The 72,089-nt window shown below is 39.7% G+C and overlaps 2 protein-coding genes and 4 long non-coding RNA genes across 11 annotated transcripts; 3 read left to right on the top strand and 3 right to left on the bottom strand.

Moving 5' to 3' along the window:
- The first annotated feature begins 16,980 nt into the window (after positions 1–16,980).
- LOC145572016 (uncharacterized) lies at positions 16,981–18,372 on the top strand. Its single transcript, XM_081631037.1, has 2 exons — positions 16,981–17,073; positions 17,335–18,372. The coding sequence occupies exons 1-2, from the start codon at positions 16,981–16,983 to the stop codon at positions 18,370–18,372; spliced, it is 1,131 nt and encodes a 376-aa protein (XP_081487163.1).
- A 13,290-nt stretch (positions 18,373–31,662) lies between these two features.
- LOC145585504 (uncharacterized) lies at positions 31,663–32,442 on the bottom strand. 2 transcript variants are annotated; one of them, XR_014100675.1, is made up of 2 exons: positions 32,239–32,442; positions 31,663–31,943 (listed from the first exon to the last, which is right to left on the bottom strand). It is a non-coding gene; the product is annotated as an uncharacterized LOC145585504 (long non-coding RNA). The 2 variants fall into 2 exon arrangements; XR_014100676.1 differs by having other exon boundaries at positions 31,663–32,053; positions 32,239–32,300.
- Positions 32,443–32,590: 148 nt separating this feature from the next.
- Positions 32,591–35,196, bottom strand: LOC145585487 (uncharacterized). 4 transcript variants are annotated; one of them, XR_014100673.1, is made up of 5 exons: positions 34,972–35,196; positions 34,398–34,544; positions 33,881–34,031; positions 33,551–33,752; positions 32,591–32,637 (listed from the first exon to the last, which is right to left on the bottom strand). It is a non-coding gene; the product is annotated as an uncharacterized LOC145585487 (long non-coding RNA). The 4 variants fall into 4 exon arrangements; XR_014100671.1 differs by lacking the exon at positions 34,972–35,196 and adding an exon at positions 34,714–34,843; XR_014100672.1 differs by lacking the exon at positions 34,972–35,196 and adding an exon at positions 34,725–34,779.
- A 24,169-nt stretch (positions 35,197–59,365) lies between these two features.
- Positions 59,366–61,199, top strand: LOC145571997 (uncharacterized). The gene is made up of 5 exons (XM_081631020.1): positions 59,366–59,713; positions 59,902–60,219; positions 60,335–60,438; positions 60,558–60,814; positions 60,976–61,199. Exons 1-5 carry the CDS (start codon positions 59,366–59,368, stop codon positions 61,197–61,199), a joined length of 1,251 nt encoding a protein of 416 aa, XP_081487146.1.
- A 2,778-nt stretch (positions 61,200–63,977) lies between these two features.
- Positions 63,978–68,946, bottom strand: LOC145598397 (uncharacterized). 2 transcript variants are annotated; one of them, XR_014103548.1, is made up of 4 exons: positions 68,467–68,946; positions 66,382–66,574; positions 66,030–66,240; positions 63,978–64,662 (listed from the first exon to the last, which is right to left on the bottom strand). It is a non-coding gene; the product is annotated as an uncharacterized LOC145598397 (long non-coding RNA). The 2 variants fall into 2 exon arrangements; XR_014103547.1 differs by having other exon boundaries at positions 63,978–64,655.
- On the top strand, positions 68,615–69,901 carry LOC145598407 (uncharacterized). The gene is made up of 2 exons (XR_014103549.1): positions 68,615–68,730; positions 68,928–69,901. It is a non-coding gene; the product is annotated as an uncharacterized LOC145598407 (long non-coding RNA).
- The last annotated feature ends 2,188 nt before the right edge of the window (positions 69,902–72,089 follow it).

The following is a 72,089-nucleotide window of genomic DNA, read 5'->3' as shown; positions in this document are numbered from 1 at the left end:
TGAGCACGGGGTGCAGTTCCTCATCCTCCACCTGTCCACCGGCAGGAGCAAATCGTTCCCCCCCCCCCCCCCTTAGCGGGGGAGGTGAGACATCTTCCTCTTCCTCCTTTCCTCCTTTTGATATGAATGCCCTCCGTAGTACCCTCGAGGATATCCGCCGGGATAACCAAGCTTCCATTGAGCAATGGGGGTACTACTGGATGATGAATTATGATAACCTTATACAAGCGGGCATCCAAGCGCCCTATGTTAACTACCCCTACCACCCTCCTCAACAAGGTCCGGTTCCACATTGGGACACCTATGACCCCAACAACCCTACCCCCAATGTCTACCCCTATTGAGAAGGTCCCATCGACCCTTCTCAACGCATTGGCACCCCACCTTATAATCCTTATCGCCCGGGTGGGTGTGATCCGACTTATGATCCGGCTCGCACATCCACCCCAAACCCTTTTGATGGTGGTTGGGGTGACCAGGGGTGGCCCTATGAGAATTTTAACCAATCCTTCCACCCATTTATTGACACTCTCGAGTTCGATTTTGAGAACCCCCCTCGACCTAGAGGGTAAGGACAAAGGACCCCATGATGAGGGTTCCCTTTCTCCTCCCCGGAACTTCTAACTTTTAACTTTTGCTCGGGATGTGAAAAAGAGTAGTGTGGGGGAGGATGTTCATTTTGGGTTGGTTAAAGTGTACATAGGAGGGTAGTGTGGCAGGGTAGTGGCTTGTACATGAGGAGGACTATTGAGGATTGCGGCCTTGTTGTAGTTGATGATGTTGTGATGTGAAAAGATGAAAGAAATGAAAAGGGATGAAGTAATGTTGTAAGGTTTGTATTGAAGGTTGTAATTTGAGGTTATGTTCAATTCTTAGGTTGTTCTTGAGAGATGGCCACTCTTTTGCTTCACTTAAGATTTGCCACCAAAATTTTTAAATTGATTTCCAACCTTAACCCCTAGCCATGACATTACAACCCTATTTAAGACCCTTGGACTTGGAGGACCGCGGTCAAAGACCGGTGGAGGGAGATAGACTTCAACCCTATGGAGAGAGTATGCATAGTTAAGATATCGGGATGACCTTATGATTCCACATAAAAATTTTCTTTTTTCGGTCCCCTCGAGGGATCATGAGGAGCTAGCTAGGGGATGACTTAAAACTAGTGGAGAGAACGTGGACCGTCTTGGTTGAGGCTAGGGTGGAGAGTGAAGTCATTAGTTCTCTATGCTTAGCTTAGGTTTGTCTTTTTCAACCCCGAGCATCTTATAACGTGTTTTCCCTCATTGAATTGAGAAAGGTTAGTATTCTTTGGTGCATGTCTTTTCGTTCGAGTTCAAATGGAGCATTTTCTACATAAGTGCTTAATTTGTTTTCCTTAACCCTTGTCATGCTATGTTTGTTGTGACTTTCTCTTTGTTTTGGCATTCCTTGCTCGAGGACTAGCAAGAGGCAAGTGTTAGGAAATTTAATGAGTGGCATTTATGCCACGATTAAGGTTCATTTTCATGGTCATTTTCCCACATTTGCGGCTTGTTTGCATCCTTTTCTTTGCACATAGTTGCCTTTCCCTTTATGCATCTTCTTTCCTAGATTTTGCCCCTTTTTCCTACTCTTTACTTTGATTTCCATGCTTATGATTTGTAGGAGCCATCGGGGTTTTCAAGAGGAGGAAGCTAAGCTCAAGGAAAGCTGAAGGAAGAAAGATTCATAAGAGGTTCGGCCGAACCTCCTGAAGGTGTGGCTGAACCAGGGTGTCGCCGAACCAGCTTAGTGGTCCGGCCGAATGTCGAGGCAGAGTCAAGAAGAAATTTGGCAATTTTGGAGGAGTGGTCGAACTTCAGAAGTTCGACTAGACCAGGATCAGGGAGGTTCGACCGAACCTACCCATGGTTCGGGCGAACCTACCCTGTAGTCCGGCCGAACCTACCAAGTGTTCGGTCGGACCATCCTCTATTTCAGCTTGCTCTGTATGGACTATATAAGTCCCATCTTAGAACGTTTTGATGTAATTAGATTATCTTAGTTTTAATTTTCTGCACTTTTAGCTTCATCTAGAGAGAGAAACACTATTAGTCTTCATTTGGTAGTGAGAGAAAGTGTGGATTTCTTCATTGATGAACTTGGATTTTGAAGAAGCTTGTTTAATCTTTTATAGATTTTCAACTTCAATTAATGAGCAATCTCTTACCTTTTCTCTTTACTTTTTCATTTAAATTTTCTTGTTTACTTTGATTTTCCTTCTTTGCTTATTAATCATGTTGACGCTTATTGATATGATGATTGATATTGTTCTCAACATGAATTGTGAGTAGTCTCTTAGCCAAGGGTGTGGGGTTGGTGTAGTTGTTAATTGTTCATGCTTATAATATTGAGATTAAGTTAATTGTGATTAAAATCTTTGCATGCTTGATATTCTTTGATCTTCTTACAAGTGCACATTGTTAGTTGATTAAAGGTGAATCTTTGCTAACAAGAAACGGAAGTTGACTTAGTTAGGATTCATTACTATCGATTGTTCTTTGATTGCACCCCCCAATATATGGTTCTAGTGTGGAAATATAGAGGCTATGTTAGGAGAAACCGATTAACCCCGGAAGCCAGTTAGATTGAACCTTATATCGATATTCATGCATGTTTAGTTCACTATTGATTTGCTTTTATGTTATTGCATGATCAAGCGGCATCTACACCTACCCATCTCCCTTAGTGTTTAGTTGTATTGATTTTAACTCGTTTTATCTTTAGTTTAATCTCTTAGTCATTCCTATCCTTTGTCCCGAGATAACTTAAAGTCTAGTGATGAATGCAGTGTTTATGTGCTTCTCCCTGTGGTTCGACACCTCTTCTTACCATATACTTGTATTAGGATAAGTCGAGTGTTAAAAATTGTATTTTATTTAGGTGTAGTTGTCTAACGACGCAATTATTCCTCTTTCAGGACCCAACAAATCGGCTGCCTCAGCCGCTCCCTAAGAAAGATCAGACATCTGTGCTACGACACGGTCAATGAAGCGTAGACCACAGATCATGCTAAAGTCTAGAGGGGTCACTGTCATCTCCCCCCAAGCAAAGTGAAAAGTGTTGGTAGTATCCCAAAAATACTCCAACAACGCACTAACGACTTTCGCACCGCAACCCCGCGGACTGCGAAACCCTACGATCGCCGAATAAAAGTCTACTAGACCTGCTGATTCCCATAAGGCGTTCGTAGCAGGATCCCTCGTGATAATCTGATGAAGTCGGGGAATCAAATATCCGGCTCCTGAACTGTGATGGCGAAGTGTCCCGTCGACTATGCCGGCATGTGGACGATGAGAAACGTGGTTCTCACGACAGAAAACCAACTGGTCTAGTGTCTACGGAGGTGGATCCCACCTACCTCTACCCGTAGAGGGTCGAGGCTCAAACTCTAATACGTCATAATCCATACCCTCGGGAATCGTGGGAGTGTCCTCCCGTAAAGCCTGACGTCGGCCATGAGTGGAAAGATCGCGGTCCCGTCGTCTAGGCATGCTGTTATAAAAATAAAAATCTAAATGCTTAGCTTCATTTCCTACGATATTTGGTTATTTATATCGAGTTGTATTTTAATAAAAACCTAAATACTTGGCATCATTTCCTAAGTTATTTAGTTATTTATTTCAAGATGCATTATTAGCAAAACAATGGAATTATTTATAGTATTTAGTTTCTCCATGACGAACTAATACTATGTTCTCCTAATTGCATCATACTATGTTCTCCATGACAATGTAGTACATACACAACACAAAACATGTTTCAAAATTTCACGAAAACAATAGATCGACGCATCATGGAATATTTTACAAGATCTACAACCAATATGTCATCATTTCAAGTGCAGAAGAACAACATGAACAACAAAGAACACCATTTCCCACAAGTAGTACCAGAAATGGTGATTTGCTCAATTCTTTACCAAATTATGCAATTTTTGTCTCAAATCGCTCACAAACACACATACATACATATAAAAGTAAATTCATAGCAAGAATTTCAACATAAACCTCAAAATAAAAAAAATCCCCAAATTGATTTTTAAAGGTTTTTTCATGAAATTACTCATTTGAATCAAATTCGAGACAAAATCAAAGGAAACTTACATAGATCCTTGTGGAGAACCAAAAATGAAGAAAGTAGCAAAAATTTAGAGCAAAATGGATGAAAATTTGAGCTCCAAAACTCGAAAAACCGTGAAGACAGCAGAGCAGGCCGCCGCGACACGGTCAGCACAAGCCGCGACACGGTAATCAGAACCCGTGTCACGGTGATCGGATTCCGTGTCATGGTGATTCTAGGAGTTGACGGAGCACCGATCAGCAGAAACGAACTCTGAACAGCAGCAGCTTCAACGAGCAGTAGCGAAAAAATAATAAAAAAAAAGAAACAAAAACCCAGCAACGCCGCCGTGTCACGGTGACAGGGTTCGTGACACAGTGTAAATGGTCGTGCGCCGTTGCCGCCCCGCCATGGCACGAGAATCAGAGCAGCTTAAAATGAAAAAATGGAGAGGAGAAGTGAGAGTAGGAGAAGAACAAGAAATGGTGATTGAAAAAACGGGAGCAACGTCTAATATTTAAAGCAAAAAAAATTGACCGTTACATGACCCTGTTACCGTTCCACGTTTCCCGTTACTCAGTAACGGAGTTCAGGCGCGTGGTACGGTGTGAAGCACGAGGCGCATGGGATTTTTTGGCCAAAAGAAATCCCGCGACACGGGAATTCCTCCCGTCTGACGGTAATAGAACACTGTGTCGAGGGATTAATCCACGTGGCACGGATTTCAGGTTATTGTCCTGCACACTTTTCGAAGCTGGCAGCGAATATTTCTTGCATTTTGACCAAAACTGCACGATTTTCCGCGCAAATTGGACAGTTAATTTTTAAGTATAATTACGCGGAAAATTCTAACTAACGTTTAAAGGTTATCAAAATTACTATTTTGCCCCTAGGAAGCGTCAAAGTCAATTTCGTCGATGTTTTGAATACCTAATATGGTCAGATAGTCGACTTGAAGGTGTGAATCATTTGCGGCCCACGTTTGGGGATAATCGAACCATCATACTCTTGCAAATTTCAGCGATTACAGTAGTTATCGGCTTTCCTCAAGCATGGAAAGCGTTATCGGTGGATTTTTCTTCAAGTATAGAAAACCGCCAAGTCGGCTTTCCTCAAGCATGGAAAGCGTTATCGACGGATTTTTCTTCAAGTATAGAAAACCGCCATGTTGGCTTTCCTCAAGCATGGAAAGCATTATCGGTGGATTTCTTCAAGTATAGAATGACACCAAATTCATACGTCGACTTTCCTCAGGCATGGAAAGTATCATCCGGTAGGTTTCTTCAGGCTTAGAAAGCTACCAAATTCCTCAGTCGGCTTTCCTTAGGCATGGAAAGCGTTTCAACGAACGTCATCTGGTGGATTCCTTCAAGCATAGAAAGCTGCCAAACTCGTTTGTCACCGATACACTTGCGCCAGATACGTATTCTATCTTTTTACTCTTTTATCTGTGGAATTAACATTTTTCTGCAAGTATCGGCGTGTACAAAGTGATTTAGTATCGCAGAACGTCTTAAATCACTCTCCGTCCCTATCGGCTACTTTGACTATCGTTTTCGAAACTAATGTTTCTACAAACTCAGTCAAAGTGGGGGCTTCTATAGACACCTAAAAATGTCTCCCTAAAACCAAACCCGATGATGAACAACCGTTCACCGCCACTATTGGTCGGGTTCAGTATTTAATCCCGAGAGTGCTTAAAAATCGTATTTAATTAAATTTAATTTTTGAATAGTCCATGGATCAGTCTTTATGTTTGGTTAAAGCATAGTTTTAATTTCAGCCCAAACTTATTTTATTATTTAATTTTAGCCCAAACCTTTTTTATTTTATTGTTTTATTATTTATTTTTGGCCTAAAATTTTTATTTTTATTTATTTATTTTCTTATTTTGGCCCAAATAATAATAAATCAGAAAATAGCCCGAAATTATTAATCGACACTTAAAATGCTGAACGAAATTAGGGTTAAAAATGAATTTAGACTGAAAAATGGACTGAAAACTCCCGCGTCACGGCAATAGTCCACCGTGTCACGGGAAATTGTCCCGTCTGACGGTGGAGTTCCTCGTGACACGGGACACCTACTGTGACACGAGGGGTTTTCGTGTCCTTTCCGCGTAAACCCTTAACGCGTTTTCTCCCCCGTTCAGCTTATATTTCCCGCGTCACACAAAGGTACACCGTGACACAGGAATGTTTCCCGTCTGATGGTGGGATTTCCCGTGTCACGGTACACTTTGCGGTGTCGCGGTATACATTTTTAGGGTTTTAATCATTTTAGGGTTCCGTGTGTTCCCTCAGCACATTTTTCTATAAATACCCCCTCATTTCTGATGTACGGGGCATCAGTTAATTCTCTATTTTTTTCTCTTCTATGCTCTAGCCTAAACACTAGCCTACCCTTATTCTTTAAAAATTCCTTCTTCAAGCACTCCCAGGAGTCCATACTTTACTCGTTGTTTTGTCCTTAAGCCAAGGCGTGAAAGGTAGAATTGTTTGAGGGTTTGGCCCCAAATAAACTCTACTTTATTTAATTTAATTTAATTTATTGTTTTATTATTATTTCCTTGAAGTTACTAACTTGTTTATTATTTTGTAGTTGCAAGCAAACAGAATCAAAGTAAGAATTATGTTCCTTTTATTTCTATTATTTTTCTAACGATTTTATATCGTTGGAATTATTGTTAAATTGCTTCCAATATTAATATTTATTCTTCTATTATATTTATGATCACCAGATTGCATGTTTAAAGGGAATATGTAATTGAAAATAACGCCTAATAAGATAATTTGGACAACCGGTTTATGTTCCTTTTAATCTTGTTGTTTAATCAAGTGATCACAATATTTTAGATTAATTTGTTGCATTAATATTAAACCAATTTAGCATTATAATAGTTTGGAGCAAATTGAATCTCTGTTTGTATGCCTTTGAAATCGCAGAAATCACTTTTCACTATAAGAATCGAGTAGAGGCCAATACGGGCGAATGTGACTCCATGACTCACTTCGTACCATTATCCTCGATCCTCCTTTCGTGGTTCCGAACCATATGGAGTTAGTATCTCATGGATTATGAATGGGGTGTAACCTTCAAGGGTCAATCGTTGTTGCCTATTGTTGTCCCTTTATTCGTGGTTGCCTTTTATGATCCGTGAACGGTTTACAAGTTCCTTAAGAACTTGTTAGCGGCTCCCTACTTTCCTTGTCCCTAATCGTGTCCTTTATCGTATATGTCAATTCCCACTTCCTATGAGTGCCAAGCATATTCAAACATGCTTAACGTAGGTGCACTTCAAACGACACCTACAATACTATATATTAAAAGAGAAGGTATAGGGTGCGGCAAGTCGCACCACAAATTCAAGCGGCATGTATATATGATATGTATATTTTTGGTGGAGGATAATGATGAGTGTCATTAATGGCACCCATTTGATGAGTTTTAGGTTGTTTTTTCCTTCTTTTCATGACTTTTTTCACTAATAAATGCTTAGTTTTAAGCTTTTTCTCTTTAATTTCCTTTTTCTTTCTTATTTTGTGTTTTAATGATTTTTCTAGTGTTTTCTCCTTTATTTGTCCTCTTTTTGAGGTTGTAGGTATTGTACAAGGTTCAAGTCTTGATATTGGTGACCTTTAAGCTGGAAGATGTTTTTGGAGCAAGCGTATAGCATTGAAAAAGCTCAAGAAGTAAGAAAGTGGTATGCTCCAAGTTTTAGCTCTTGCGCTCTCATGAGACCTTAATGTTGAACCCACCATTAGGTCCATTTGAATGTGTCATTCTTAGTGAATATTATGAGGGGAAAACCACTAACATCATGCATGCACTGAAGAAGTATCACCTTGCATAGGCGCACAATCGAGGTCCATTACGTACCTAATTTCTTACGAACACGATCGGGGAGGAGAGGGCGTGAAGGCCACCTTGCACTGGCGTGTAGTCTGCCTGCGCGGATGTGCAACCTTGCTTTTGGGTTCATTTCGAGGTCTTTTCCTGCCTCTTATAAATACTTTAAGACTTAATTTTTGGAGGAAGTTTTTAGACAATATTTTCCTCATAATTTTAGATTAGTTGAGAGTTTCTCTCTCTAGTTTTAAGATTAATTTTAGGAGTAGATTTTTAGAGAAAAAGTGAGAAATTTCATTGGTGATTTAAGAGATTGAAGATTCTAGGTGACAATTGTATAAAAGATCTCCATAATCAATCAATGAGCATTTCTTACTCTATCTCATTTAATTGCTTTGTTTAAATTCATGTTTGTTTGATTTGGTTTTGATGATTGATCTTAATTAGGGTAGTTGTTCTTTATATTTTGTTTATTCTTGATTTCATTACTTGATTGTTTATTTTGTGATGATTCTTAATTAGTTTCTGTGCTAGGGATTTGGTTAAGTTTGTAAGATTGATTGATTGTGATTAATTTAGGAATTATGTTGATTGATTGTTGAGATTAAAGTGATTAATGTAAGTTTGCATGTGTGTAGTTTGATTAGGCCTTGAGAATTATGCTTTATTGCTTTGATATTTCTAATGACACGACCCATTGATCTAGGAATTGCAATTGTCGATTGGTTTGGATTGTGATTCTCCTAGTTTATTATTCGTAGAGACAACTGGCTTAACAATTAGGAGATAACTCTTTGATTCCAATTGATATATAACTCTTATCATTAGTATTCATAACCATTGATTGGCTTGTTCTTCCCAAGTTGTTGCAATTGTCATGATTACTTGTTTATCCCCATTCCCTAGTGTTTTATTTGTTTGATTTGTTGTTTTATTAGTTGATTAGTCTTGGTTTCTATATTCTTGACCCTTGATTTTGACCTAGCTTAGGCGCACAATTGAGAGCAATTGAACATAACTGTTCCTAGTGGTTCGACCATGGACTTACCTTTATACATGTATTTAGGTTTGTGAAGTGATTATAAATTATTTTTGACTTTAAGGAAGATTAGTCAGCGACCTAGTTTTACTCATGTCAAATATGTATTATTTAACATAGGATATGTATAACTTGTTGAATGATGTGTTATTTGATAGAGGATACATACAGTTTGTTTAATGATATATATTATTTGTTGGAGGATATGTACAATTTATCTTTGATAGAGGATACGTAATGTTTGTTTGAGGATATGATGATGTAGTGTTTGGTAGAGGATATGTACAGTTTTTTAGAAGACTTAGTACTCCCTCCGTTTTTAACTACTTGCTCCACTTTCCTTTTTCGGCCGTTTTTAAATACTTACAATATTTAATTCATTTCTACCACCTAGTGGACCCAAAAAATTTCATATTTTCTCACCTCCAATTTCTTCACTACTTTTGCTTTTTATAATATTTTATTTTTCCACCAACCCCACTACTTCCATATTTTATTACTTTCTCCAATTTCTCCTAAAACTCCGCGCATGTAGAAATGAAGCAAGTATTTAAAAACGGAGGGAGTATTTGATAGAGGATATGTACAATTTATCTTCGATAGAGGATACGTACAGTTTGTTAGATGGTGTGAGGATGTAGTATTTGGTGGAAGATATGTGTTATTTGATAGAGGATATGTATTATTTGATAAAGGATATGTATAGTTGGCAAATATGTTTATTTTTTTGGCTTACCTATTGTTTTTGTTTGCTGATTTCATCCTTTTGTTGACTGATATGCGTCATTTGCTGGATGATATTTTAAATATGTTGGCTGATATCTATCTTTTGTTGGCTAATATGTTCTTTTTGTAGGTTGATATGTTTCATTTGTTGGTTGATATTTATAAAAATAATTAAAAGGTAAACAATGGTGAAACCTCCATTAAAGGTCTTGAATGAAATAACCAACAAAACCCAAAAAGGAAGGAGAAATCAAGTAACAACAAGTTCAAACCAACAAAATAAGGCAAACCTATCTAAAAATCACCAAGATGTTGAAACAGGGGTCTTAATCAAATCCAACACAAAGTAATGCTAGGATTAAGGTGTAACCGCAAAGATTATAAGGTAGCAATCACAAAGAAAGCAAGATTATAACAAAGATTATGGTAGAGAGAGAAAGTCTTTGATTACAAAATCAAGCAAAGTTCAACATTAATTGAAATGCAAAAACGTCTTAAAACAACTTAAATATTTCGCACAAGCTCACGGAAAAACGGGAAAAGGTTTGGCTAAACTAAAGGTAAGTTTAGTCGAACTTGTGGGTAGGTTCGGCCGAACCTATTGATGGTTTGGTCGAACTGTCCTGTTCCTAGTTCAGTTGAACCTTTGGAGTTTGACCACTGCTGTAAACCTGACAAAATCGGGTTTGAAACTAACAAAATAGTTTGGTCGGACTTCCTTGGTTTGGCCGAACCTCTTTAATTCTTCTTTTCTTCAAGTGTGATGATGGTAAGTCCCAAAAGGGGACCTCCAAGGAGCTTGGACCGACTTCATGTCACAACACGTGGAATGTCTTCCACTTCTTCCACTAAGTTCCATGCACCTGCGTCAAACCCTTCCTCTTCAATAGGAATTGCCCTCAATTCCGAATCATCATCTCTAATATCATATTCAAAAAGAAAAGGAGCAAGATCACCAACATTAATGGTAGCATGAACTCCAAAGTCTCCCGGTAGTTTGAGCTTGTAAGCATTAAGTCCAACTCTCTCCAACACTTCAAAGGGGCCTTCGGATCTTGGCATGAGTTTGTTCTTTCTCTTAGTCGGGAATCTTTCCTTTCGAAGATGGAGCCACACAAGATCACCTACATTGAATTCCCTTGGCTTCTTAAATTTGTTTGCCCTTGCCTGGTGTAGACACCTATTTGTGTCTCCCCAAAACCAAACCCAGTGATGAATACCTTTCACTTCATTTGATTATCGAATAAAGCGAAAGTGTGAACAGTCTAGTGATGAGGATGTTTTTATTAAAATATCTCTTCTTTCTGTTTTTGAAAATATTTCTTTTCTTACCTTAATTTTAAAAAACGTGCATTCTAGTTTAGTTTGGTCCATGATAAGGGTCCAATAATGGTGTAGTTGGATGGGGTTTGAAAAGACCATTCCAACGATATATTATAAGCCCAATTCCGATGAATAATGAGGAAGCTAAGTTATGGCCAAAATACTAAACTGGGCCCGATTTGGTTTTTATATGCGGCCCAATGATATAGAGGAGGGCCTATTATTAATTATCATTCCTAAAGCTATTAGAATTGATTATAGTCTTCTAGAATACTCTAGAAGGTTATTTTAAATCCTAATGGAGATAGGATTGATAATTATGTTTTAAAGAGTTTGAAATTGAATAAAACTACTCCTTTTAAGAATCCTTGTTTTGTACGAAGTGGAATATATTCAGATTTTATTTTTGTGACTCATAATATTTATCCAAATTTTATATGGTTGGATAGATCTTGAAATTATCTTTCCAATTATATATTATAATATTAAATCCGAGTTATAACGAAAAAGATATGAATGAGACATGAAACTCTATCCAAAACTGACACCCTTCCACTATTTCGGCCATATCTTTTTATCTACAAAAGATTTTAATCTTATTCAAATTGGGTTGGAAAGTAGACTTCAAGATCTTTCCAACTACATATTATATTACTTATTTGGACTTCCATATCAAAATATATGATAAAAACAAAAATGCGTGAAACTGATTATTAGTGCCTGACGCTAAGCATTAGCGCCTAGCGCTAAGGCTTGGCGCCTGGCGCTAATTGCCAGCGTCGACTCTAATCAAGTTTTATGCGCGTCAAAACTCTGTTTCGATTTTCTATCTTTTTGGCTTATTTTCTCTATAAATAGCTTTATAAAAACTCTGTTTTCATTCACCAACTCTCATCAAGATTTTCTTGATTATTCTCTCTCTCTCTCTTTTCTAAACTAGATTTTTCTCAAACACAAAATTCCGCATTCTCAAGACTTAGATACACCTAGTTGCCTTCGCCCTAGACATGAAAGGTTTAATTTCTGAGGGTTTGGTCCCAAATCTCTCTTTCAATTATTTAATTTAATTGTTTTGTTTATTATTTTCCTTGAAGTTACTAATGTGTGTATTTTGTTATTAGAAAGAGGTACGAGGCATCAAAGTAAGTACCTTAATGGTTTAATTGATATTATGATATATAAATCATGCTTAGATTGTTATTTTAATTCCTAGTATCATGTTAGGATGTTTTCTTTAATTTGATGTTTAGGGTGAGAACAATAAATTCCTAGTATCATGTCTAGGGTAACTTTAATATTATGTATGATTAAAAGTATGATGCCTTTTATGTTCTTCCTAATATTTATCATTGTTAGTATCATGTTAGGGTTAAAGCTTTGATTTTTATATGCTTAGTGACATGCTAGGGTTTGTTATTAATCTTGTTAGTATCATGCCTAGGATCTTGCTATTATTATTATGCTTTAACATGATTAGAATTATTATTGTGATGATTATTATTATGTTGCTTGATATTTATTGTTATTGCTTGATCACACATTTTATGCACGTTTAAAGGGAATTGGTACTTGTCATCACGCTTAATAAGATAATTAATAATCTTATTTAGGGTTAATATGATTATAATTCAAGTGATCGCCAATAATAGATTTATTTATGCGTTAAATTCAACCAACATAGATAAATAGGTTTAGGTTAAACCTATTGATTGCATGTTAGTCAGAAAGCACACATGAATACGATCAGAATAAAGTAGAGGCCTATTATTAGGGCAAGTTCGTTCAATCTCTTTTAGGTTGGATTTGTACCTTCATCCCCGAACTACCAGTCATGGTTCCAGACCAATTAGAGTTAACAATCTCTTGGATCATTAAGGGGTGTAACCTTCACCTCGTGAACAGTTTACAAGATCCTAAAAATTTTTGGCGACTCTTTTGCTCTATCTTCTTTCCCTTTGGATGCCACCGTACTTTAGTGTATGATCACAGTGGGGTTCAAGCTAGGGTAATGCTTGAAATATTCCCTACACCTAGTAACTCTCATTTGCCTTCTCAATTCTCTTCTTGACATCTTCATGAAGCTTTTTCATCATCTCAACTCTATCTTTCGCCACAAAGCGCAACTCCTCTTGAGGGATACTAGGAAACAAGTCAAGTGGTAGGCGGGGATTAAAACCATACACTACTTCAAATGATGTTTTCCCGGTAGCTATGCAATTAGAGCGGTTGTAAGAAAATTCAACTTGAGGTAGCTTAAGATCCCAATAATTCATGTGTTTGCTAATGATAGCTCACAGAACGGTTGACGTGGTACGATTAGTAACCTCGGTTTGGATCTCGGTTAGAGGGTGACTAGAGGTACTAAACCAGAGCTTGGTTCCCACTAACTTCAACAATGTCTTCTTGTATACATCTACTTTTGGCCTCCTGTCCCGACGAGAAGTGCAATGACGATAAATAAAACCATCTCCTTGTTAGATTGAAGTGGAGAATGCTTACGGATAGCTGGTTAAGCCACAAAACACAAAAACTAGCCCAAACTAAAAAAACAAAGCTAAACAAGGTCCAATTAACTAAATCCAATCAATATAAGGCATAAGCCCGTGCTTAAAACACAATAATGACGGATTTAGGAGCGGCCAGGTTAAATTTTAATGATGTCGCTGGATAAATCCGCACGTATCTCAATCAGTAGCGCTGGGCAGGCGCGCGCAACTAATTAAGTTGCATGCCAGACTCAGCGCAACCTCTAGAGATGCGCTCGGGGAAGATTCAGAATTTTACGAGAATATGGAATCGAATCTTACCATAATGTCGCTCGCAAGACACTCAGTTGCGCTGCTATTCCCAATCACATGAGCTGGGATGTCACACGCAACTAATCTTGTTGCGTGCGACACCTGCTGCGGAAGAATGTTCAAAACCCTAATTCTACCCATTCCCTATAAATAGAGGCTTAATCTGAGGCTTAAACACACAGAAAAATAACCTAAAACTCTGGCGGAATAGTACTTGTAAACTTGTGCTACTTAACCCCTCTTGTCCTAAACACTCACCCCTTGATATTTTGTTAATACGGTGTAGGTTCTCCAACAAGAAGGTGTCTATAAGTCTTCTAAACCGAGATTAAGCAAAGAGAAGTGGTAAATTCCCGAGCACTTAGATAAATCATATTTATTTTCTTGTTTAAAAGAACCTTAATTAATTAATTAGTGTTGTTTGATCACCTTAAAAGGACTAATTAATTATTTCCACATAGTATCTAATGTTAAATAAAGAATAGAATTGGATAATTAATTTTTGGTTGATCACTTAAGCCAAGGCGAATATTGTTTATTTTCTTGTTCTTTTCACGAAATTGATTAAATAAAGAATAACGATGTTGCAATGCAATTCCTACGTGAATTAACGTGTGTAAATAAAATCAATTAACTTAGTTTTAGGTATTGCGTTGCATATATTGTTTGGTAATGAAATTTCAAAAAAGAAAGAGCTAGTAAAGGTCGTACTAAGGCTAGATTAGCGATTCCTCCCTAAAAGAAACGTTATTTTAGTACCCTTGCTCCCGAACTCATTTTTGGTTTATGTAGACCAATTTGTGCATAGGTAAACACACCATTCGTGCTAATTATTCCACGAACTCCACATGGAAGAAAGGCATGAACGAGGTTTATGAGTTTTCCTAACACTCATTGGCGACTCCTACTTGTTTCTTAGAAAAAAGCGTGATGAGAGTATCATTTCTAATTCTAGGTCTCCCAAACAGTCAGGAATTCAAATCATAATACACCCTAACAAGTGTTAATTTCCTAGGATTTTAAATGGTCATGGGCATTTAAGGAAGGACCCCCTACGATGGGATCACCCTCCTTACAGTGGCGACTCCAATGGGGACTTAAAGATTACATGATTAGCTTTTAGTTATGGTCTAAGGTTTCCAACACTAGGTTGCCTATAGGTTGTAATTAGAATTAACTTGGATAATCTCTAGTTAGAGAGCAAGACTTGAACGCATAATATCTTCCTTTTGCGCAAAAGTAAAAACAAAACAAGCAAAATTGCATCATGCATAAGTATAGCACACTTTAACCGTTGGGGATTGGCTCATTGATTAGGGGTCGCCAACACTAGGCTTCTATCCTGAAATCAATAACAATCATCCCACCCATATCACCAACAAAATTTTGGGAGGACGATGTCATGAGTTAACATGTTGAGTGATTGATTTGTGCATCGTTTTTTAAGATATGGTACCTTTGGACACCCAAGCCTCTTTGACCTTATAATGGCATTGCGTGAATCTTGGCTTATGATATGCTTTATGTGCTTATCTGACTATATGCAACGTGTTAGGATAGTCACATAAGCACATAATTGGACATTGAATTGGGGCGTTGACTTTTTTCTCTTCTCTCTCCTTCCATGGTGATTTGATTATGCTGGTTTTTCTTCAGCTCAATCGATTAAAATGGCTCGAAAGAAGACACAATCCACCCCCATACCTCAAAATAACCATACTCAATCTACTGTAGCTTCATTGATTACTTTGAATGATGGTTTAAATTAATTGAATGTTCATGGTTTTTCTAGAACTGCTGCAATTCCTGAGGAAGCTGATAATCTTCAGGAACTTGTTTAACCTCCATCTCGTTTAGTTTATCCTTCTGTTGGGAAGATAACTATAGCACATTTAGAAGCTCTTGAGAAAGTTCATGTGTTGAGTGCTCAGTTGTTCGAATCTAATGCAACAGTACTTGAAGTTACTATTCCATTGGTTTTTGGGTCTACTGCTGCTGGAATTGCTCCAAGTGTTGCTTCACATAGTTCTTCTGAGCTGCCGAGAAATAGTAATGCTGTTAATTTTGGATCAATTGCAAGGAATGAAAATCTAGCGATACCTAGGGTTTCTCTAGGTAATGTTCGATTGGATTCTAGGTCAGATTCTTCATCGATTTCTTTGGGAAATGCTTCTATGAGTGGTAATTAAACGCTTAGACATCCTGAGACTGGTCAGCAACCTCAAAATAGCAATCCATGGAATAAAATTCCTCTAGAAAAGCTTACTGCTAAGGGTACTAGTTTGTCTTTTGTTGCTCCTATAATTAAAGATGGCAAGACTGTTTCTTAGCTTCACACTTCCGAATTGGAGCGAGGGAATGCTAAATGGAAGAACACTATCATTTTTTATATTTTGGGGTATTACCCTACCATTACTGCTGTACACAGGTATATTTTTGATAACTGGAATACTGTGCTTAAACTTGATATATATTGGCATGATGATGGCTATTTCCATATTAGTTTTTGAAATTCTGGTGATAAGGACATTGTGTTAAATGCTGGTCCTCATATTTTTATGGATAGACCTGCTATTGTAAAAGCATGGTGTGAGAAGTTCAAATTTCATGATGAAGTTCTTAGAACAATTCCTTTATGGGTTAAACTTCCTAATTTACCTCTTAATTGCTGGAGTATAGAAACTCTTAGTAGGCTAGGCAGTGTTATTGGGGTCCCTATTTGTGCTAATGAGTGCACATCTAAGCAATTGAGAGTCTCCTTTGCTAGACTGCTCATTATGGTAGATGATACTAAACCTCTTCCTTCTAGTATAAGGCTTGAGATCCCTTTGGGTGAGGTAATTGAACAAAGAGTTATATTTGAATGGGCTCCCTCTTTTTGCAAAAAGTGTAATAGGGTTGGCCATAACTGTGAAGTTAAACCACCAGCTAAGAAACCACCTACTAATAAACATCCTGCAAAGGAACAAGTCAAGATTTTTGTTCCAAAGGCCAAGATTGGCCCTATTCCTGCTCCTGCATTTCCTGCAACGGTTCCTACTGCTGGTTCTTCTGCAACTGATGATAACTCTCTTCATGGTGATTCTTCTATTACTCCTGCTCCTACTACTCATCAGCATGACTCAGATGACTAGAGAATAGTTGGGAGAAGACATAAAACTCATGGCTCTGCTTGTGCTGCAACTGGAATTGTTAATTCAAACTCATACTTTGCTTTGGGTAATACTCTTGGGCTATTTCCGAAACGAGGTGATGGTAATCCCCCTCTAGGATCATGACAGTCCTACATGGAACATTAGGGGTCTTAATGACCTCAATACGGTGGCTGATGTAAAGCATCTACTTTATAAGAAAAATGTTGATGTGGTTGCTTTATTTGAGACAAAAATAAAACAGAAGAATCAAGTGGTTTTACATAAGAAGCTTGGTAGAGGCTGGGCTTAGACTAACAACTACTCTTGTTCTTAGAAAGGTAGAATATGGATAGGTTGGAAAAGTGATAAACTTACTTTGTAGGTGTTGGATGTTAATGAGCAGTATATTTGCTGTATTATTAGCTATAAGGATTTTCAGAAGGAAATTGCTTGCACCTTTGTGTATTGGCTTCATTCTATTCATGAAAGGAAGGCTCTTTGGACTGGTGTTAAAGGTCTGCAGACTCTTCATATTCCTTGGCTATGTGCTGGGGATTTCAACTCTGTATTAAATACTGGTGATAGATTGAAGGGCGCTGATATCACTGACTATGAAGTGAAAGATTTTACAAAGTCCATTGATGATATGGAGCTTCTTGGGATTAAGAGTAAAGGTCTCTTTTACTCTTGGTCAGATAAGGCTCATTTAGGGCCTAGAACTTTTACTACGATTGATAGGGGCCTAGTTAATCAGAATTGGCTTGACCATTATGCTCATGTTGAGGCTATTTACTTAGCTCCTTCTTTGTTTGATCATAATCCTATGCTCTTTGATGTTTTTATTTATCTTCCTAGAAAGGGCAGGCCCTTTAGATTTCTTAATTTTATTGCTTCTCATGCTGATATTAATAGTTCTGTGAAAGAAGCTTGGGATAATTCTTGCTATGGCTCTGCTATGGATCAAGTTTTGAATAAATTGAAGAGTGTCAAAGCTAAGATGAAAGAACTGAATTCTAAACATTTTAGCAATGTGGATGTTAGAATTGAAACTGCTGAGGAAGCTTTGGAAGAAGTGCTGATGAAGCTTAATGATGGTTCTTATCCTGCTTTGATTATTGCTGAGAATGACTGTATTCAGCAAGTGAAGTATTGGAGATCTGTTCAAGAGAATATTTATAAGCAGAAATCAAGAATCAAATGGATCAAGGTAAGAGATAGAAATACTCATTTTTTCTTTTCTTTTATGAATCATAGACAGAGTGTTAATATAATTGATTCTATTTACACTACTGATAATATCTTGCTAAAGAAATTTGATGAGGTGGAGCATGAAATTGTTGGATTTTATAAGAACTTGATGGGGTCTGCTGCCAATTCTTTGCTTGCATATGATCTTGTTACTTTGAGAAAAGGGAAGTAGATATCAATGTATGCTCAACAAATTCTTATTTTTAATGTAACTACAACTAAGATTGATGAAGCTATTAAGGGAATTGGAAGCACTAAAGCCCCTGGTATTGATGGTTTCAATTCATTCTTTTTTCACAAATCTTGGCATATTATCAAAAGTGATGTTTATGTTGCTGTTTTAGAGTTCTTTAAAACTGGGGTTTTGTTTAAAGCCTGGAATTGCACAACTATTACTCTTGTTCCTAAAGTTCAAAATCCTTCTTTTGCTTAGGATTTCAAGCCAATTGCTTGCTACACAGTGTTATATAAAATCATTTCAAAAAATTTAACAGCTAGGATTGCAAGGATTGTAGGGGAAGTTGTTGATGAGGCTCAGGCTGTTTTTTTTTCTATTAAACATATATGTGACAACATCCTTCAGGCTACTGAATTGATCAAGTGTTACTCTCACAAGCATATCACTCCTAGGTGCTTGATTAAAGTGGATTTAAAGTAAGATTATAACTCTATTGAGTGGAGTTTTCTAGAAACTATTTTAGCTGAGTTGGGCTTTCCTAGACTTTTTATTGTGTGGGTTATGAGATGCATTACTACTGTTTCCTTTTCTGTTCTCATTAATGGTATTCGTTGTCCCCCTTTTGCTGCCAAGAAAGGGCTTAGACAAGATGATCCTATGTCCCCCTTTCTTTTTGTCATTGGTATGGAGTATCTCTCAAGATGCTTGCTTGAGTTTGATGTTGTTCCTAACTTTAATTTTCATCCTAAATGTGAAAAGATCCATTTGAGTCATCTTCTGTTTGTTGATGATTTGTTGTTGTTTGGTAGAGCTGATGAATGTTCTGTCAAGTTGCTTTTACAAGCTTTTACTAAGTTCTCTTTGGCTTCTAGCCTCTCTGCTAACTTGGACAAAAGTGAAGCCTATTTAGGGGGAATTTTTTATCAAGATCAGGCTACTTTACTTCATATCTTGGGTATGGTCCCTGGCTCCATCCCTTTTAGATAACTTGGAGTTCCTCTTTCTTCTAAAAATCTCACTATTAGGCAATGTAAGCCCCTCATTAATAGAACTACATCAAGGATCAATGGCTGAACTATTAAGCATCTTTCTTATGCTGGTAAGGTGCAATTTATTAAGAGTGTTTTATTTGGGGCTCACACTTACTGGAGTTAAAATTTTGTGCTCCCTAAGAAGATTTTGAAGGAAATTGAAGCCACGTTTAAGGTCTTCTTATGGACTGGACACTCCAACCCTTCTAAGAAATCCCTTGTTGCTTGGAATTTTGTGTGTTTTCCTAGAGTTAGTGGGAGTTGGAATAATATCTCCCCCCTGAGTGGAATACTGCAGCTGTTTCTAAGCTTTTGTGGGATATTACTCACAAATCTGACTCTATTTGGGTAAATTGGGTACATGTTTATTATTTCAAGAACAAAGATTCTAGGAAGCTTCTGTTCCTAAGAAAAGCTCTTGGGTTTAGAGAAGAATTCTCAAGTGTAGGCAGGTTATTAATGATATGGGTGGGTGGGATAAGGTGAGAAAAGGACCTGGTGTGCAAATCAAGAAAATTTATAGGTGTTTAAGACCTCAAGCGCCTAAGGTTCCATAGAAAAGATTAGTCTGTAATAGTCATGCTTCTCCAAAAAGTATTTTTATTCTTTGGTTGGCTTTATGGAATAGATTGATGATTAAGGACATGTTGAAAGGAATGGTGTCCTTCGAACAAGTGTACTATTCCATTAGTGGGTTCAGAATTATTAGAAAGCTAATATATTCAGTGAGGTCAAGTAATCGGAATGCCTGGGTGGAGGCCGCTTCCGATCAGTAATATTAATGAATAATTAATATTACAGCTTAATCTTGACTGAACCCTTCGGGTCACACCCAAGCATTCAACAAACCGAAACGACGAATTAATTCGGAAGGAATTAATGAGTCGACCGAGTAATATTTATTTAGACGTCGGAAATTCGAGCTTAGAGCGTCGAAACCGAGCGTCGGAAGTCGAGTCGAAAATAGTGAAAGACGAGACGAGAAATGGTAATAAATCAACAAAAGACCAAAATACCCCTAGCATCGGAATGCCCAAGCAAACCGAATGCTAAGGGCGTATGGCTTAGCATGGTGGCTAGCATGCGCACCAAGCCGAGCCTAGGCTGGCTGGTGCGTGCTAGCGCACCCATGCTAGCATCGCAAGGCTAGGCGCTGCCTAGTGCGTGCTAGCATGCTAGGCGCAGCCTTGTGCGCGCAATGGCTAGCAAGCCATGCCGCAACAAGCTGCAGCAGCTAGCACGCTAGGCGCGCCAGCTCGCCACAGCTAGCAGCAGCATGGCTAGGCCATTGCTTGCTGCCTAGAAGCGCTGGACAAGGCACAAGGCCAGCAGCAGCCCGCACAAGCATGCTGGGCTTGCTGGCCAGCAGCGCGTGGCAGCCCACATGCGAGTGCTGGGCCTGCTGGGCTTGCTGGGCGTGGCTGCTACGGACAGCAACACATGGCAACCCACCTTGGCTGCCTTGGTGCCCAAGGGTAGGTGCCATGTGGCTTGTGGTCCTTGAGTCTGTGTGGAGTGGGGTGGCCGGTTATGGGAGAGGGAGTGGGGAGCAAGTTTGGTCCCCCCCTTCTCCAAGTGGTCATCACCTAACCACTCACATGGGCTTGCCACTTGTTGATTTATTACTAGCTTGATTATTAATTTTATTTTAGCTTTAAAATAAAATGGAAAAATCATACTATCCCACATTGATGGAAGAGTAAATGAGACTCCCATCATTTCCTATAAATACCCAAGTATGGGCATTGGGAATGATGTTTGAGTAAGAGTTGAAAAAGGCATCACAATTAGTGAAAACGTTTGAACTCAATATAATTACTCGGGTTTTATTGGTCGGGTCTTGCTAACCCCAAGACATTGGACCTAGTCGGTTTTGGTTGTGCGGGTGGACTTCGTTGGAGGTCTCCGTGTGAGCGGGACTTGAAGCTTTCAAGTAAGAGCTCATTTTGGAGCGAAGCACGCGTCAAAGGTAATTAGCTTATCTTAATCTTGTGATTAATTTAATTATGTTTATGGTTTTATTTATTGCGAGTGCGGTCTTGTTCTTTGGTTTGTTTCCGCGGTGAGTCGGACTCACCGAACCCCAACAGCGGTATCGGAGCCTCGCTCGTTTATTTTTAAAATCATAATATTTTCAAGGTGTTTTTATTGCTTAATTTTTCTGGTTTTAAGTTGCTAATTAGATTAGTAACTCGTTTTTCCAATTTTTACCTCGTATTACAGCTGTCTTCCGTTCTGGAAATGGTTTTACCCTTTCTGGGCTCTGTTTTTAGCTAAAAAACGACCAGAAAGGTATTTTTTGAGAGATTTTTCGTTTTGACGAAAAATTTTAAGTCTTTCTAACCTTGAAAATTGATTGCATATTTATGGTGGTTATGAATTTGGTTCTTTCCTTTATTTATATGCAATTTTAGACCACTTTAAGCATGACTACTTGGTAGTAATTGGTGTGAAATTGTTGTTCTTTGTTGCTTCCAAGTACTAAAGATTCAATCTTTATTTATGATAAGTGATTGAAACTTTGAGTTACTAAATTCCATGAATTTTGGTTAAACTTTGTTGATTTAATCATTTTTAGTTGATTGGAATCATAAAGTTTAAAACTTGTGATTGAATTGGTTTATCTCCATATTTGAAGATATAATTTTTTCATGGAGTCACAAGTATTAAAGTTGGAGTCTTTATTGAACTTATGTTCATTTTTCCAACTCCCTTTTATTTTGTCAAAATCTCAAGTTTAATTTAAAGTGATTAAATTAATAGTGAGAATTGCCCTAATTTATTTTATTACACCAAGTTAAACCAATTTTATTAAAGAATGGTTCTTGGAAATAAATTTGGATAATTGCATTTGGACTTATTATTTAAGTTGGACTTGTTATTTTTCAGTTTTCCTCAAAATTGATTCTAAAATTAATTTAGCATTGATTTATAATGTCACACACAAAAATCGATAGTTTTCGAAGTATTAGCACGCAACACGAGGCCTAAGAGCCCCGAGCTAGCTCTCGGCCAGCTGGGCTGCTCACGCAACCCATATGTGGCTGCCGAGGCTGCTGGGCACTTCGTTCTTAGGTGCTTGGTGCTGTGCGTGTGTGTGTGCGAGGAAGGGCGTGGGCTGCTGCTCGCTGCCAGCAGCATAGTGCGCCAGCCAGCAGCAAGCAGCAGCATGGCGCAGCAGCAGCATAATGTTGTGCGCGCTGTGCGTGCTGCTACGCTTGGCTGGGCTGGGCGTAGCGCATGCGAGCACAAGCAGCCCACATGCATGCTTGGTGTTGCGGGGGTGCACATGGGCATAATACGTGCTTGTTGTACGGTACGTACAATCCCATAATTGGCACAATAACCCCGGGTTATTAAGGCGATGCTATTTTAAAGTTAATTTTAGCGTTGCTTAATATGTAAGTAAAGGTAATTTTTGGACTCCAAGTCTTAGTGCTAGGCACATAGACATTTTGGAATACGTATTTTGCTTAAATTGTCGTTTTAATTATTTTAATTATTTTGTTTATTTAATTAAAATTTTTGGAGGCTAGGCCTCCGGTTTTGAGCGACATTTGCAAAATTAATTTTGGCAAATATTTGGGTTCACCGACTTAATTAATTGGATTAGTTAAGTTGGATGCGGAATTTAGTGGGAGCGTCTCTAAGTTATTACCATAACTGGTTAAAACAACTTTGACTAGTTTAATTAGGCGTGTTAATTGGATTAACCACCTAGATTAGTTACTAGTTCTCGCGCGTTTTATGCATTGTTACTTGTTTATCGTTGTAAAATGCATGGGCCATTCACAGATAGTGAATGGATGAATGGAATGTAGATTCTCTCACAGGTTTTATGAAATGGCAACTAGTGGGGTCCGATTAGGATAGAAAATACGGACTGTGATCCGTGATGTATTTTTGTAAATCTAAATACGGTCTGCGAACCGTTGAGTATTTTTGTACCTTAATATTTAGATTAGTCCTAATCGTAGATACTAGCAATTGTAATATTTTGGTCAAGTCTTGAAGACGGGGTTCTTAGAAGACAAAGCCATGAAGTTGCAAATGAAGACCTTTTGAAGACTTGAAGATCTCAAGGGGTCATGCTAGTTGCCAAATGCATCTCTATTTATGTTTTCGATATATATTTATGTTTATATATATATGAATTATATGTTAGATGCATGTTTAGGATTTCAAATGTTGAGATGATTAATTAAGTTCACTTAAATCAACCAACATAGAAACCCTAGGTCCCCCAAACAGTCAGAAATTCAAATCCTAATACACTCAAACAACTGTAAAGTCCTAGGCTCTAAAAGGGCAATGGGAATTTAAAGAGAAGGATCCCCTACGATGGGCACACCCTCCTTACAGCAAGATACGTGTATAGCTTCTCATCTTTGAGCGGAATTACGAGCTGAGAAAGTGTATGCAGATGATTTTTCAATTGTACAAAGGCTTCCTTGGCCTTTTTGGCCCACTTACACAAAGATTTTTTCTTGATTGTCTGAAAAAAATGTCGGCACGTATCTTCTAACCTTGACAAAAATCGGCCGAGTGCTGGTAGCAGCCGGTCAATCTTTGCACTTCTTTGATTGTTCTTGGCGACTTCATGTCTAGTACCACTTGGATTTTTTCAGGGTTGGCCTCAATTCCATGTTGATGAATTTGAAATTCGAGAAATTTGCCGAACTCAACACCAAAGACACACTTCTTTGGATTTAACGTCATATTTTGTTGCCTGAGTTAGGTGAATGTTTCTCGAAGGTCATTTAGATGGTTGGTTGGTTGCTTTAACTTGACAATCATGTCATCAATGTACGCTTCCATGTTCCAGATGATCTGATCCTTAGATACAGTGTTAACAAGCCTTTGAAATGTAAAAGGGGCATTATTAAGGCCAAACAACATTACTTTGTAGCAATACAGACCCTGTTGGGTCACAAATGTGGTTTTCTCTTGATCTTCTTCCCACAAGCGGACCTGGTCACAAAGCTCATTAGGGCATGTCTGACCGTTAAATCGACCAGCCAGTCGATTTTAGGAAAAGGAGCTATCCATGGGACACGCCTTGTTGAGGTCGGTGTAGTCCATGCCCCTTTTACACGTTCAATTCGGCTTCTTCATTAAAACTCCATTTGCTACCCAATTAGGGTAGTAACTGTAGACACCTAAAAATGTCTCCCCAAAACCAAACCCGTTGATGAATACCTTTCACCTCCATTATGGGTCGAGTTGAGTATTTAATATTTGGACTGCTTACATGTTCTATCCAATATATTTCATGAACCAATCCAATTTCTAGCTTATTTCCCTAAACCATATCCTATTTTCTTCTTTAAGTGTCCACATCGCAAAACTGAATGAAACTGATTTTATGGATATACAATTTTGTTCCAATTATTATATTGTTGGATAGCCTTTAAATAATCTTTCCAACCATATATCATAAGCCCAATTCCCAGCTATAACGAAAAATATATGAGCAAAACACTAAACTCGGCCTAAAAAAAACACCCTTTCACTAAAAGAGCCATATCTTAAAATCTACATATCATTTTGACTTGATTCCAATTGGGTTGGAAATTAGACCTGATAAGCTTTCCAATGATATACTATATGCCTTATTCCCAGTTACATATCAAAAGTTATGATTATTTTAAAAACGGGTAAAAAAACTGAAATTACCGCGCAGCAGCAAAAATGTCGCGACGCGGCAAAAGCTGACGTGTCACGGTGCTTATTCCCGTGAAACGATGCCCATTTTTGTAATTCTGCAAAATTTTCTCCCGTGTCACGGGATTTTGCACCGTGTCATGGTGCAATTTCCTGTGTCACGGTACCCATTCCGTGACACGGGGATATTCCGTGTAATTTCCGCGTACTTTTTACACCATGACACGGCATACTGCACTGTGCCACGGTGGACAATGCCGTGTCACGGCATTTATTCTCGTGTCACGGTGCACATCCCGTGCCACGGGATTGCTCCGTGTTTTCTCTGCGTAACCCCTAAACGCGTTTTCACTTCCCGTAACCTAATTATTTCCCGCGTCACTCAGTTTTTCCCCGTGTCACGGGATCTTCCCCCGTCTGATGGTGCCTGTCACCGTGTCACGGTGCTCTTTGCCGTGACACAGTATTATTTTTTAGGGTTTTTATCTTTTTCCTTATAAATAGGACCCCCCTTTCTGCAGTTCGGGGCACCAATAATCATTCTCTCTCACCTTACACCAAAAATCATTCTCTTCAACCTCTTTAACCTAATTTCTAGCCTCCTTAATCTTCCATAATATTTCCCCTAATCACTCCAAGGAGTCTATACTTAACCCGAGGTTCCGTCCTTAAACCAAGGCGTGAAAAGTACAAATAACTGAGGGTTTGGACCAAATCAACTCTACTTTTTATTTAATTTAATTTAATTTTCATTTGATTTAAAATTTTATTGAAGTTACTAACAGTTTATTCATGATGTAGCAATTTAAAGGAACGCGCGAAATGTGAGTAATTAATTAATTTAATTACTCTTATTTTATTCTAATATTGCTAGCATCATGATTAGGTTATTTTATATTTAATTTGACTAACGATATTATGGTTAAATTGCTTCCATTATTAATGTTTATTCTATTATTTTTATGATCACCATATTGCATGTTTAAAGGGAATATGTAATTGAAAATCACGCCTAATAAGATAATTTGAACAACCGGTTTAGGATCCTTTTTAATCTTGTTGTTTAATCAAGTGATCACGATATTTTAGAATACTATGCTGCATTAATATTAAACCAATTTAGCTTAATAATAGTTTGGAGCGAATTGAATTTTTGTTTGTATGCCTTTGAGATCGCAGGAATGTTTTTCACTATAAGAATCGAGTAGAGGCCAATACGGGCAAATGTGACTCCATGACTCACTTCGTACCATCATCCCCGATCCTCCTTTTCGTGGTTTCGAACCATGTGGAGTTAGTAATCTCATACATTATGAATGGGGTGTAACCTTCACGGGTCAATTGTTGTTGCCTATCGTTGTCCCTTATCGTGGTTGCCTTTTTTTATGATCCGTGAACGGTTTACAAGTTCCTTAAAAACTTGTTGGCGGCTCCCTACTTTCCTTGTCCCTAATCGTATTATGTCAATTCCCACATTCTATGAGTGTCAAGCATATTCACAACATGCTTTAACGTAGGCGCACTTCGAGCGACGCCTACAATTTGGCAACTCCATTGGGGAGGATTCTTGGTTATTTATCGATTTGAGTGATTGATATTTAATTAAGATGAGCGGATGAGACTTGAAAGATTTTTGAAAAATATTCCTGTGATTAATTTGGCATTTTTGCATATGCATAGACGTTTTAACGTCGTAGTTAGGACTGTCCCGTAGGAAAAATTGAATAACTTGATTGCGTACGAAGGAAAATAGGGCACCAATCAGATTATCTGACTGCCATGCCACGGAAAAATCTGTCGTGTCACGGTACAGTGCACCATCAGACGGTGTGCCGTACCGTGGCACGGGAATCTTTGTCGTGTCACGGCAGTCCTAAAATCAGTCCGGTGGTTTATTTTCTCTTTTCACAGTCAACTTCCTTTGATTTTTCTGAAAAAATGTGTGTGTTCTACATACGTCTTAGCCCCAGGGGATTTAAGCTCTGTCAACCCAAAAACACTCATGGCAATAAGGGTTCATCCGAGTTATTAAATCCACCCAAACCATGGAGCCGGGTTCGATTTCATCACGAACTCGCGGAGCCGCCCGTTGGCATACACCCTAAAGGGAGGCTGCCTTGCTAACCCGTCCAAACTCTTAACCATGGTACCCTATTGACACCAAATAAACTTGACCATAGTCGAACATAGAACTTGACCATAGGTTGCGAACTATTCTTTGCATCATTGTGCCTACATGTTTTATGTTTGGTCGTTTTGATCCTAACCTTAACGATCTTTCTTTGTCTATGGTGGATTATTTTATGACTAATGATTTCCAGTGGACCGTACTCACTCAGTAATTAGAAAAAAAAAGGGGGAAGGGTTGCCGCGACACGGGACTGTCCACCGTGTCACGGCACAGTCCATTGTGGCGCGGTGGACCTGCAGCAAAAAAAAATAAAAAAAAATAATAAAAAAAAAAGTTTTTCGCGCCACGAGAAATTCTACTGTGTCACGGCAAATTTCCACCGTGACACGGTGGATTTCCAAAAAAAAAAAAAAAAAAAATTCCCGTGCCACGTTAGCATCCACCGCGACACGAGAAAGTTCACCGTGTCACGGCAATTCCAACCGTGGCACGGTGGATTTCCCAAAAAAAAAAAAAACACCCACCGCGTCACGGCAGCTTGTCACGTGAAACGGTACAGTTTTCCGTGTCACGGTGCCCTTGAAATAAGTCCAGTCAGCTTTTTTTAAGTCTTCTGTGTTAATTTGGTCCTCGCATCAGTTATTTTGGTTGTTGTTCACATGTCTAGCCATACGATCATACCACGAGTCTTATAACATCACTTACTCACTCACGAGTCAAGTATAGTCCACACACTTTCTTTATGTTCCGACTCGAGTCGTGCACTAGGTCGTTTATGATCGTATACTAGGTTCATGCACCCTTTTTTCGTCATAATAAAAAAATGAGTGGAGTTTTCTCACCTGTTTTCAAATGTCTATTTTTTTCCTTCCTTTCCTATCTTGAGCAATGAGTCAAATAATTAAGTGAATTATTTTATTTCACAATACTTGGTCAAGGAACAGGGATAGATTAATACGGTTCGAGTCATTATCGCAACAATCTATCAGATCTAATAGGCGTTCAAAGAGAACTTTGCCATCTCCACATTACTTATCACCTTTCAATGGCCACTAAAGAAGACATTGAGAACATCAACAAATCCATCGAGGCACTGTCTTCCATGATGCAAACCCTTACCACTAGGGTCACTACCATGGAACAAAACAAGGTCACTGTTTCCACCCTTGACAAACTGAAGGAACAAATGAGTAAGATTTATGAGGATTTCACTTATGTGGAACGGCCTCCCACTCCTTTGGATGTGAAGGACAGACTCCCTAAAAAGTTCTCCACTGCTGATATTCCAAAGTTCAAGCCTACTGACAATCCAATATTCCATTTGAAGGTGTTCTCTGCAACCATGGCTCTTAAGGGATTGGACGTAACACTCTTCCCTACGGTGTTCCCTCTCTCCTTTGAACATGCTTGCCAACAATGGTTTTATTCCTTAGATGCCAAGCATACTGCGACTTGGCAAGATGTCACTGACAGTTTCATGAATCATTACCAGTGTAACATTCAAACTAAAACTTCTGAACGTGAACTCTCCATTCTCAAACAGAAAGAGAATGAAGGCTTCACCACTTACCTGAACAGGTGGAGGGAAACAGCTTATCTCTTGGTAGATCCTCCCAAAGAAAGAGATATGGTTTGCCTCTTTATTCAAAATCTTACTCGTAAATATAGGGAACATCTCAAATTTCTATCACTGAACACTTTCGAAGCTAAATACGACATCGGCATTAATATCGAGGATGAGCTAATAAAGATTGCTGGTAGTAACAATAATAACACTTGGAAAAACAAGAAGAACGACCATCCTTCTTCTTCATCTTCTAAACACGAAAATACTACCAACAATATAAGCCAAGTTGATATCAATGAAGTGTTAGCTCTTGATGCTCCATTGCCGAAGAAGAAAAGAACTTACACTTCTTTAGGAATGACTTATGATGCGGCCTTTGATCGCCTTTACGATCAAGGCTTGATCACACCTATTGGGCCATTTTCAGAGCCAAAACCTAAAGAAAGGAGCGCCAAATGGAATCCCAATGCCCATTGCAAGTACCATCAAGGAAGGGGCCACACTACGGACCAATGTTGGAATTTGAAGGACGTCACTCAAGACTTGGTAGATGCAAACAAACTTCCTGTCCCTCTAGGCGGCAAGAAGTAATGAACACAAGGCGCACAGCAGATCCTTCGTGCAAGATTTCATGATTTCTTTCTTTATCATTCATCTCCATTCCCCCATTCATGTCTAGCATAGGTTTTCTATTTTAAATTTTTATATGTTTCATATGTTTCATGTGTAATTTTATAAGATTAAAAAGGCCAGTAAAAAAAAAAAAAGCAGAAAAGCAACAATCAAACAATGTCTAAGGGCAAGTGTTCCAATGTCTTTGATATGAACACGTCTCAAATTGCGTCTCTCATCGAGTGCTTGGTACCGTGCCTAAGAAACATGAATGCTAAGTGAGTGATGGACCGCATGATCTGAGATTGCCCACATTGATTCAAAAGAATGGAAAAAAAAAGCAAAAAAAAAGAAGAAAAAATAAAAATAAACTTGCAAAATTCAAAATTTTCAAATTCACAATTACACATCTTGGGGGCTTCTCTCGGGTCTTGAGCCTTTTACCCCTTTCTTCCTTAAACCATCAACATAACCACAGTACAGCCCTTGAAAGACCTCTTTGAGGTGTACATACACTTCTGCAAAGTTCGGTTAGAGCTACGTTCGGCCTGATTCCTAACGGATACGTAGGCAACCTCACATTGAGGTGCGGCCACATTCATATTCATATCTATGCATGATCGAGTAAAAGAATATCCAATGCTTATCTCTATATCCTTACCCATTTAGAGCTAGACTTGGTGGCTTGAACCCAAATCACATTAGCTTACCCAGCCTAAAAAGTTATCATCTTTTATTCTTCTCACATATATTTCCATCACCATAACCTTTGCAGCCAGCCTTAATGTCACATTCATACACTTCACTCACACATACATATCCATATCATCTTTCCCTTAGGAACCCTTTATCATGAAATCTTGTTTCCCTACCGCGAATGATTCATCATCTTTCAAGACAACATTGTATACTTGCTTAGCTTCCTGACCTGAGCAATGTTCATTGTTTCATGCATCGCATAATGTGCTGAGTAACATTTCTATATCAATGATTTGTAATAATACGAATCATATCGTTCTTAGCTCCTTGACCTAAGCAACGTTCATAATCACTTCATCTATATACGTGCTTAGCTTCCAGACCTAAGTGACGCTCAAGATCGCTTCTTTACACCATATATGATGCTTAGCTCCATGACTTAAGTTCATTCATCTATCGTGTCACTTGATGTAATTGTCCTTAGCCTCCTGGCCTAAGAACATGCATCATGCATACATTATTTCAGGACAAGCAATTCAATCCATACGATTCATTTTGTCTTGCTCAAGGAGGAAGTTCAAAACTTCTTTCCTTTTTCATTATTTTATTTTGGGGAAGTTCAAAAACTTTTTCCAAATATCGAGGGAAGTTCAAAAATAAAATTTCATTTTTCACGTCTTTCTTTTTCAGGAGAAAGTCGGTACCCTCCACTCTTCTTATGACAAAAATGATGGAAATTTTTTTTTTCTTTTGCATTTTCGGTTGCTTGTGTCTGCACACACACACACTCAAACTATACACACACAATCACAAGTCATACACATGTCATGTCATGTCATGTCAAACTTGGTCAAGTCAGTTGGTCAAGTCAATCATAGTCTATACGAGTCCCTTGGCAAATTTTATTTTGCAGGTCTCAATTACAGCCCACGTCCGGGGACAAGCGGACCATCTACAGCCCACGTCCGGGAACAAGCGAACCATCTACAGCCCACGTCCGGGGACAAGCGGACCATTTACAGCCCACGTCCGGGGACAAGCGGACTATTTACAACCAGCCCACGTTCGAGGACAAGCGGACCATTTACAGCCCACGTCCGGGGACAAGCGGACCATCTACAGCCCACGTCCGGGGACAAGCAGACCAACTACAACCCACGTTCGGGGACAATAAAACCACCATCATTTCACGGCGCAAGGTTCTCCACTAGTGGAAAAATAGCTATCCGTAACGGGCAAAAAAGGTATATCCGTAACGGGCAGCGGGCGTTACGTATGCCATCGTTACGAATAGCTAGAGTTATTCGTAACGGGCAGTGTCCGTTACGAATAACCCATTATTCGTAACGGACATTTGACGTGCCCGTTACGAATAACCCCGTTATTCGTAACGGACATTTCAAGTGCCCGTTACAAATAACGACTTATTTGTAACGGGAATTTCAACTGCCCGTTACAAATAACCCCGTTATTTGTAACGGGCATTATATCTGCCCGTTACAAATAGTGTTTACCACAATTTTAAAAAAAATCCAGCACTTGCTGTGCTGGATTAGCTATTTAGCTAGCTTGCATAAAAATTATAGCACCATTATTTTATTAATTAAATTAGATAAAAATAATACTTCATATTTATACAATCAGCAAAAAAAAAATTACATTTATTATCACCTAAATAATTATAACTAAAAACATTTTGCTTCATTGATTCTTTTTTAGTCCAGCTATTTAACTTTTTAATGATCTTCTTAGTCCAAACCTTCTGCTTCATTGATTCTTCTTAGTCCAAAGCTATTTAACTTCTTAGTCCAAAGCTATTGTTGCATCAGTTCAAGCTCTTGCTGAAGGCCCCGTACTTGATCTGCAACATCGAATAAATTAAATTTGTATCTGTCCTTTACTTTTAAAGTTTACTTCTAGATGTATCAATTGACAATGAAGTCGTTCATACTGAGCATACAAGGGATCATCCTGCGATAATTTTGAAAGTCAATAAGATACTCGAGAGGAAAAAATGTGATGATCAAGAAGCTAAATATATAGTACTTAATCTGACAGGAAGATCAGTTGAACCTATTTACACCAATTTAATTGGCCCAGAGAACAGGCTATCATAAGTATCCTAACAAAAAAAAGGCATAAAGGCAAGTGTGTACCTGCATTCCCATATCATCACTCAACAATTTTGTCGCAAGCTCAATTTCACCCAATGCCTCAACCTAACAAATCAAAGAAATAGCAGAGCCATTCAGTAACAATTAATTGGAGTATGGACAAACTCTAGTAAAGTGATCAAATTTATCATATTCAAGCGCCTTTGCAAGCATAGTCATGCGATCAGCCCAGAAATTAAATGTGAAAACAGCATCTCCATCGACTATCGGACCAACAGCCTTTCCATTCTCATCCACAATAACAAAAGGTGGTAAATACTGGTCGTTAGCCTAAGTCTCCTCCCTCAATTTCTTGACAGCCTCAACTGCATTCCTGAACTTGTATGGAGCTTCACCAAGCACTTGAGCATCCCATCCTCGCTTCACAACCTCCCAATCATTCTACAAAACAAAGGGCAAGAGGCACAAACAATTAATTGGAGTATGGACAAACTTGAACAAGTTAAAATGCACTCGGCAAAGAATTATTTATGCAGTAAGTGAAAAATCAGTATCAACTACACCCAAATCAAGTATGTAAAGGACAAAAGCTGCATAGGGATACTAAAAAAAGAAGGTTTGGGTTGGATTAAAGGATAAATCCACAAATGTTCACTGCATACAGCCATAAATAAAAATCATTTATGGCCTCAACTTAAGTATACTTCCAGCATGTAGAAATTAAACGAAGACCCATATACCATAATGTACATATCAATATTACTGCCAAATGTCATTAAGAATCAAGCTTTTAGGAGCATATCCAATCTATATGCAACAGCAACATCAGTTTCACAAACCTCTTTTAGAGGATAAAGAAAACTTACAAATTTGGTAACTCCTATCCAAGTAGGCTAACAAAAAAGCGCAGTTAAAGGAATTTTAATGGATACAATAGATGGTCTTAGTCCAAGTCTTTTCCCATTAGGCTAAATTACCACTATAAGGCAAGAAAGTTGTGAGTTTCACGTGTGTAGAATACAATGGGGAGGGGCATATATGGTATTTATGGAAGTAAAATGTGCAAAATGGCTAGTCTACTAGAGGTCTTTATGTTGAGCTAGATAAACAAAACCAGTAAAGGAATCAATCAAGAGAAGCAGCACAAAAAAAAAATTTACTAAAAACGTCAATATTTCACTGATAATGTGATGTCTAACGGTCAAATATGGAATATTCGTCTGCAAACATTGTCCCATAATGTGTAATTTCTGAAAACAATACAAAAGGAAGACAGTGGGCACAAGAATCAAAGTACAAATACATAATGCACTACATTGTCCAACAAGCTGTAAAACTTATAATGACTACTAACCTCATAGCGATCCATAGTAACATACATGCGACCACCACCAGATAATCTGGGCATCAATACCTTTCTCGCGTAACTGTGAAAGATCATTCTCAAGAGTTTCTACAAAGCCTATACTTGAACCATCTAAAACATCACGGCCATCAGTAAGAATATGAACACGGATTCTCTTGGCACCACGTTCAACGGTCCCTTTCAATAACAACTGATAAGAAGCAACTGTAAAGTAAGAAAAACAAAAGTTAGCACAAATTGTAGAAATAAAAAAATGATAACAAAATACAAAAATGAAAACCTACATAGACTTGACTCATGATTCAAGAAAATCAATACCTGTAGCTGGTCAAGACGAGAATGAACACCTCCATCACTTAGCAAACCAATGAAGTGAACTGTACTAGTTTGAAAACACTCCTTGATGTAGTTAAAACCTTCATCCTCAAAAATTTTCCCAGAGGCAAGAGCTTTGTCAATAAGCTTGGCCCTAAAAAAAAAAGAGATTTACGTGTTGTTGAGCAAGAGCATAGTAAAAGTAAATAATGGAATATTCTAATTCAATGTCCAAATTCTAATTATCTTGTAAAAATAAATGAGAAAATTACAGCATACCTCAATTTTTGTAGTCTACCAAAATTTGAAACATAATCCAAATTCAATGCACAATATTGGACAGGCGGCTTAAAATCATATCAAGTTCTCAAATAATTCCTCAAAAACTCAATACTTCCACAAAAATGCAAATATCATAGCAAATCAACACAACAAACACAAACAACAACCAAATTCGTACCCTAATAAACAGATCTACCAAATTAATTGAAGAAAAATTTGGAAAAAATAGTAATTATACCTGAGCAGCCTTGTAGGCGGGGAGAGTACTCTCAACTGCTTATTTCCTCTCAGTACCAGTCTTAGACTCAACCAAAGACCTATGATTATCTCCCTTCATCTTCAAATAAAACACCTTAGAATCACCATTACTAGCAGCAGGAACAAGCTACCAAAAAAAATACCGTCACAAATATATCAGATAACTCCTTCGCAATGTGAGATCTATAATCTTAACAGAGACAAGAAAAATTATTGGACACCTGAAAAAAGGTAACTAAAAAAATACAATTGAAGAAAAGAGTATACAAGGAAGACAATTAACAATAAAATTTCACATTAATTTCACCCGGGTAGTGAGAAGGCAGCGAAGAAGAAGATTTGGCTTGAAATTATCGAACTCCATTAATAGAACCTTCATTTTTACCATCTTCGTTATCACAATCAACACTACTCCAGTCCTCATAATTCAACAAATATACTCAGATCTTCAAGATCTAAATAATTTTTTAAAAACTGAAAAAAAACTTCGCAAAAACCCAAATAATGTAAGCTAAAAACACTATAATTCAAAAATATAATTAAAAATATCATACCTCAAAGAAGAAGAAAAGAAATTATTCTCGTCGTTATTCCGGATCTCTAACATAATCGCGCAAAACTGATCTGAACAAAACCGCTTTGAATTCCTTAGAAAAACGGAGGAAGGAGATTGAGTGAGGAAAGAGAGAGAGCGAGATAGAGAGAACTGAGATGAGAGAGAAAGTAAAAGTTTGACGGCTATTATTGAAACCCTAATAGTCCAATTTTATGGGCTTACTCCTTACAAGTCTATTGTATCGGGCAACTGCCCGTTACGAGTAATGTATATTCGTAACAGACATTATTTTGTCCGTTACGGGTTAATGTATATTCGTAACGGACATTATTTTGTCTGTTACGGGTAATGTATATTCGTAACGGACATTATGTTTTCCGTTACGAATAATTACTATTTGTAACGATCAGATATATTGCCCATTACGAATAATCTTTTCGTAACGGATTTTGCTATGCCCGTTGTTTCGGGGGTTTTTGTCCCTTGGCAAAGTTACAACACTGAAACTGGATTCAACTGAGGATGCCTGTACCTGCAAAGCTAACGGACCGCCGGATGGTCGGTGGTCCGCCTCCGAAGATTAAGTTAGTAAACGTTCGGTAATAAAATGTGCGGAAGTAAAGTTTATCTGCTCGGATTCCGAGCTCAGGTAAAGTGTTGTGTGTTCCTTGAAAAAGACAGCTCTATGGTAAGTGACGTGTTGTCTCGTATTGTGTGTATATTCTCTCTCTGTCTCTGTCTCTTCATAAATGACAGAATGTCCCTATTTATAGGGTCTTTTTGAAAAGTGTGCCCTCCTAGGATCAGGTGACCTAGGAATTAGGTCACGCCGTTTTGCGGCGCCTCGAGATTTGGGCCTTAGAAGGTCGCCATCCCAGGGCCAATACCTGAGTGACACGTGTTACTGTGCCCAAAAGGATTCTGAAGCACCTTTTGAGTGACACGTGTCGCCACCTGAATGGTCCCTGCTGGACCTTCAGTCCACATAGGACGGAGAAGAGTCCAGCCTCCACGTGTCATCATTCCATAGGTCCAATTGGCACCTATGTGGAGGACACGTGGCGCTATCTGATTGGGCCACCTGGCCGGGTAAAAAATACCCAAATCATTTACCCCTCACAGGGGTCACGTGCATTGCACGTGACTCCTGTGACAGGTGTCAGTATCTGAGTGGTCAGATTCAAAAATTACTGGAGGGAAAAACTAGGGTTTTACCCCCCTATAAATAGTGAGGTTTGACCCCCCCTTAGATTCACACCTTTGCGAATCTCTGGAGAATCTTGGACTTTTTTAACTTAGAGAATCTCAAAATTCCCAAAGTGTTTTAACTTTTCAGGCATCCGACACTCGGCCAATTTTCCGACTGTTCTTCAGCACACCAAGCGTCTTTCACCCTTCTTCTAAAGGTAACGCCTGTTTTTTCATTTACTTTTCATTTTTTCTTGGTTTTCGAAAAATGGCTCCCCAATTGCATGCGGCACGGCGTAGGATAGTGATCAGCCGGTCACCGGGGACGGCTGAATCTAGAACTAGCAGTGCCGAATGCTTGGCCAACGACCCCGCTTTGCGAACTTCTCCGAATCCGACCGTTTCCGTGTCTGTGCAGGACACTATGGCAAGAACCAAAAGAACAGCAAGGCAGTGTAGCTCCGATGGAGTTTTCTACCATTCGGATGGGTCGACTGTTTTTTCAGACGGCTCAATAAGAGTGCCTCGAAGTGAGCTGTCGGAAAATCCTGACAGCCATCCTTATCTTCCTCCTACCCCCCCTATTACCATTCGCCCACATCTTGTGGAACTCCCAGTGATGGAATCCTGGGGGAGGCGGATGAAGAATATCAACCCGGGCCTTCTGGACAGGCGCCGGAAGAGAGTCTAGGGGAGGACCCCGCTGGCACCAGTCGACGGTCCCCTAGCTCTGATGAGAGCTCTGGTGACGAGTCGGCCTCGTCATCTTCTTCAGAGAATGCCTCCGTAACTTCAGAGGAGGCTAGATCAAATATAGATTCTGCCAGAGAGTCTCTGGCAGTGGATAGGGGGGAAAGCTGGGCCGAGCCGAGCGCTTCCAGGCGCTTGGAGAGAGCCCCCTACTATCAGCATGTTCCGCCAGGCAGGCGGAGCGCCATGGCATCCGGCCTTGCCAATTTTAGGCGCAAGGTCGTCCTAGGCTATGGCTACACTTTGTCGGTCCCTAACGAGGGCGACACCATAACCTGGCCGAGTCTGGCCAGCTATCAGGACAAAGCATTCGGCTGCTATGAAGCGGCCTTCCAGGCTGGACTCCGCTTCCCTCTCCATCCGGCCGTGGAGAGGATCTTGGACGGATACCAACTGGGTATCTGGCAACTTGTACCCAACTCCTGGATCAATATTCTGGGGTACGTTGCCGCCTGTGAGATGCTGTAGGTGGAGGCGAGCTTTGAAGCGTTCGCCCACATGCACTATCTGAGCAGGGCGCCTGCTAGGGGCGGTGAGGGCTGGTACACCTTGACCACTTGCAAGGGGTACATGATGGCTGTTGGCATAAAGAACAAGTGGAAAGACTGGAGGACTAAGTTTTATATAGTCAAGTCTGCCGACAGCCGCCTGAACCAAAAGTATAACAGGTGGAATAAGGATCCACCTTTCCTAGCAGGCAGGAGCGCATTGCCGCCTATTCCCAGGCGAGCAAAGGAGGAGATCATGGACGCGGGGTTGTTTACCGTGTCCGTGTGGACGAATGATGAGGGGGACAAGGAGGTCACCCCTCAATGCTATCTCCCTTTGTACAAGTGGTTTGAAGAAGGAACATTCTTAGCCGCCTGTGGGCTAAGTTCTGAAATGCCGAGAGGTAGTCGGCCGTTTGTTTTATATGCAATTTACTTTTGCTTTTCAGTACTTGTTTAATGATGCTAATACTTGTTCATTTTTGCAGATAAAGCAATGGAGAAGCTCTCGGCCACAAGGAAGCCGGCTGTATCTGCTGCTCCATACAGGTCGAATGTCCTAAACAGGGCAGAAGCAACCACTCACACCAAAGTGGACGAGCAGAAAACTGGCAGCACCTCCAAGGTAGGAAATTGTTATACTTTCATTTCTGACCAATATTAAATTTGCCCGAATGATTTCTAACTTGCGTTTATCTTGCGTTGATGTAGGGTACGCCTTCCAAATCTCCTTCAAAACCATCCGACCCTAAGGTCCAAAAGACAAGGGCGGGTGATGTGAGCGCATCCGGCAAGGGCGGCCGGAAGCACATTGCTCATAAGCCCAAGAAGGGCCCAGACGCCTCTTCTCTCGAAGCTGAAAAGGAGATCAGCAAACCGGATGCCCAGAGGGCATCGAAGGGTGGCTTCAAGCAACCCACCGCTGCTGTCGGCTCAGCAGGAGAGAGGAGGAGTCTGGGGAGAGAGGAGGAACCGAAGGACGACGGTAAAAACCATTCGTCTTTATTGTTCTTCCATTCAAATATACTTGTGTTATTTTTCTAACTTTCTTTCCTTCTCAGTTCCTGTGCAGAGGCCGACTGTAATCCAGATGGCCAAGTCCATGCTGAGGGCGGTTGATCCTGACGACAAGGCGTCTGTCAGAGGAGTCGGCACCCTGGACTTGGATGGCATCTTGGGGAACCTCTGCGAGGTATGAGTCTTAACTTAAGCAAATTTTTTTTGCTCAAGTCTTTATCCGCCTGGTTTTAACCATTCGGCTATTTTTGCAGGCCATGCTGCGCGTCCAAGGGCTCAGGCAACCCCTCAAGGAGAAATCCAAAGAGGTAACAGTCGCTAAAGCTCGGGCCGAGTCCGCCTTGGATCGAGCTCAATTTGATATTGCTCAGAATGAGTATCTGACGCTTGATATGATGTATTCGCAGGCGGAAGCCAACATGCAGGTGAAGAAGGACCTGGACTCGGCCCGCCTGTGCATCACTTCCCTTAAGAAAGAAATTTCAAATCTTAAGGAGAAGCTCGAGCCTCTTCAAGATTCCAAAGAAGAGGCCGAGAGAGCCAAGCACAAGGTGGGCCGCCTGGAGCAGCGCCTCAGCAACCAGGAGCACCAGCTGAAGTCCAAGTTTGAGTCTGTGGCTGAGCAAGAGAGAGAGGCTCTTGTTAAGCAAATGATGAGCGATTATGATGCCATCGTGCGGGACACTTGGGCGGCTGTGCAGCCGGACCCAGACTATCAGACTTGGAAATCCAAGTTTGATGAAGGCAGCAAAGCATTCGACGCTCGTCTTATTGAAGAGGCTGAGAATGCTGCGACCGAGGAAAGCTCTAGGTCCGACTCTTCTGGGGAGTCGTCCTCTGGTGGTGAGGAGGAAGATCAGCTGGAGGAGCAAGAGAAAAATGATGAAGAGCAGCCGAAGGACAACAGGCCGGCTGCCAATGAAGAGGCTCTCCCCTGATCACTTAAGCTTTTTATTTTTTCTGTTTCTGCGGCCGAATGGCCAAGTACTTTGTTTTTCCGGCCTGCATGCCGAGTATTTGTATCTTTACCGACCGAGGGGTCGGGTAATTTGACAATCTTTCTGGCTTTGCCAGATAACAATCTTAACCAATCGTCTGGTGACGATTGGTCTTTTTTAATTTGAATCATTCGGCCATTTGGCTGAAGTTATCCATATTCTGTCCTTTGAATTTTTCATTGCATGTTTTTTGGCTAAGTATTATAACCTGTATAGCATGCGAATGTTCTTGCCCCTGGACGGATGTCGAGTTGTTTCGGTTTATTGTATTAATTGACTTAGAAATTGTTGATACTTAGAAGAGTATTTATGGTTTCTAAGTCAATCAATCACTATGGTGATTGCCCCAATCCACGCGGCAGACGTCCATCCAGAATTGGCAAACATAAGTGTTCATTCGGCCATTGGCTCGAACTAAACTCAAATTTCCAACTTAGCTAATTTGCTAAGGGAAAACCTCCGCCTGTTCTGCCCCATAAGAAAAAACAGGCGCCTCCGGCCATAGGCCTCTTTGAGATCAAATGCTAAGTTTGTAACTTAACCAATTTTCTTAAAAATAATTGTCCGCCTGATCCTTGCCCCATAGGCAAGGATCAGGCGTCATCCGGCCAATAGCCTCAATAAGTGCCAAGTAGTTAACTTAACTCGTATATTAATCAAATATTCCGCCTGTTTTACCCCTGAGCAATAACAGGCGCATCCGGCTTCATGCCTCGCTTAGCCTCTACTTGTGAAACAGTGACCATTTCTGAACTACGCTAGAACAGAGAGAAAATTCGGGTCTTTTAGATTTCACTTTCGATTAAAACAAACGACTGCGAATGCTGCCTTAGCATTCGGTAGGGCCGCTTGATATATTCGTAGAGCAATGCGCCACCCAAATGGGAGATGCTTCTCCTCGACGAATTCGCCCGAATGGACGTCGCCGGTTATCTGACTCATGTTGGAGCAGACGGTCATACTTATGTTGGAGCAGACTGTGACCATTCGGTCTCTTTTTGTTTATTAACATCCGGCCATGGGCCTCATCATGATATTATCTGGCCTTAGGCCTCTTAAATGATTAAGTAAATATTCGTCAAGTGTTGGTGTAAACTTGATGGATTTCGTAGGAACGACTGTTCTGAAACATTCGGCTCCTTCAGAGGGATTGGGGCGTCTGCTGTTGGGACAGACGCTTTCCAAACATATTGGCCGTCTGTTTTGTATACAGGCGACACTAAGAAACTTAAATAAAAAGACAAGTCGGGAAATGAAAGCATATTCTCATTAACAAAACTTGAGATTACCAAATTGAGGTCTTTACATTCGTACTTAGAAGTAGTACTTTTTCTAGTTGTCTACATTCCAAGTTCTGGGCAGCTGCCTGCCGTCTGGTTCTTCCAGGCGGTAGGTGCCGTCTCTTACTTCCTCATAGATTCGGTAGGGGCCTTCCCAATTTGGGGTTAGCTTCCCCTGTTCATTCGCCCTACCGACTGCCTCCATTTTCCGTAGCACAAAGTCCCCCACTTTGAGAGGACGCTTGTGTACTCTTTTGTTGTAAGCCCGAGTCATTCTCAGACGGTATATCTCATGGCGCAAGGCAGCATTGCCCCTGCGCTCTGGTAGTGAGTCCAATCCTAGGCGCATGGCCTCCCAGTTCGCCTCTTCATCATACAGCATGATTCGAAGAGTCGGCTCATAGTGCTCAATGGGCAAAACAGCTTCTGCTCCATAAACCATAAGGAATGGGGTTTCTCCAGTTGCCCCTTTAACAGTCGTTTTGATGGACCAGAGGACGTGTGGTAATTCATCCGCCCAAAGGCCACCAGCCCGCTCAATTTTCTTTTTAATCCCGTCTGAGATTAACTTGTTGAAGGCTTCGACCTGGCCGTTTGCTTGCGGCCGGCCGACTGATGCAAAGAAGCTTGAGACCCCCTGGTCTCCCAGCCAAGTCTTGAGTTGAGGCGTCTCAAATTGAGGACCATTGTCAAAAACCATAGACATGGGCACCCCAAAACGAGTGATTATATTCCTCCAGATGAAGGAAATGACATCTTTAGTCTTGATGTTTTTTACTGCCTCCGCCTCTACCCACTTGGTAAAGTAATCCACAGCCACCAATATATAGCGCTTGCCGCCTGGTGCAGTCGTATATGGCCCCAGAATGTCCATGCCCCATTTGGCAAAGGGTATTGGGCTGTGGATGGCCGTCACGTCTGTAGCCGGACGATGGATGAGCTTGCCAAACTTTTGGCACTTGTCACATTTTTTCACCATATCCATGGCATCCGACTCCAGGGTTGGCTAGAAGTAAAGCCGCCTGGCCTTGGCCACGAGGGATCTGCCGCCTATATGGGAGGCGCAGAATCCCGAATGCAACTCTTCGAGGACTTCCTTACCCTTTTCAGGGGTAACACACTTCAATAGGGGTTTCAAAAAGCCAGCCCTGAAGAGCTCTCCTTGTCGCAACTCGAAGTTAGCTGCTCGTTTTTTTAGAACAGCCGCCTCCTGTGGTGAGCCAGGGAGCGTGCCGTCTGCAAGATAGGCCCGGATGCTGTCCATCCAGGTTGACCTTCGGTCAAGAATTCCAATGGGGTCTTCCTCAGATATACTTCTTTTTTCCATGACCTCCCAGAAAACTGACCGAGGCGTTTCACAGGAGGCGGATGATGCCAACTTGGACAGAGCATCCGCTTGATTGTTTGAAGACCTGGGCACTTGAGTTAGATGAAATTCTTCAAGTGACCCAACTTCACTCCTGACCGCCTGCAAATATTTTATCATGGCTGGATGAGTGGCCTCGTACATTCCATTAACCTGGAGTACAACCAATTGAGAATCAGAGCAGGCGGATATCTTCTTTGCCCCTGCCGCCTTGAAGTACCGGATGCCGGCCAGCAGGGCCTCATACTCGGCCTCATTGTTAGAGACCTGAAACTTGAACCGTAGTGCTTATTCGTACTTATCTCCTTCAGGAGACTGACAGATAATCCCCGCACCACAGCCGTTCACAGTGGAGCTCCCATCCACATACACTTTCCAAACCTGGTCTGTATTGTCCGGAACAACCGGCCTTGTCATTTCCACAATAAAGTCGGCGAATGCTTGCCCCTTTATTGCTTTCCTGGGTTCGTAAGTGATTTTCAATCCTTGCATTTCAATCGCCCATTTGAGCATTCGTCCAGAAGACTCCAAGGTTGTGAGTGGCCGCTTGATTGGCTGGTCAGTATAGACCACTACCGCATGTGCCAAGAAGTAGGGTTTCAATTTCTTGACGGCCATGTAAAGAGCGAGACAAAATTTTTCAACCATGGGGTACCGAAGCTCAGCGTTCCTGAGAACATGGCTGATGAAATAGACCGGGAGCTGAGTGTCGTCTCTTTCAGCTAAGAGGACAGCGCTGAGGGCATGATCGGAGACGGCCAAGTACATGAAGAGCGTCTCTTTGGGCAGAGGGCTAACAAGCCTCGGCAAAGAGTGCAAATGAGTCTTTAACTTTTGAAAGGCCGCCTCTGCGTCATCCCCCCATTCAAAGTTTGTCTTCTTTTTAATTGCCTGGAAAAAGTAGAGGCACTTGTCGCCTGACCAGCTGAGGAATCTCCCCAGAGCCGCCAGACAACCTGTTAGTTTCTGAACTTCCTTCACAGTGCGGGGCGACTGCATGTCGATTACCGCCTTTATTTTTTCAGGGTTGGCCTCTATTCCCCTTTGGTCAATCAAAAATCCAAGAAACTTCCCAGACTCAACACCAAAGACACACTTTTTTGGGTTAAGCATGACCTTGTGCCGCTTGAGTGTGGCGAATGTTTCTCGGAGATCAGCAAGGTGATCCGCCTGTTGTTTGGATTTGACTATCATGTCATCGATGTACGCCTCTACATTCCTTCCGATTTGATTGATGAAGACCGTATTTATCATTCGTTGGAAGGTAGCAGGCGCATTCTTCAAACCAAACGGCATCACCGTATAACAGAACAACCCCTGATCAGTGACGAATGTCGTCTTTTCTTGATCTTTTTTCCACAGGGGGATCTGATGGAAACCTGAATAGGCGTCCATGAAACTCATCAGGGCATGTCCGGCTGTTGAGTCGACCAGACTGTCGATCTTAGGCAATGGATAGCTATCCTTTGGACATGCCTTGTTGAGGTCTGTGTAGTCAACACACATCCACCAAGTTCCATTCGGCTTTTTTACTAACACAACGTTAGCTACCCACTCAGGGAAATTGCACGGCCGAATGAACTTGGCATCTAACAGCTTTTTTACCTCGGCAGCTGCCGCCTGACTTCTTTCTTCGCCGTGGTTTCTTTTCTTTTGCCGGATGGGCTTCTTTTTAGGATCCACGGCGAGCTTGTGGACAGCGAGATCCGGGCTGATTCCTGGCATCTCTTCCACTTCAAAGGAAAAGATGTCTTTGAATTCCCTCAGCAGCGGGTGAAGGCTTTCACCCAGCTTTGCAAAAGCAATCGTCTCCACCTTAACATTCCGCTCTGGACGGCTGTCATCCAGAGGGATATCAATGTGTTCACCAGCAGGCTAGGGACGAAGATCATCCGACCGTTCCCCAGTCAGTGATTGCTATTGCTTTTCTTTTTTGACCACCACCAGCTAATCAGTCTTTCTTTTCTTTCCGGCTGGTGGGGCCGACTGTTCTTCCTCGACATCGTCGAGGTTGATTGTTTGCTTGCCCCAACTGGATGATACGGCCGCAGGTTTGATGTCCGAGAGGTAACACTCTCGAGCCGTCTTTTGGTCCCCATTAAGGGAACCGACTGTTCCATCATCCTTCTCATACTTGAGTAGCATGAGAGCAGGGATGATGACGGCCTTACACTCATTAAGAGAAGGACGGCCAAAGATGAGGTTGTAAGCAGTGAGCTCCTCAACCACTAGGAAACGGATGGGCATGTGCCGACCGTCTCCCTTGCTTCCCAGGCGGACAGGTAGGTCAATTCGTCCGACTGGGTGCACAAGTCCTCCCCCAAACCCAACTAGGGTGTGGGTGATCTCCATCATGCTATCCGGTTTGTATTTGAGATTGGATAAGCATTTGAGGCTGATGAGGTCAGAGGAGCTTCCTGTGTCAATCAGAATTCGGCCCACCAGCTGGTTGGCGACCTTGCACTCAATGACAACAGGGTCATCATGCGGCCGGCGGACTTTGCCTCTGTCCTGCTCGGTGATGACAACTTTAGGGAAGGTGGGTGCGCTTGATGCATCCGCCTCCTCAACAGAATTGACCATCTTTCTCAGATGGTCCTTGGTACCCCAAATGGTCGGGCCACCACCGGCAAATCCGCCTGTTATGGTGTACACCGGCTCTTCATCAGTTTCGGCACTCACAGCAGGTTGGGGAGTCTTCTTCTTGGACTGCCCCGGATTTGCTTTTGAAGTCGCTTTGGACTTCACATAGGACTTCAGCTGTCCTTTGTCGGCCAGACGGTCGAGCTCCCGCTTGAGACTAAAGCAGTCGTTTGTGTCATGGCCAACATCCTCATGGAAATGGCAATGCTTGCTCTTGTTCCGATTTTCAGCGGAACCTTTCATAGGAGTCGGCTTTTCAAGAGTTAGCCGATCCTTAATTTCCAAGAGGATGGAGCAGCAATCCTTGTGGAATTCGTACCTTGGGACGTACGGTTTCCACTCCTTTTTCTTCTTCTGGGCCGGTTGATCAGAGTTATCAATGGCCCAGACTTGCTTTTTCTTTTTGCTCTCTTCTGGCTTAGGGGCCGTCTGAGCAGGCCGACTCTCTTTCTGTCGGTCGGACTTCTTATGGTCCGACTGCTTATTGGAGGAGTAGAGTTCGGTCGCCTGTATATAGGCTTCCGCCTCTCGCAAGGCTCCTTGCAGAGTAAAGATTTGTTTGCGGATGAGTTCGTACTTAAAAGTAGACCCGTCCTTCAGACCCTTGAAGAAGTCTGTGAAGGCGACCTCATCAGACAGCCCATGAATCTGGATTCGGACCAGATTGAACCGCCAAACGTAGGAACGCAAACCTTCTCTATCTCCTTGTTGTACATTGCCCAAGTCAAGACTTGTCTTTTTGGCAGGGATGTTCATAGAGAAGTTTGATGCAAACAAGAACGCAAGCATCTTGAAGCTATTTATGCAATCAGCCGGCAGATTGCCAAACCACTGCTGGGCTATGCCCTTCAGGGTGGCTGGAAAGTAACGACACCATGCGGCATCATCCAATCCCTGTAAATACATGAGGTGGGTGTATGCTAGCAGGTGGTCTTCTAGGTTGGAGGTCCCGTCATAGGCTCCAACCAGAACGTTTTTTACTTTAGCCGGTTGTACGGCTTCAGTTATTTCCCTGGAGAAAGCAGAGGGTTGATATCCAAGGTGTTGCAGCCTAAGCTGCCAGTCCATCGGCTGATAGCCGTATGCCGCCTGTCCTCCATAGAGGGTAGGTTGCATGTAAGGTAAAACTGGCGCCTGGTACAATGGTTGTGCCATGTACTGGGCGGACTGAATCATATGAGGCCCAGACTGAACCCGTTGGATGCTTGCTGGGGTCTCATGTACAGACTGGGAACACCGCACAGAGGTATTCCGAAAGCTATCATGATAAGTCGACGTTGAAGCCGACTCTGATTGCTGGGTTCTCCTCTCCTCAATGTATTGCCGAGCGTCAGAGAACGTTTTCTTGCTACCATCCAGCTGTATGTGCCGGATGGGTTTTCTTGCGCCCGTTTCTGGGAAACGGAGCCGATTAAGGTCAAATTGGGGCCTAGCCTTCTCCTTAGGAGCAGGATGAGGAGTCGGCTGACGGTCCCTGACCGACTTCTGTTTGCCAGCTTGGGCTGGCTTCTTGGCCGACTGCTCCTTTGTAGGAGCAGGTGACTTCTTCGAGGCGAGCTGCTTGATTTCACCCCTGAGGCTGCTTAGGAGTGACATTAGCTCATCCCGAGTGACGGGAGTTGATCCTGCCGCCTAGGAAGGATCAACCGGCCGCCCCGAGGGCTTCTTTGCCTGACCAGCAGTTTTGCTTGGCCCTGCCTGGTCATGGTGGCGCTCCCGCCTCTCCTTACTGCGGATGCGCTTAGAGATGAGGGATCCATTTGGATCCACATAGGTTTCGACGTCAGCGTCGTCCCCTGAGTCATGGTCCGTTTGGACCAGTATATCATCTGGAGGCCGAATGGCCTCTGGGTTTGGTACAGGTTCTTGTGAAGCCATTTCAGAGGTACTCTCCCCACAGACGGCGCCAAATGTTTCGGGGGTTTTTGTCCCTTGGGAGAGTTACAACACTGAAACTGGATTCAACTGAGGATGTCTGTACCTGCAAAGCAAACGGACCGCCGGATGGTCGGTGGTCCGCCTCCGAAGATTAAGTTAGTAAACGTTCGGTAATAAAATGTGCGGAAGTAAAGTTTATCTGCTCGGATTCCGAGCTCAGGTAAAGTGTTGTGTGTTCCTTGAAAAATACAGCTCTATGGTAAGTGACGTGTTGTCTCGTATTGTGTGTATATTCTCTCTCTGTCTCTGTCTCTTCATAAATGACAGAATTAGGTCACGCCGTTTTGCGGCGCCTCGGGATTTGGGCCTTAGAAGGCCGCCATCCCAGGGCCAATACCTGAGTGACACGTGTTACTGGGCCTTAGAAGGCCGCCATCCCAGGGCCACATAGGACGGAGAAGAGTCCAGCCTCCACGTGTCATCATTCCATAGGTCCAATTGGCACCTATGTGGAGGACACGTGGCGCTATCTGATTGGGCCACCTGGCCGGGTAAAAAATACCCAAATCACCCGTTACAAATGAGGTGTTACAAATAAAGTTTTTTACATACACAGAGACTTGCAATCTCATCATTTGTCCACTTTCCTCAAGCATGGAAAGTATTATCGGTGGATTTCTTCAAGCATGTAAAAACGCCAAAACCATATGTCGACTTTCCTCAAGCATGGAAAGTGTCATCCGGTAGGTTTTTTCAGGCTTAGAAAGCTACCAAACTCATCTGTCGGCTTTTCTCAATCATGGAAATCATTTCAACAAACGTCATCCAGTTGATTCCTTCAAGCATAGGAAGCTACCAAACTCATTTGTCACCGATACACTGGTGTCAGATACACATTCTATCCCTTTACTCTTTTATCTGTAGAACTAACATTTTTCTGCAGGTATCGGCGTATAAAGAATGATTTAGGATCGCAGAATGTCTTAAATCATTCTCCGTCCCTATCGGCTACTTTGACTATCGTTTTCGAAACTGGCGTTTCTACAAACTCAGTCAAAGTGGGTGCTTCTGTAGACACCTAAAAATGTCTCCCCAAAACCAAACCCGTTGATTAACACCTTTCACCGCCATTATTGGTCGAGTTGAGTATTTAATCTTTGGAGTGCTTAAATCCATGTTCTATACTATATATTTCATGAACCAATCAAATTTCTAGCTCATTTCCCTAAACCATAACCTATTTTCCAATTTGCGTGTCCACATCGCAAAACTGAGAGAAAATGATTTTATGGCTATACAATTTTGATCCAATTAATATTTTTTTGGATAGACCTTTAAATAAGCTTTCCGTCCATATATCTTAAGCCCAATTCCAAGCTATAATGAAAAAGAAATGAGCAAAACACTAAACTCGGCCTAAAACCAACACCCTTCCACTAAAACGGCCATATCTTAAAATCTACATATCATTTTGACTTGATTTTAATTGGGTTAGAAATTAGACTTGATAATCTATACGGATCAAAAGTTATGATTATTTTAAAAAATGGGTAAAAAACTGAAATTACCGCGCAACAGCAAAAATGCCGCGACGCGGCAAAAGCTGACGTGTCACGGGGCTTATTCCCGTGACACGGTGACCATTTTTGTAATTCTGCATAATTTTCTCCCGTGTCACGGGATTTTGCACCGTGTCATGGTGCAATTTCCCGTGTCACGGTACCCATTCCGTGACACGGGGATATTCCGTGTCATTTCCACGTACTTTTTACACCATGACACAGCATACTGCATTGTGTCGCGGTGGACAATGCTGTGTCACGGCATTTATTCCCGTGTCACGGTGCACATCCCGTGCCACGGGATTGCTCTGTGGTTTCTCCGCGTAACCCCTAAACGCGTTTTCACTTCCCGTAACCTAATTATTTCCCGCGTCACTCAGTTTTTCCCCGTGTCACGGGATCTTCCCCCGTCTGACGGTGCCTGTCACCGTGTCACAGTGCTCTTTGCCGTGACACAGTATTATTTTTTAGGTTTTTTTATCTTTTTCCCTATAAATAGGACCCCCCCTTTCTGCAGTTCGGGGCACCAATAATCATTCTTTCTCACCTTACACCAAAAATCATTCTCTTCTCCCTCTTTAACCTAATTTCTAGCCTCCTTATTCTTTCATAATAATTCCCCTAAGCACTCTAAGGAGTCTATACTTAACCCAAGGTTCCGTCCTTAAACCAAGGCATGAAAGGTACAAATAACTGAGGGTTTGGACCAAATCAACTCTACTTTTTATTTAATTTAATTTTCATTTGATTTAAATTTTTATTGAAGTTACCAACAGTTTATTCATGATGTAGCAATTTAAAGGAACGCGAGGACTGTGAGTAATTAATTAATTTAATTACTCTTTTTTATTCTAATATTCCTAGCATCATGATTAGGTTATTTTATATTTAATTTGACTAACGATATTATGGTTAAATTGCTTCCAATATTAATGTTTATTCTATTATTTTTTTTTATCACCATATTGCATGTTTAAAGGGAATGTGTAATTGAAAATCACGCCTAATAAGATAATTTGGACAACCGGTTTAGGGTCCTTTTTAATCTTGTTGTTTAATCAAGCGATCACGATATTTTAGAATTATATGCTGCATTAATATTAAACCAATTTAGCTTAATAATAATTTGGAGCGAATTGAATTTTTGTTTGTATGCCTTTGAGATCGCAGGAATGTTTTTCACTATAAGAATCGAGTAGAGGCTAATACGGGCGAATGTGACTCCATGACTCACTTCGTACCATCATCCCCGATCCTCTTTTCGTGGTTCCGAACCATTTGAAGTTAGTAATCTCATGGATTATGAATGGGGTGTAACCTTCACGGGTCAATCATTGTTGCCTATCGTTGTCCCTTATCGTGGTTGCCTTTTTTTATGATCCGTGAACGGTTCACAAGTTCCTTAACAACTTGTTGGCGGCTCCTTACTTTCCTTGTCCCTAATCGTATTATGTCAATTCCCACTTCCTATGAGTGCCAAGCATATTCACAACATGCTTTAACGTAGGCGCACTTCGAGCGACACCTACAGTAACATTGCCGAATGAAACCGGTGTCTAGCAGCTTTTTATCCTCTACTGCGGCCGCCTGATTTCTTTCTTCTCCATGATTTCTCTTATTTTGTAGTACATGCTTTATCATTAGATTAACCCCTAACTTGTGGACGGGCAGACTTGGATCTATGCTAGGCATCTCATACACTTCAAATGCAAAAACATTCTTGAATTCTCTTAGTAGCTTTATCAGGTCATCTCCAAGAAAGCCCACGGCCATGGTACCCACCTTGACCGTCCGACCAGGCTGGTCTTGATCAAGCACTATTTCCGTATGATCGTCAGCCGATTGTGGCCTTAACTCTTCTCTCCGGCCGATGACTATTAGATGATATGCATGCTCTTTCTTGATGCGCTTCAAGCAACCCTGCTGTGTTTGGAGTAACCCTTCATCTGAATTTAGCTCAAACAATCGTGGTCGTCCTTTAGCTATTGGCTTCATAGCCAGCTCATTGCATTCCCTAGAAATTTTTTTATTACCATGGATGGTACCTATTTTTCCGTCCATCCTCTCAAAATTCATTAGCGTTAAGTGAGGTACTATTACTACCTTAGCTGTTTTATAAGTCGGACGACCGAGAATTATACATTGCAGCCTGTAAGCTCTTTGACCACCATGAAGCGGACGACCATGTCCTTTCCCTATCCCTTCTTCTCAAATCGATGGGTAAATCAATCCGTCTGACCGGGTGAGTGATACTCCCACCAAATTCAACAAGCGGATGGGAGATATCCTTGAGGGCATCTTTTGGAAACTTCGAATTTTTCAGACATCCTAAGCTGATTATGTCGGACGAGCTACCAGTATCAACTAGAACTCGACCAACCTTCAAGTTAGCTACCTTAATGATGAACACTATAGGGTCATTGTGAGTAGCCTTAATCTTGCAAACCGTTACTTTTGGAAAGGGCTTGTCCTTTTCCCCTCGATGTGCATTACATTCTCCAATATCTAAGCATAATCAGCTATCGTTTTGCTTTCTCTTCTGGAATTTGTTGTCTCTCCGAGTGTAAGTTAATTTGTTGTATGTCCGAGTACGTGAATTTTGACTTCAAAACGTACGAATTCAACATGCCCTTATCGGCCATTTTATCTAGCAATCTTATCAAATTGTTGCATTCATTCGTGTCATGTCCCATGTCCTTGTGGTATGAAAGTATTTGTTTTTATTGCGGTACTAGGCCGAGCCTCTTAGTGGTTTGGGCTTCTCAAACTCAATTTTATCTTCGATTTCCATCAGGATTGAGTAACATTCCTTGTTGAACTCAAACTGAGGTTCGTACGTCTTGGCCTTCTGCAGTCAGCTACCAAGACATCCTTTCTCTTGTTTCCATCTTTTTTCTTCTTAGACGAATCTTGTTGAGAAGGTTGCTTCTTCTTAGCCCCCTTTGTCGGTTGTTCTGATTTTGTGAGCGAACAAAAGTCATATGCTTCGATATAGGCTTTGGCCTCCCGCGGCACGCCTGCGTTTTTTCGAACCTTTTTTGTGACTAGATAAAACTTAAAACCATTATGCCTTAATCCCCTGAGAAATTCTGAGTAAGCCATTTCATCCGGTAGATTATGAATTTAGGCTTTTTTTTGGTTTAATATTTGCACATACGAACGCAACCCATCCTTTTTCCCTTGGATAATCATAGCCATGTTAAAACTTGTCTTCCTCAGGAGAATATTGTACGAGAAATTTCCACCAAATAATAGTCTAAGAGTAGTGAAAAAATTAATGCACCCGACCAAAAAGCTGTTAATCTAATCCTGCGCCACACACTTCAGGGTGGCCTGGGAAGCAATTACACCATGTGGCATAATCCACGCTATAAAGATACATTGAGTTCCTTTACGAGGTGACATGCTCTTCTTGGTTTCTCGTACCATCATATGCGCCTACTGTTGCGTTTCGATGAGTCTAACTCACCGCGGAAATAAAACCCAAGCCCAAGGAAAAACTCACAATTAATAAAACCAAAATGCATAAATAACAAGCTTGGAGAAAAGACTAAATTACACTTATAGCTTTCTTTGCTCGACCAATGGAGCTCTTACTTGAGAAAGCTAAGCCTCACAAGCGCAACGGTCTCTAACGATATCAACCCACAACACGACCCCAATCGGTCACTTACTTGGAGATTAGCCAAGTCGAACCAAAAAACTACTCCACTAATTAATGAGCTTAAAGGTTTTCTCTCAAGTGAAGATGCCTTTTTGAGCACTTACACAAGCGAGTTTTCCAAATTCCCGAGTGGGATATTTATAGGGAAACTCAAGTGAGAAATCTATTCTCCCATCAATGTAGGAGAGGTTGTAAAATAAATTTTTCCTTTTTTATTTATAAATCAAAAATAAAAAAAAAGTAGTCAATAACTAATTAATCAACCAGTGGCAATCATGGAAGGAGAGGTTAAGTGAGGACCACAAGGGGAGGGGACCATTCCTTCCTCCCTAAGCTTCCCCATAGTCGTCCAACACTCTAAACATGGCCACACTCCCCACGCGCCACGTGGAAGCAGCCTTGGGCACCAAGGCACGCTCATCTGGTGGCCTTGGGCCTTGGCTAGGCCTTATGTGGCTGCTTAGTGTAGGGACGCGCGCTGCCTCGGCCCAGCAAGCCCCGCACATATGTAGGTTGTTGGCCAAGGATTGTTGTAACGCTTATGCTAGCACACGCAGACCACCACGCCATTTTTTCTAGCTGGCTGCTGCTGGGTCGGCGCATAGTTATTTGCGAGCCATCAGTGCTGGCCTATCACACTTGTCCGCACATCCGCGTAGAAAGCCACACACGCATATTTGAGCTGCTGCTACTTTGTGCGCGCTGGTGCGTGCTAGCCATGTGCACCTAGCACTATTGCATAGGTGCGAAGCACATAATAACACCATTTTCCCCTAGCACTCGATTTTCTCGGGGCATTCCTTTGGTAGGGGTATATTGGAAATTGTCGATTAATTGTTCGATTTTATCGTCTCGTCTTTTATCAATTCGACTGGACTTGCGATGCTTGGTTTTAACGCTCCTATCTCGATTTCCGTTGTCTAAATATTTAATAATCAAGCGACGCATTAATTCCTTCCGAATAAATTTATCGTATCGGATCGTTAGTTGCTTGGATTTGACCCGAAGGGTTTAGTCAAGATTAAACTGTAGTATTAATTATACATCATTATTATTGATCGGAACCAGCCTCCACCTAGGCATTCCGATCACTTGACCTTACTGAATAACTAGCTTTCTAATAACTCCGAACCCTGTATTGGAATAATACACCTGTTTGAAGGACACCATTCCTCTCAATCTCCCACTTTTCCTTCCGGATAAGTGTGCTTTTAGTGTATAGTCGTTTTCCTATGTCACTTAATGTCTATTCATGAATTATAAAGTAAGGTTGTTTGTCATCCTTATTAAGTTTAGAATTGTTTTGCAAAATTTGAGTTTGACTATCAATAAACAGATGATTTCTAAAATCCATCCGAGCACGGCCTTGAATATTCATAGTCTCACTCTTCGAGAGGCCTTGTAAAAACAAAGACATATTCCCAATTGTTAGTAAGGGGGCATTCCCAGTCTTGTAATGTTAGCTTATCATACTAAGAGGACCTAGATGCCTGAGTATTGGCGTTATAATCTTCATGTACGGCAGACATTTGACTAACATCAAAACGGACTAGTACTTCAAAAAGAGAACTCATAATACTCATGGTCGTGGAAAGAGGTTCCGATAGCCATACAGAGAAGTATACTTATTACGATTTATAAATCTCTTGAAGTATTCTCATAGATCAATCCAGTATGGTTCTAAACCAATACATGTGCAAATGATTGATAAAAATCATTTCCTTGTAGCATAATAAACAGTGTTATAAATCAAACTACACAATAATCTAAAGTGGTCATCAATCTACATCATTTAAATGACCTTGATTAGGGATAATTTTCAATTATAATTTTCAATGTTCACTTAAAAGGTGTTTCTTTATCCAAGACTGGTCCTGATACCCTATTTTGAATATTCTCATAATTAAATGGACTCAATATTTAATTCTAAAACACAATTAAATAGAAACAGAGTGATAAAATTGCATGAAGTTAAATTACTCCAAAACTTGAATGGTTCATCATAGTGTCTTACAATAAAATGTTCAAAATCAATTAAAACACTAAACAGGGAAATCAAAGCCAATCTCCAACGTCCATGATTCCCATTGCCTCAACGTTCTTGTTGTGCTTCACTTGAGGCAGAGCTTAAGTAAGTGGATCGGCTACATTCTCATTCGTTCCAACTTTATAAATTCTTATTTCACCCACTAATTTCCATTCCCTTGTGATGTAAATCGCCGCTTGACACGTTTGACCTTTTGATGTTCCCTTGGCTCTCTAGCCTGAGCAATAGCTCCATTGTTGTCACAATAAAGAGCTATTAAACCTTTAATGGAGGGTAAAACATCAAGTTCACCAACAAACTTACGAATCCAAACTCCCTCCTTAGTCGCTCCAGCAGCTGCCAAATATTCTACTCTAGTTGTAGAATTTGTAGTTGTGCTCTGCTTGGCACTCCTCCAACTAAAAGCTTCTCCATTTAGACAAAACACATACCAGAACTGTGATTTGAAATCATCTTTGTCTGTTTGGAAGCTACCATATACCAAGAATTTTTCCTTGTTCCTTTTTAGGTACTTTAGGATATTCTTGGTCGTAGTTTAATGCGCCTCTCTTGGGTCTGATTGGTTTTGGCTCGTATCACTCAAGGCATATGATACATCTAGCCTAGTACATATCATATCATACATGATAGATCTAATTAGCGAAGCATATGGAATCTGATTCATCATTTCTCGCTCAGCAGGTGTCTTTGGACACTACTTCTTGCTTAAGGTTTTGTCATTTGACATGGGTAGGTGACCTCTTTTGGCATCTAACATACTGAATCGTACCAGTACCATATCAATGTACGTACTTTGGCTCTATCCAATCATCCTCTTAGATCTATCCCTATAGATCTTGATGCTCAATATGTACTGAGCCCCAAGTCTTTCATTGAAAAACATTTTTCCAAGCCAGGCCTTTATAGACTCAAAAATTGAAATGCTATTTCCAATGAGCAATATGTCATTGACATATAAGACTAGGAAGGCGATGTCACTCCCCTTAACCTTCTTGTAAACACAAGATTCATTTGGAATCTTGATAAAACTAAACTTACTGATGGCTTCATCGAATCGCAGATTCCAACTTCTGTTAGCTTGCTTAGCCCATAAATGGACTATTTAAGCTTACACACTTTCCCAACATTGTTTTTGATAGGAATGGTGTCCTTGGAACATGTGTATTATTCCGATAGAGGGTTTGGAACTATTAGAAAGCTAATTATTCAGTGAGGTCAAGTGATCGAAATGCCTAGGTGGAGGCCGCTTCCGATCATTAATATTAATAATTAATATTACAGCTTAATCTTGACTTAACCTTTGGGTCACACCCAAGCAACTAACGAACTGACACGACAAATTAATTCAGAACGAATTAATTAGTTCCTCGAGTAATTAATATTTAGACATCGAAAATCGGGCTTGGATCGTCAAAACCGAGCGTCGTAAGTCGAGTTTAATTCTAGGAATTAACGAGACATAAAAAATAAGTCAAACAACAAATAAAGTTAAAATGTGTAGCCCTAGACTCATATCGGCCTAACTGTACGAGAGCTAGGCTAGCACGTGCCATCATTAGCACTAGTCACAAGCCTAGCAAATTGCAAGCATGGGCGAGCTAGGCGCGCTGGCCAAGTATGGTGCGTGATGGCTGGTCGAAGCCAAGCAACGCACAAAAGCCTTACGGGTTTGCGGTTCGTGTTGGCTGGCTGAAGCCAAGCAGCGCACAATAGCCTTGCGGGCTTGCGATGCATGCTGGCTGGCCGAGGCCTAGCAGCGCATGTAGCCTCTTGGCTTGTGTGTGGGTGCAAGGCCCAATCCAAATCAAAGGGGACTTGACCAGTTTTTCCTTCACGATCAAGGAGGTTGACCTGTCATGCCCTCTTATGATTGGATGGCTTGGTAGCTTCGGGATTAAGGAGAACATGTCGTCCTCCTTGTGGTCCTCACCTAATCACTCCCATCTGTGTGCTAAGTGTTATTTAATTATTTGTGTTGCTATTTAATTTAATTAAAAATTAAATTAATTATTTATTTTTCTTATACTATTATTTTTCCCACATGGAAAGATGATAGGAATTTTGGAGAGCCTTTGCCTATAAGTACCAACCTTAAGAGCTAGGATTACTCAGTTGAGTAAAATTAGAAAAGGCATCTCCATTGAGAAAACCTTTAAACTCGTAATTACTCGAGTAGTTTGGTCGGGCTCAACTAACTTCTAACCAATAGACCTAGTCGGGATCGTGTTGCAGGTGGATATCGTAGAAGGTTTTCGCCTGTTGCGAGACTTAAGCTTTCTCAAGTAAGAGCTCGGGATATGAGCGAAACACGAGTCAAGGGAATTATTTATTTGTTTAATTCTTTTTAATTATGTCTTTTGATTGTATTAATTTTGAGTGTGATCTTGGCTCGGGTTTTAATTCCGCGATGAGTCGGACTCATCATAACCCAACAGTGGTATAAGAGCCAGGTTCATTTATTTTTATATTCATAATTTCAAGGTGTTTTTATGGCTTTATTTTTCTGGTTTTATGTTACTATTTAGATTAGTAGCTCGTTTTTATTATTTTTAAACTCGTTTTAAAGCTGATTATGGCCCCGAACCTAGATTTTCGCCCAAAAATAATTAATTTTTGGTGGAAAAGGTGTTTTGGAAATGTTTTCACCATTTTAGGACTGTGTTTTAGGCCAAAATCTGACCATAAATGCCGTTTTCAAGGGATTTTTTTGTTATGACGAAAAATTTTAAGTCTGTCTAACCTTAAATCTTAATGGCATATTTAGGGTGATTATGTATTTGGTTTTGTCCTTTATATTTCTGCAATTTTAAACTTTTGTAAGCATGGTTACTTAGTAGTAATTAGTGGTGATTGGTTAAAATTTTCACATAATTGCAAATCCATTGCGTTAAGTGTGAAATTTTTTTTCTTTGAGGCTTCTAATTACTAAAGATTCAATCTTTAATTATTTTAAGTGTTGAAACTTTGAGTTACTAAATTCCATGAATTTTTTGTTGAGCTTTTGATTTAATCATGTATTAAGTTGATTGGAATCATAAAGTTTGAATCATGTGATAGAAATTTCATTTATCTTCATATTGGAAGATATAATTTTTCAAGGATTCACAAGTTAAAGTTGGAATCTTTATTTGAATATTTGTGTTCATAATTCCAATTCTCCTTTATTTTGTCAAAATCTCATGATTAATTTAAATTAATTAAATTAATAGTGATTAATTGCCCTGGTTTATTTGATTAAACCAAGTTGAACCAATTTTAATAAAGAAATGTTCTTAGAAATAATTTTGGTTATGTTTAAATTGATGATTTTTTATAGGGAAATTCTACACTATACCCCTTAGGTGTTGGCTTTTCCAAGCTGTGCCCCTCACTTTGAAAAGTTCCACGCTGTAACCTGTAGGTCCCACAAGTGATTACGCTGTAACATTACTTAGTCACCATAAATGACGGACGTCAGAGATAGTTAATGTCGTCACCTAACTTTTGTACTTTCCCTCTATTTTCATTTAATTCCCTCCCATTTTGTTTCATTCATTCATTCTGATAAAAAAAACCCCTAAATTCAAAAATTCGAAGAGCGATTTGCGAACTGGAGAAACTTTGTTGGGAAAATTCGAAGAGCGATTTTGAAGTGGGTGAAGTTTCTGGTGATTTCTGCGTAAAAGGACTTCGAAGGTAACCCATTGCATCCCAAATTTTCCCTCTTTGTAGTTGTTGAATTATGTATAAAGATGTTAAATTTAGGGTTTAGATGTTGTAATTTGTTGAAATTAGTTACATATGTGCTTGAATGAATGGTTTGGATGCATTAATTTTGTGGGTGGGGTTATAAACCTTGTTTGCATGCGTGTTGGGGGTAATTTTTGTGCTAGGTTGTTGTATTTGCAATGTTATTGTTCTAGTGTTTCGTAATTGGTGTAACTGTCAGTGGTTTGAGAATGCTTGCATGTTTTATGTTGTAGATGGATGAGAGAATTCTAAAAATCCATTATGGTGCTAATTGTGTTCGTGTAAAGGTTGATGATATAGATAGATGTTTGTTAATTGATGTGATTAATGAGATGTGTGAGGAGTTTAAAAAGAGTAAATTTAAGTTGCCAACATACCCTGGGTTACACTATTGTTTTAGGAGAAAGAGTATAAATTTGGTTGATGATGGGACTATGATGAAGATGTTTGAGAATATTACACTGAAAGAGATAGATGTGTGGGTTGGGTGCTTAGCTAAGCCTTCTTTTATTTGGAATCTTGCCCAAACAGTGAGAAATCACAAAATCCTAAGCCTGACCCACATGAAAACCTCAATGTTGTTAAACCCAAAGCCCTGAAATTGATTCTGGCCCACAACCACCTCCCACACATGTGACACACATTATTTCTCAACTCATCCCAACATAACAACCCATTCCAAAATTACTTGTTAGAAAAAACCCAACAATACTACCTGACCCAGCCCCCACTTGTCCACAACCCAGTAGGAGGTTACCAAAACTTTTAGAAGAGATTTCTCCTGACTCTCCACCTCATGTTTCACTGGCTTCTCCTTCAGATAACTTGAACATTTCTAACTCTCAACCTTCATCACCTCCACCTAGAAGAAGTCCTAGGTTTTTACAAGGTGTCCCAAGCCCCAATCTTAGGAAAGCCTCTGTGAACACAGCCAAGCAAATCCCTACTGAGTCCCCTCCTTCTAAAAAGAGTAAAGTGAGGAGTAAGATAGAACTTTTCCCTCATGGTAGGAAAATGGCACATTCCACTGCTAGGTACAAGGGTGTACCAATCCAAGCAACTCGGTCTGCACAAGCTATTGTCAGTGATGGTGACACTATTAAAACTAGGCCTAGGAGGAGGGTTGCAGAAGTAGATGTTCAGCCTGGACAGATTGAGTCAGGGAGTGGTTCTGATGAGGATACTGGTTCAGGGAGTGACTCTGATGGTGAGTATCAACCACAAGTAGAGGATGAAGAGGAAGATGTGTTAAGTGAGGAAGATTTAGATGAAGAGAACCCAATGGATTTGCTTAATCAGAATTTTGTAGATGGTAATTGGGAGCAATTTAGGTGCAATGAGGCTGTGTATGAGGATGCAGGTGATTATGTGAGTAGGCTATATAGGAATGGGGAGGTATTTGATGATGCACAGCTTGGAATGATTAGGTTAAAACCTTGGCAGTTGTTTGTAGATATGGACCATTTCAAGGATGCCCTTAGAGATTACTGTGTGCAGGAAGGTTTTAGCTTGGTGGTAAGGAAATCAAAGCAACATAGATACACAGCTGAGTGTGCTGATAGTAGATGTAGCTGGAGAATTCATGCAAGTGTGTTGATTGATGGTTGTACTTGGGCTATAAAAAGCATAAAGAATGGCCATTCTGGTGATTTGAATAGGGTTAACAACCCAATGGTCACCTGTGCTTGGGCAGCTCAGAAACTGATATAAGATATAAGGGCTACACCTGACATTAGAGGTAAAGCACTTAATAACTTGTTGTGGGAGAAATTTGGTGTGACAATGGCAAAATCAAGCTTATACAAGATGAAGGGTTTGGCTATGGAGATGATACAAGGTGGACATGATGATTCTTATGGGCAGCTACCAGGCTACTGTGAAATGATTAAGGACGGGAACCAAGGTTCTATAGCATTTTACTTATGGAAAACTCTACAACAACCTCAGAGAGCTCTTCAATTCAACTGTATATTCATAAGTTTTGCTGCTCAGTTTAATGGAGTCATAACTGGTTGTAGGGGGTTAGTGGGTGTGGATGGTTGCCACCTGAAAGGCAACTATGGTGGAGTGCTCCTCTCTGCTGTCTCATTGGATGGGAATAATGAGATATTCCCCCTTGCAGTTGATGTGGTTGACTCAGAAAATAAAAGCAGTTGGAGTTGGTTCTTTACTCACCTGAAGAACATCCTCACTCAGACTAGAAGAGATGATTGGACCATTATGAGTGATAGGTAGAAGGTGTAGCCACTATCTCTACTTGAATTAATTCCATTCCTGTAATAATTGTGTACTAACTTTCCTTATGTGTTTATGTCTAGGGAATTGATCCTTCATTGGATCAAGTGTGGCCAACTTGTGGCAGAAGGTATTGTGCAAGGCATTTATGCAAGAACTTCAAGACTGTGTATCCTGGTGTGGTGATGCACAAACGTTTCTGGGTTGTGACTAATGCTTATTCAGCATTTAGTTTCAAAAAGGTTCTCCAGCAAGTTCCGAAAGCAGCAGGTCTTGGAGCAGTGAAATGGTTCAAAGACCTTGGCCCTCTTCAGAGATGGACAAAATTCAAGTTTGACCCAAACTTGTGCTGTGATGAGAACACCAACAACTTTGTGGAGAGCTTCAACAGCGCCATAGGAGTTGACAGGACATACCCTATTTTAACTCTGCTAGAAGGTGCAAAGAAACCACTTAATTTTAGGCAATGTAGTATTAAATTTGGCATATGATACTAATTTATCTTTGTATGATCAGGTGTCAGAAGAATTGCTATGGTCAGACATGCTAGCAGATAACAATTGTCAGAGCAATGGAAGGATGAGGGAGTGTGTCCAAATATCAGGGAGAGAGTTAGGGTGGTGAGGAGGGAGTAAAGACTCTGTCATGCATATCCATCAGGGAGGGGAGAGTTTGAGGTGTCAGATGGTAGAAGCATGCTACCAGTCTCTCTAAACACTAAAAGTTGTGTCTGTGGTAGGTGGCAAATTGAAGGAATTCCTTGCCGACATGGAGTAAGAGCTATACTTCATGATGGGAAAGACCCTTTGGATTTTGTAAGTGAATGGTACTTTGTTTCTAGGTACAAGGCAGCCTACAAAGGCAATATCTTGCCCATACCTGATCCACAACATTGGCCTGACCTAGATGTACCTAAACTTATCCCCCCAACTATGAAAAAGAGTGTAGGCAGAACCTCTAGGAACAGGAAGAAAGAGGAGGGGGAACAAAGAAAAGGTAAGAGGAGATAATACTTTGACTTGCAAGGGTGGACCTATTAAGAAGGAAATGCTAGAGAAAGCTGGAGTGTTCGAGACCACCAAAGAAGCTGCAAAGGCAAAAAAGAGCACAAGGCATTTAAGCTCTTAAGATGTAGATCAATGATGGCAACTTGATAGAAATGATGGTCAGTCAAGCATCTGCCCAAGTACATGTTCCCAGAGCCTGCTCCAGCCAACTTGTGACTTCCACCACCAATCCAAGAACCAGAAGCAGATCAACAACAACCCATGCAGAAGCTTCCACTCAACTAGAACCAAACACTACAATAGCAACAAACAATGAGGAAGGCTACATCAGCCCAAAAAGAAGGAAAAATCTGAAGAGGTTGTCCATGCTCTGATTTTAACCAAAGTGATATGGTCTTTTGCATGTTTCTTTAGTTTGGGTATAATTGTTAAGAAAATCATGGAGTTATATTTTGGGTAAAAGTATCAACTAATTAAGTAGGGAAGGGGTAAATGTTTTGGATTTTATTACTATGTAATTATGTGGGAGTGATAATTTTTTGGATGTAACAAATGGTGAACCTGATATTATCTTTGCTATGCAATGCTCCTTTAATTTTCTCATCTTAATTGGATCGTATAATACAGCAATGCACATTATTTGACATTCAACCACAAATATTTCTTACATAACTTCAAATGTTGTTACATAATAAAGCTGAGATTTTTGGCAAATACATCAATCCTGTCAAATCACCCAACTTTAATCAAGATAATCACCAACAACATGAAATACATAAAAACCCCTATTTTAACTACATCCTTAAAGTAACTAATCAAATCACCTAATTTGTCTACAACAAGTGCAATATCACTAGTCTCCATATTGCTCAGTCCTTGAATATTGCCCAGTCCTTGAATATCACCTTCATCCAGCCATTTGAAGAAACCACAGTCGTTGCACTTAAAAAACGCTTTCCCTGGGTTGCGATTTGTTGTCGATATTTTGATCTTCGCTAATTTCGGAGGATTGCAACAGCATCGTGGAGGCATGAACTAAAGCGCACAACTCGATTTGGCTTGAAAAGAAGAACGAGAACTTGACATGATGCTTGCGTGAGAATTTCGCAAAAATAAAAAAAAAAACAAAAAAAAATTCAAACCAAATAATGTGGAAAACAGAGTAGAAGAAGGGTTATTTAAGGAGGAAGGTGGAGTACTCTGTTTGTGGAGGGTAATTTTCCCACCAAAATTAACCCCTTCCAACGTTATTTTGTTGGAAAGGGAAAACTAACGGAAAGTTGTAACGGAGAGATAACGGCAAGGGTACAGCGTAATCACTTGTGGGACCTACAGGTTACAGCGTGGAACTTTTCAAAGTGAGGGGCACAGCTTGGAAAAGCCAACACCTGAGGGGTATAGTGTAGAATTTCCCTTTTTTATAAAAGTTGGACTTGAATAATTGTTCATTTTTTCTCATTTTATTAATTCTAAAATTAATTTGGAATTAATTTTTTAGTTATGCAAAAAAAGAAGGGGGGCAAAAAACTCAAGGCTATGTGTAGGCGTCGTTCGAAGTGTTCCTACATTAAGCATGTTGTGAATATGCTTGGCACTCATAGGAAGTTGGAATTGACATATACGATTAGGGACAAATAAAGTAGGGAGCCGCGAACAAGTTTTTAAAGAACTTTTAAACCGTTCACATATCATAAAAGGCAACTACGAATAAAGGGACAATGATAGACAACAACGATTGACTCGTGAAGGTTATACCCCATTCATAATCCATGATATTACTAACTCCATATGGTTCGGAACCACGAAAGGAGGATCAGGGATGGTGGTACGAAGTGAGTCATGGAGTCACATTCGCCCGTATTGCCCTCTACTAGATTCTTATAGTGACATTCCCTCAAAAAGATTCTTATAGTGACAAGTGATTCCTTCGATCTCGATCAAAGGCATGCAAACAAAGATTCAATTTGCTCCAAACTATTATCTAGCTAACTTTGTTGAATATTAATGCAACATATAATTGTAAAATATTAGTGATCACTTGAATTAAACTACAAGATTAAAAAGGAACCTAAACCAGTTGTCCAAATTATCTTATTAGTTGTGATTTCAAATTACATATTCCCTTTAAACATGCAATATGATAATCAACTAATATAGTAGAAATCAAAATTAATATTGGAAGAAATTCAACAATAAATAAGTTAGTCAAATCAAATATAAATAAACCTAATCATGATACTAGCAACAAGAATAAAAATAAGAGTAATTAAGTGATTAGTTACTCACTTTCCGTGTTTCCTTAAATTGCTACATCATGAATAAATTGTTAGTAACTTCAATAAAAATATAAATCAAATTGAAACAATAAAAATAAAAGTAGAGTTGATTTGATCCAAACCCTCAGTTAATTCTACCTTTTCACGCCTTGGTTTAAGGACGGAACCTCGGGTCAAGTATGGACTCCTTGGAGTGTTTAGGAGAAGTATTTTGAGAGAACAGGGTGGCTAGTATTTAGGCTAAAGAGAGAGAAGAGAATCATTTTGTGATCAATGTTGTTGATGATTGAAAAAGGAGTTATATGACCTCTATTTATAATGAAAAAAGAAGGGTCGAAGAATCAAGAAAAGATCGAATTCGAATCGGAAGAAAACTCTTGCGATAGTAAAAGTTTTTCCGGTTTTTGTTTTTATCATATCTTATGTTCTAGAAATCGGAAAAAGATAAATAATATGTTGTTGGAAAGCTGTTGAAGTATAATTTCTAACCCAATCAAAATATGATTAAAATATTTTTTAGAATAAAATATATGGCCGAAATAGTGAGACAGTGTTAGTTTTGGTTAGGATTTGATATTTCATTCATATCTTTTTCATTATAGCTCAGAATTAATATTATAATATATCATTGGATAGATAATTTCAAGGGCTATCCAACCATCTAAATGTTGGATAAAAACTATGACGCACGAAAATAATATCTTACTATCTTTGAATATCTTTCAATTATAATAGAATTAGGACTTTCAAAAAGAGGAGTTTTATTCAATTTAAAACTCTATAATCTTATCTTTTCATAAAGGATAATTAAGATCTTCTATAAACTTATAGAAGCTTCCAATTAATCCTAATTGGTGTAAAAATGGGATGAAATCATTTGGACTCTCCACATGATCATTGGGTCGTAGGTAAGGTGGGCTTAAGATCGGTTATGACAAGTTTGTACTCTACAATAGTCACGCCAATCTCATCCAAAATGATAAAAATACAAATGCAAGGAGAGTATGTTGACAGTTATATGATGCTAAAGTTATGATTTTATTCTTTTCTTGTAAAATCAGTAAATAGTTAGCATGAGAAAAGACCTACTACAAGTCTGGAACTTCAACCACCTAATCAACAGATCTGTCTTTCCAGTGTACAGAGCAATGAAAAAATTAGTAATAAACAAACAAAAGAACACCAATCAAGTGTGAAACAGGAAATAAAAAAATACCTTAACCAAATTACTTTATAACAACCAGCCAAAGCACACTTGGCAAGGCAGCATCTGCAACCTTTCGAAGGCAACTGCTGCAGCAGCCTCAGCAAGGCTGCAGTAGCTGCAACCTTGCCATGCCAGCTGCAGCAGCACCCTCGACAAGGCAGCAATAGCTGCAACCTTGCTAGCCCAGCTGAAATAGCAACCTCTGCAGGGCAGCATTAGATGCAACCTTGCCAGGCCAGCAGCAGTAGCCTCGGCAGGGCAGCAGTAGCTGCAACCTTGCCAAGCCAGCTGCAGCAGCAACCTTGAAAATTTATCATCATCAGGCGAAACAATACTCCCAACAACACCTTAAATCTTTTAATCAGTCAATACTAATAGCAACCTAAAAAGGCAAAAAATGCAACAAAAAATCATATACGTAGATATAACATTCATAATCAGCAAATACGCCTTAATTAATATATCATATACATCAAAAGCAAGTAAATGCAATTAAAGACATCTTATCACCATAGGATGAGGTCCACTTTTTAATTCTTGTAACAAGAATCACCTACTGTATAACTAGCTCCCTACAGCCTTGACAATCAATTCAATTGAGCAAACAAGACAAGATACAACCGTGTGAAAAGAATAAGTATCTGGTAAATAACTATGGAGATATCTACAATATTTACCTCATGGTTTAGCCATCCTATATCTACTCAAACACTTCACTACTAACAATACATCAACTAAATTCAATTCCATTTACCCAAAAGCTTGTTATCGAATTCATTAAATCTACCGCAAATCCAAATATTCTACAAATTGTTAGATAAAGGGCAAAATCCAAATACTACTGCTTATCCAAATATTCAACAAATTAATAAGGCATTTGTGATAGACCGGCCTTAAGGGGGTAATTTGGAAATACGGGTCAGTCACAACCTATGCAGGTCTACACTAGAAGAGTCAAACACGGTTATCAACAACACAAAGAGCAAGGGACAAAATCGATTAAGAAGAGGAGAAGGAAAGAAAGCAACCTTAGTCCTAGGATGTTTATTTATGTTTTTCTATACAAGATAAGTTTCACATGTTAAGCCTTAATGTCATCCTTGACCATCTTAGTATAAGTAGTAGGGGTAGTGTTAGTGGAAAAGCAAACAGAAATTCGTATGGAAGGGAAACCTTAGAGAGTCATGGCCTAAAGACATCTTGAGAGTGATAGCCTAAAGTTATTAATCTATCCTTTTGTAACCTTTCGAAATTATCAATAAAAATTCAAACTTAAATCTTTATGTACTACCAAAATTAAATCGGAATTATAAACCCAAAATATAAGTCCATAACAACATTACATCTCGAACTTGTTTAACAGTTTTCTCCCATTAGTTATATCATCATGCATTTCTTCATTTAAAATAGCAACATACATATCAAAATTATTCCCAGCATCTATTCTTATTTACAAGCCTATAATAAAACTATTAACATACATATAAAGATCATTGCAACAATAACAAATTCACAAATCTTCTAATACCCAATACCAACTCTAATCATTGAATAGACACAATATCAAACAATAAAGATGACTATATTGACATATTAATAATCAAATAAACCAACTTAAGAAGCTTGTAAGACTTCAAAAACGCAAAGTCTTATTTCCAATTTCAAACATTTCATGATGCAAAGCGTAGACATGAGTTAATGAAGCAAAGAAAGAGAGTTACCAGGATATAATAAAGGAAATAAGGGCAAGAGTCCAATGAGTAGTTGAAGTACAGGGATTTCTTCGGCAACAAATACAACCGCTTGCAACACTAACAATTTCTTGAGCAGCTAGAAGGGCAACCGCTGCACTTGTCCCTAGCCCATAACTCCATAAGCTGGACTCTTTGGGTAAGCACATATACTAGGTTGAATTTCATTAACTTGGGAAACCTGCAAGAAAATATTGAAATAAAGAAAAAAATTTAGAAGATATCAACTGAATAAATAAATCCCATATATAAAATTAGATTGGATAAAAAAAAAAAAAAAAAAAAAAAAAAAAAAAAAAAAAAGTGTTCGCAGGAAACCAACCTGGTGTTATGTAACCAAAATAGCCTGCAATATCAGATGCAGTGTGAGGCTCTTTGACCTTAATTGTCACCTTTGCTAGTCCAAAATCTGCTATCTTGGCAATGAACTCTGAGTCTAAAAAAATATTGCTTGATTTTACATATATATCAGTTGAAAAATCGAAGTGAGATAAGGTCACCGTTTCAATTTATAGCTGGAAAAAAAAAAAAGACAGGGCACCCATTTTAACTAACTGCCACTTTCTACAATAGCATTTAGGACATATAACAAGTTTCAATTTTAAAACCCTAGAACTCTCATAACATATCAAAAACTACAAACTAAAGCAAGAAAATTAAGGGCAAAATTAACAAGGAAACAAAAAAAAAATCAAGTCTCTTCAAATTGCTCAAATTCCAGCACAAAGTATATAATTAATTAACAAATTTGATGCCAAAGTAAATAATTTAAACCAAATATTCAGACAAATTAACAGGAAAAACTAGTAGCACTTATAAATAACCTTTCTCACATACCCATTTCAAACCCCTAATCTAAACTAAGTGTAAATACCTAGATTATCCCACAATCCTATTATCCCACCATTAAATTCAATAAAAATTTCAATTATTAAACATTAACAACAAAAAAAATTGTATAACAATTTGATTAACACATGCATGTGAAAAATTGTCGAATATCTCGCTCAATCAATATAGTGTATGATTCAATTGTGTATTTAAAGGCAAAAATTGATTTTTAAATTGAAAAAAAATCAAAAACCCTAGATCTCTAATCCAAGAACAACATACCTTCTAGGGTGTTCAAAAAAACCCGACCCGATTTCCCGATGACCCGATAAATACCCAATGGGAAATTAGGGGAAAAATCTCCCTTTTCGGGTCTGTTAACCGACCCGGAAAAATTGCATGTAATTTAGGTTGGGACATGGGACAAATAATTTTTATTATCGAGTACCCGATTACCCGATAATAAATGAATGAATATCTTATAATAAAAAAAAAATTGCTCCCTTACTCTAACTCTCTAAGCCCAGCCCACTTGTTTAGACACTCATTTACTCATCCCACTCTAACTCTCTCTCCTTCTCTCTTACTCTCTCTCTCTCTTCCTGACGCCGTTGAGTTCCTGCCTTCCTTCTTCCTGAGTGCCTTCTTGTCTTCCTTCTCTCTTACTCTCTTAGTTCAGGCGAGTTCAAGCCTTTAATATCAGGTAATATCTGTTCTCTACTTCTCACGCGAGTTTAATTAAGGGTGTTTTTAATTTCGTTGTAATTTGTGGTAGATTTTAATTTATTAATCCAATTGATAGTATTATCGTGGTAATTTGACTTAAGTCGTAGTGTATTTCGTTGAATTCTTTTAAATTTAGTGTATTTTAATCTCGTGGTAATTGGACTAAATCCCTATTTTAAGAATTTTTTCCTCTTTATTCTTGTTGTTCGTCTTTTTAAATTTCTGCGTTTAAGGGTTTTGTTGTGAATTTTGCATTTTGTTGTGGTAATTGGGTTTAAGGGTATTATCGTGGACAACTAGTGTTTTTTTTTTTTTGTTTTTTTTTGTTTTTTTTTTTTTTGGTTGGGTGTTTTCAGTTTCTGAAATTAATACCCATTGAATTTGTGTTATTACTTATAATTTATGTTTGTTTTTTACCAGAATCTAATAAAAGTTTTGGAGGGGGCTTCGAAAACATGGCCTAAGAAGAAGAGATCCGGGTACCCTATGACCCTACTCGAATAATTCGAGTACCCGAAACCCGGGTACCTGAGATATTCGGGTCGGGACATGGGACAAATTAACAAGTACCCGAGTTTGAACACCCCTAATACCTTCATGAAGAAATCCACCACATCTGCAAAGAGTAGGCACCACCACCGCCAATTACGATGATTGCGACAACATTCACTATAGCCTTAACCCTTAATTTAAACCATAAAACCCAAATTGCATCAAAGCAAAAATAAGCAAATACCCAAGAATCATTACCTTAAAACCAACCAAATTAAACCCTTAAAATCATTCGAATTTTTCATCAAAAAAACCCCAACAATCACAACATACAATAGAGAAAGAAATTAAAATTAACCTTGGCAATCGGGAAGAATCTCAATGAACCAAACATAAAGTTTAACCCCATGAGAATATCTGAGCCAAACATCTTCATAAAGAAGACGCAAACGAGTAAGATTGTGAGTGCGGTGGGCAGGGCTACGGTGGTTGCGGCAAAGCTTGCATTTGCTACCGTGGTTTAGGAGAGAGAGAGGCGAGAGGAGATAAAAAGTAAGAGAGAGGAAAGAGAAGAAAAGGAGAGAGAGAACAAGATATCTCACGAGGAAAGAGAAAGAAAAAGGTAGGGGTGGGTTTTTTTTTTTTTAATTGCCTGATGCTTGACATTTATGGCACTCTTAGGCCAGGTTTTCTTTTTATTTTTATTCTCATTGTTAGTCTTTTATGTCGTGTTTATAGGAAATAATGCTTAATTTGCGTGTTTGTGTGTTAGTTTAGAGAAATGCGTGCTTTTAATGGTTTTCTTTGACTGTTTTTTAGGTATATCGAGTTTCCCGGGATTTATTATCAAGGAGGAAGCACAAGTTCATTCAAGGAAGTCAACGAACCCATGTTCGGGAAGCAAATCATGCAAGTCAAGCAACCAGCATAGCAGCCACGCCGCGGGCGCAGGGTCTGCAACCGCGGGCGCTAGATCGCGTACACCAAAAAGCAACAAATCAGGCCGTAAGCCACCGCGGTCTGGCTGCGGGCTCACTGCGGGCGCGGCCCTAAACCCGCGGGCGCGACTGTCGTGCCCTGTTCCGGCTAGCAGCTCCCCTGTTCCCTTGTTCACGCAACAACCACAAATCATTCACAAACTCCTTGCAAACCGCAACACAAATCAGCCTCCAATATCCCGCAACAACCACGACCTTCGCACCACCTTCCAAGCGTAACCAGCCGCAACCAGCCACCCTAATTCCGCCAATAATAGATGCGCACAGCTGGGTATAATTTGGGTCGTTTATCCTGATTAATCTGGTTATCAAATGGTTGTGATGGTGCGTGAGAAGCATGGGATAATTTCCCCATTTAATTCCAGCCATGTTCACCTTGACGAGGATTTATGATGGTGGGTGTTGATGCGCAAAGAAAGGGATAAAATCCCAATTAAGAGCAGCGAAATCCGAAGCCACTGACTTCCTTTTATTCGATTCTTTTTATTTTCCTTTTGTTTTTATCTTCTTTTTACTTTTCTTTTCTTTTCTTATTTATTTTCTTTTCATTTTTTTTTCTTTTCTATTTTACTTTCTTTTATCGTTGTAATTATAAATACCCATTTTTGGGTTAGAGAGAGAAAAATAGAATTAGATCTCATATATTTTAGCTTTAGTTGAGAGCTTCTCTCTCTAGTTTTAGGAGTAGATTTTAGAGAGAGAAAGTGAGGAATTTCAATAGTTATTTGAGAGCTTGAATATCCAAGATGACAATTTTATTGAAGATCTCCATTATCAATCAATGAGGATTTCTCACTCTCTCTCCTCTTTATTGCTTTATTTAATTTCATGATTGTTTGATTTGATTTTGATGTTGATGCTTGATTAGTGTAGTTGTTCTCCACATTTTGTTGATTCTTGATTCCTTTAGTTGAATGTTGATAGATGATAATTCTTGATTAGTTGTTTGGCTAGGAATTGGGTGAAACTTATATGATTGATTGATTGTGATTAATTTGGGAATTGTGTTGATTGATTGTTGAGATTAAAGTGATTAATGGAAGTTTGCATGTGTGTAATTCAATTAGGCCTTGAGAATTATGCTAGATTGCATTGTAATTGCTAATGACATGACCAATTGATTTAGGAATTGCAGTTATTGATTGGTTTAATTTAGATTGTGATTCTCTTAGTTTGTTATTCATAGTAAACCCTAGCTTAACAATTAGGAGATAACTCTTTGATTCCAATTGATTGCTCTTATCATTAGTCTTCACAACCTTTGATTGGAATGCTCTTCCTAAGTTGTTTCAATTGACATGATAACTTGTTGATCCCCGTTCCTAGTGTTCTATTTCCGTGGTTACTTGTTTTGTTAGTTGTTAGTATTCTCTCTTTAACTTTAACTTCGACCTAGTTTAGGCACCCAAATCGAAAGCATTAGAACATTACCGTTCCTTTGGGTTCGACCCTTGACTTACCTCTATACTCGTATTTAGGTTTGTTAAGTGTTTATAAATTTATTTTGACATAGGGAGGATTAGTAAATGACCTAGTTTTCCCCTCGTCATTGCCACAAGTTCAAATCGGTGCCATTTCATTACTTTGGCAACAGTTTGGTTTCAACTAGTAGCAATTCTTGTATACTAACCCCACCTAATTTTTTTCCACCAATTTTTAAGAACCGGTGCTAATAACTTGGTGCTAAAATTTATTTTTCTATTAGTGTAAGTTCGATTTAGGCTCGGTTTAGTATTTTAACCATAACTTATTTGTTATAACTCGGATTCAGGCATATAATATATCGTTGAAAAGATCTTTTCAATAACTATCCAACTATTCAATAAGTGGACTCATATTATGGACCAAAATAAACTAGACTATAAAAAGGACACAAAATGAATGATTTTAAGGGACACGTAATGAATTATTTTGGGTTTAAAGGCACAAAAAGAGGAAAATAAGTTATGGTTTTGGGAAATAGTTTAGGAATTAGGTTGGTTTATGAAATGTATTAGGGTTGAATGTAGATTTAAGCAATCCAAGATTAAATACTCAACCCGACTGTAGACACCAATTTGTGTCTCCCCAAAACCAAACCCGGTGATGAGTACCTTTCGCGTCGAATCATAATCGAATGAAGCGAAAGTGTGGAAAGTCTAGTGTTGCGGATAGTTTTAATTTCTTTTCTCTTCTCTCTGTTTTTGAAAACTTATTTTAAGAAAACAGCCAATCCAGTTTGGTTGGTCCATGATATGGGTCCAATAGTAGTGTAGTTGGATGGGGCTTGACAAGAGCTTTCCAACGATATATTATAAGCCCAATTCCAATGAATATTGAGGAAGTTATGACCAATTTACTAAACTGGGTCTGGTTTGAACTTTATATGCGGCCCAATGATCTAGGGGATGGCCTAATATGATTTACCATTCCTAATGCAATTAGGAATGGTTTTAGTCTTCTAGATTCTTCTAGAAGGTTCTTCTCATTCCTAATTCAATTAGCATTGATAAATTGACTTTTGTTAACTTTTTAGAGTTTTAATTAAAATCAAATAGCATTTTCGAGGAAAATATATGATTTTATCCTCCATTACGACAAACTTATCTGATTTTCGAAAACGCGTTAAAAATAGGCTTGGCGCCTGACTCCAGGCATTGGCGCCTGGCGCTAGTGTTGGTGCCTGGCGCTAGTTAGCCAGGGTTGGCGCCAACTCTGTTTTTCATGCGCCATACTCTGTTTTGTTTATTTTATCTTTTTGGCTAATTTTCTCTATAAATAACGTATTAAAAACTCCGTTTTTATTCACCAGTTCTCATCTACAGTCAGTTTTAATTAACATTCACCTACAATTAGTTTTCATTCAATTAATTCTCTCATTATCTTCTCTAATCATTCACCAACTCTCATCAAGATTTTCTTGATTATTTTCTCTCTCTCTCTTTTCTAAACTAGCCTTTTCTCAAATACAAAATTCCGCATTCGCAAGACTTAGAAACACCTA

The sequence above is a fragment of the Chenopodium album genome, chromosome 2 (genome assembly GCF_948465745.1).
Source record: "Chenopodium album chromosome 2, dcCheAlbu1.1, whole genome shotgun sequence".
NCBI classification, from domain to species: domain Eukaryota; kingdom Viridiplantae; phylum Streptophyta; class Magnoliopsida; order Caryophyllales; family Amaranthaceae; genus Chenopodium; species Chenopodium album.
Note: the sequence above shows the minus strand (reverse complement) of the source record. Positions and strands in the feature narration are given on the sequence as shown.

Excerpts from the sequence above, each read along its gene's own strand:
- LOC145572016 (XM_081631037.1), top strand. The coding sequence starts at position 16,981 with ATGGCTCTGCTTGTGCTGCAACTGGAATTGTTAATTCAAACTCATACT. Across the intron at positions 17,074-17,334 it reads ATTTCCGAAACGAGGTGATG|GTGTTGGATGTTAATGAGCA; the intron begins GTAATCCCCCTC and ends CTTACTTTGTAG.
- LOC145571997 (XM_081631020.1), top strand. The coding sequence starts at position 59,366 with ATGGCAAAATCAAGCTTATACAAGATGAAGGGTTTGGCTATGGAGATG. Across the intron at positions 59,714-59,901 it reads TCCCCCTTGCAGTTGATGTG|GGAATTGATCCTTCATTGGA; the intron begins GTTGACTCAGAA and ends GTTTATGTCTAG. Across the intron at positions 60,815-60,975 it reads GGAGGGGGAACAAAGAAAAG|AAATGATGGTCAGTCAAGCA; the intron begins GTAAGAGGAGAT and ends GCAACTTGATAG.